General features: G+C 40.2%; 1 long non-coding RNA gene across 1 annotated transcript; it reads right to left on the minus strand.

Annotated features, from left to right (window-relative positions):
• Positions 1 to 4,174: 4,174 nt before the first annotated feature.
• LOC138423113 (uncharacterized) lies at positions 4,175 to 46,899 on the minus strand. Its single transcript, XR_011250134.1, has 5 exons — positions 46,665 to 46,899; positions 26,783 to 26,883; positions 18,912 to 19,002; positions 4,749 to 4,846; positions 4,175 to 4,383 (listed from the first exon to the last, which is right to left on the minus strand). It is a non-coding gene; the product is annotated as an uncharacterized lncRNA (long non-coding RNA).
• Positions 46,900 to 72,089: the final 25,190 nt, after the last annotated feature.

A 72,089-nucleotide genomic window follows, 5' to 3' on the forward strand; every position in this document is an offset into this window, starting at 1 on the left:
ATTTAGAAAAGGCAGAGGAACCAGACATCAAATTGCCAACATCCGCTGGATCATGGAAAAAGCAAGAGAGTTCCAGAAAAACACCTATTTCTGCTTTATTGACTAGGCCAAAGCCTTTGACTGTGTGGATCACAATCAATTGTGGAAAATTCTGAAAGAGATGGGAATAGCAGACCGCCTGACTTGCCTCTTGAGAAACCAATATGCAGATCAGGAAGCAACAGCTAGAACTGGACATGAAACAACAGACTGGTCCCAGATAGGAAAAGGAGTATGTCAAGGCTGTATATTGTCACCCTGCTTATTTAATGTCTATACAGAGTACATCATGAGAAACGCTGGGCTGGACGAAGCACAAGCTGGAATCAAGATTGCCAGGAGAAATATCAATCACCTCAGATATGCAAATGACACCACCCTTATGGCAGAAAGTGAAGAGGAACTGAAAAGCCTCTTGATGAAAGTGAAAGAGGAGAGTGAAAAAGTTGGCTTAAAGCTCAACATTCAGAAAACGAAGATCATGGCATCTGGTCCCATCACTTCATGGGAAATAGATGGGGAAATACTAGAAACAGTATCAGACTTTATTTTCTGTGGCTCCAAAATCACTGCAGATGGTGACTGCAGCCATGAAATTAAAAGATGCTTACTCCTTGGAAGGAAAGTTATGACCAACCTAGACAGCATATTCAAAAGCAGAGACATTACTTTGCCAACTAAGGTCCGTCTAGTCAAGGCTATGGTTTTTCCAGTGGTCATGTATGGATGTGAGAGTTGGACTGTGAAGAAGGCTGAGTGCTGAAGAATTGATGCTTTTGAACTGTGATGTTAGAAAAGACTCTTGAGAGTCCCTTGGACTGCAAGGAGATCCAAACAGTCCATCCTAAAGGAGATCAGTCCTGGGTGTTCTTTGGAAGGAATGATGCTGAAGCTGAAACTCCAGTACTTTGGCTATCTCATGTGAAGAGTTGACTCATTGGAAAAGACTCTGATGCTGGGAGGCACTGGGGGCAGGAGGAGAAGGGGACGACAGAGAATGAGATGGCTGGATGGCATCACTGACTCGATGGTCGTGAGTTTGAGTGAACTCGGGAGTTGGTGATGGACAGGGAGGCCTGGCATGCTGCAATTCATGAGGTCACAAAAAGATGGACATTACTGAGCAACTGAACTGAACTGAACTGAAGGACATTTATTGTCTCTTCAAGAACTACAGATAATATTCTGAGCTATGTCCTTTGATCTATTTTTCAGATTCTAAAACCCCCACCAAGTTGAAGAAATTAACTGTATGCTGCCCACAGGCATGTAGACCCCAGACAGATTGGAACCAGAAAGCTGATAATATTGACTCCTGACTCATCACCAATCAGGCAGAAGATTGTTCATGAACTGATCACACATCCCGCAATACCACTCCCTTTACCTGGTCTTTCAAAACCTTTCCCTGAAAACCATCAAGGAGTTTGGATCTTTTAAGCACTAGCTGCCTGGGCTCCTTGCTTGGCTCCTGCAATAAACACTGCACCTTCCTTCACTACAAGCTGGTGCCAGTAGATTGGCTTTGTTGTGTGTGGGCACACAGACCCCAGTTTTGTTCATCGCAATCCCACCAATGATTCAGCAGTTCTGATTTCTTCATGAGGCAGTTTGCTATAACACTGGCTATAAAAAACGTTTCCCTCTAAAATGATACCAAGGGACTTCCCTGGTGGTCCAGTGGCTAAGACTTGGCTTTCCAATGCAGGGGGTGTGGGTTCTATCCCTGCATGGGGAGCTAATATTCCATATGGCTCACAGTCAGAAAACCAGAATATAAACAACAGAAGCAGCGGTATAACAAATTCAATCAAGACTTTAAAAATGGTCCACATCAAGAAAAGAACCTTAAAAAAAAAGATATTGAGTCACTTGTGTTTCTAGAATTAAATCTTTCTGAAATGAAATCTGCTTCTTAATTAACCTATTAACTCTGAAAGAATTTTAACATTTCAAGATAAAGGTCAATTTTTAATATGTTGCATAGACAGCCTCTGGGGAGAAAAGATGAAAAGAAGGTCAGTCTGCTTTATGGCATTTTTTGTGCACCTTGATACACTCTCTTGGCAGGATTGGAAGAAACCATCATTTTAGAATGGCCTTATCAAAAATCCCAGATCTAGATAGCACATATTTTTCTTGCCAGCACAAGTTTTTCTTAAAGGAAATGCATTTATAAACTGAGCAATATTAAAGTATCTCTTTTTTCTTGTTAGCACCACAGTCTGCTGCCAGGAAGGCTTAAAATGCTCTCCTTACAAATAATGCCTGCCTGAATAATTTGGTAATTAATCATGCATAATACCTTAAATTTCACAGGTGGCTGGCTGAAAACCTTCCAGTGATTCCTGCGTTTGGTAGTCAAATATAAATTCCTACTAGTTTGAAGAGTAAGAAAAATGACAGGGTAGTATTTTTACCCATTCTTAATGTTGATCTTAGCCACCAGGGAAGTGTGTGATCTTTGCTACATCCTTCCATTGTCTTGACACCTGCAGTTTGCAGATATTTAATAAATATTAGATTATGGGATGTAGTAAAAACAGATAATTTCTCACCTTGACCAAGGTAAAAACACTCTCAAATAAGAAGATTAAATGCTCTATCAGCTTGCTGTGATCTGATTTGGCTCATTCAAAGTATCAAATCAGATCACTCACTTGTTATGATGGTGTTTGTGAAAAAGATGGTGGAAGAGTGGTTGTGCTGATGGCAATGATGGTGTTGGTGATGGTGATGGTGGTGTTGGTGATGGTGATGATAATTATGAGGGTGAAGATAGTGATGATGATGGTGAAGGTAGGGGCAGTAATAGTGATAATGATGATGATGGTGATGGTGGTGGTGATGAGCATTTTGGATTATACACCAGTTTTTCTCTTCTAATTGCTTATAAAACCTTCACACATATCCATAACAAGGAAGGGATTAATACCCCAGTTTCTAACTTTGTAAAGTTAGATTTGATAAAGTCAAAGAAAGTTGCCTGTAGTCACAGATATCCTCCCCTACTCTGACAGCTTAGCCCTCTTTCTACAGCTAGCTTGAACTGATATTATTGAATGAAGTACCAAGACCTAAACGAGTATGGTGCTCTTAGGAACTGGCCTTCATAGAGGTTCTGCCTGGGCTTGAGAGTCTACTAGCTCAGCCTTCAGCTTCATGCACACTACTGATTAATCAGAGCAAGTTTCTGGCTAGAAAGTCAGAAGAGAGGGAGATAAATCCAGAGAGTTAACCCAAAATAGCCAGGTATCAGGATCTTAGCTACAGAGTCTGGGTGGTGTTTATGTGATGAGATAGAAATATTAGCTAATGATGGTGGTAGTCATTTTGCAATATATAAGTGTATCAAATCAACAGGTTGCTGACTTTAAACTTATACAATGTTAGAGGTTAAATATGTCTCTATAAAACATGGAGAGCGAGAATATCTGAGGACATTTCAGTCATCCTGTGTAGTCAGGAGGCTACTTTTTTTTTTTTTAATGTTAAAAACACTTTGCTTTTAAAGGGCTTGCATGATTAGATTAGCACATCCCCATAATATCCCTTTCAGAATATAAAATGTAATTTCAGGAGTGTCACCAGGGAGCAAAGTTCTTGGAAGCCATCTTAAAATTCTGCTCGCAAGAGGGAATAATATATTTGGACCACAAGAAGCAGAGCTTGCTTATGGGGCTGCTCTAAACATCCAACCTTTAGTCTTTTCAAAGTAAGATTTTGGCACCCCTTCCCCTCAAAAAGTTATGTCACACATTGGCATTGTGGGATTGATGAAATAACGTTCTGTAACATGCTTGGTCTGTCCATCTTTCTGTTTTTCTTGCCTTTTCCCTTCCTATTTTAACTCCCTTAACTCTCTCTATAGTCATTATCCTACTCAATTCCCTTGATCATGCCTTTTCCTTTTTCTATACCCTTATCAGTTTATAACCAGCAAAATTGCTCCCAGGTGTCATCAACTAAGACTTCTAATTAAATAACCTTTGAGAAATTCATGTGATGATCTGTAGAGAGCCAGTTGGTCATGACAAGAACAGGGATCAAACATCTGGGGACAGTATTGCATCAGTCAAGGACAAGGAAAACTGGCTGTAAGGAAGAGAATCAGTAAAAAATTTAGTGCCTTAAGTACAAAGATGTTACAAAGATGTTTATTCCTTCTTAACGAAAAGACCAAGAAAGGTGTATATATATTTATATATGCTCTTGGCTCCACATGGCTATTCAAGGAGGAAGGTTTCTTCTCTCTTGTTTGCATGCCATCTAGAACATGATCCTTGTTTGGCTGAAGCAGAATTTCAGATATTCCTGAGTTCCAGCTCTTGAGAAAGGGGAAAACTGTGGAGAAAAACACAACAGAGTTTTAAGACTCTGGCTCGTGAGGCATAGAGTCATTGCCACTTGGTCATTACCACTCATTCCACTAGAAGAACTTAATTCTTGGCTTTCCTGACTGCAGGAGCATGGGCTGGGGGATGTGTACCTAACTGGATGACCAGACATTTGACTACAACCCTATGAAGAGAGGAGAAGGCAATGGCACCCCACTCCAGTACTCTTGCCTGGAAAATCCCATGGATGCAGGAGCCTGGTAGGCTGCAGTCCATGGGGTCACGAAGAATCGAACACGACTGAGTGACTTCCCTTTCACGTTTCACTTTCATGCATTAGAAGGAAATGGCAACCCACTCCAGTGTTCTTGCCTGGAGAATCCCAGGGACGGGGGATCCAGGTAGGCTGCCATCTATGGGGTCGCACAGAATCGGACACGACTGAAGCGACTTAGCAGTAGCAGCAGCAGCTATGAAGAGAGAATGCATGTGTGGATTCTGACACACAGCCTGCAGTCTGTGTCACATGTATATTTTTATAACATATTTATAGAAATATAATTCATATACCACATAATTCACATATATAAAAACTACAGTTCAATGATTCTGGCATATTAAGAAATATGAAACCATCATAACAATTTTAGAGCATATCTCATATCCCACTATACTCAGTAGCAGTCAGTCCCTACAAGCTTCCCACTGTCAGCCCCTGGAAACCTCTAGTCTATGTTATAGCTCTATAGGCTTGCCTGTTTTTGACATTTCATGAATGAAATCACACAATTGGTGTTTGGTTTCTTTCACTTAGCATAATGTATTTGAGGTTCGTCCATGTGGTAGCCTGAATCAATATTTTATTCCTTTTTATTACAAAAATATATCCCATTTATATACATATCACACTTTCACTTATTCATCAATTGATGGACATTTGAGTTTTCATATTTTTGGCTATTATAAATAATAATGTTACAAACATTCATGTAGAAAACATTGTACAAACATATTTTCATTTCTCTTGATTGTATACTGTCCTGGCTTGATACTTTTCCCCAAATTCATATTCATCGAGAACCTCAGAATCATATTTGAAAGTAAGATCTGTTCAGATATAATTAATTAAGATGAAGTCATATTGAATTTTTTGTTGTTGTTCAGTCACTAAGTCATGTCTGACTTTTTGTGACCCCGTGGACTGCTGCAACACACCAGGCTCCTCTGTCCTCTCCTCTGTCCTCTACTGTCTCCCAGAGTTTGCTCAAACTAATGTTCGTTGAGTCAGTGGTGCCACCCAGCCAACTCATCCTCCTTTCTCCTCCTGCCTTCAATCTTTCCCAGCATGAGTCTTTTGCAATGAGTCAGCTCTTCACATAAGGTGGCTAAAGCATTGGAGCTTCAGCTTTAGCATCAATCCCTCCAATAAATATTCAGGGATGATTTTCTTTAGGATTGACTGATTTGATCTTCTCACAGTCCAAGAGTCTTCTCCAGCATCACAGTACAAAAGCATCAATTCTTCAGCACTCAGCCTTCTCTGTGGTCCAGTTTTCACATTTGTACATGACTACTGGAAAGACCATGGCTTTGACTATCCACACCTTTGCCAGCAAAGTGACGTCTCTGCTTTTCAATATGCTGTCCAGGTTTGTCATCTTTTGATTTGGTGCCTGCAGTCACTGTCTGTAGTGATTTTGTAGCCCAAGAAAAGAATCTGTCACTGCTTCCACTTTTTCCCTTTTTATTTGCCATGAAGTGATGGGACTGCATGCCATGATCTTAATTTTTATTTTTTAAACATTGAGCTTCAAGCCAGCTTTTTCACTCTCCTTTTTCATATTCATCAAGAGGCTCTTTAGATCCTCTTCACTTTCTGCCGTTAGAGTGGCATCATCTGCATATCTGAGGTTGCTCATATTTCTATCAGCCGATTTGATTTCAGCTTGTGATTCATGCAGCCTGGCATTTCTCATGATGTAATCTGTATATAATAAGCTGAGTGACAACATACAGCCTCGTCATAGTCCTTTCCCATATTAGATTGTGTGTGTGCTCAGACACTCAGTCATGTCTGATTGTTTGCAAACCCATGGATTGTAGCCCACCAGGTTCCTCTGCTCATAGGATTTTCCAGGCAAAAATACTGGAGTGGGCTGCCATTTCCTCCTCCAAGGGATCTTCCTAACCCAGGAATCAAACCCACATCTATTTCTTCTCCTGCATTGGCTTTACCACTACTGGATTAGGGTGGGTCTTAAATCCTATGACTGATGTCTTCAAGAGACCATGTGAGGACACAAAGATATTAAAATAAAAGGGGGAGACAGACACAGATAGAGAATGCTTTCTGCAATTCCTCCTTTCCTCTCCTCTTTCTATTTTATAGGTATTTTGCCTAAATAAATCTCTTGCTTCTTGGAGTTGAAGTAACACACTTTTCTTTACATTTCTATTATTTTCCCCCTTAATTTTTTCTCATGCTATTTATTTATTAAACAATTTGTATTATTTTTTCCTATAATATTTCCCACATCTTTACTTGGGCTGATTGATCCCTTGAGGTATAGACTCATGAGTTCCTCCCTCCTCAGACTTCCTATCTAGCGGTTTGATTTTATGATCAGAGGCTGTAATAGATGGTACTGTGTACTGCCTGTTCCACTAGAACAGGATGCACATGTCTGATTGTCTGGCTTTTAGTATTGCTTTTGTGTTTAGACATGTGAAATTCTATATCCACTTTTACATAATGGTTATCAAATGAAATGATGATCTTAACCTGGCCTCATGATTTCACTGGGTTACAAAATAATCATTCTTATAATGCTATTTTTTCTTCTGCTTTTATTAGTTGGAATTCTTCCATAAAGAAGAATTAGCTTCATCACTAATTTGGTCCTGTTGAAATAACAGAACAGGAAAGGAAAGATAAAGGCTTGATTCTTTTGCTATATAATTGGTTTTCTGAATATTATCTTATATAGACACTATTACAAAGGTTATACAAGCATTGCAGAAATGGTTGCTTTTTACTTTTTTAAAATTTTTACTATTATTTTTGGCCCCCAAGAATTTTATTGAATTTCACTTGATTTTACTTTTTATTCTTTTGATGTTCTAATTATCCAATCTTTCATCAATAGGAGACACTTAGTGTTGGTTTCTGTGTCTTTTTGATGCGATCTCATCTATCTGCTATAAATATTATTGTCCAAGCTTTTTGCGAACGTCAGTATTCATTTCTATTGGGCAAATAATCTAAGAATAGAATTGACAGTTCATAGGATAAGCAAAGGTTAACTGAATAAAAAACTGTTAAAGCAATTTCCGAATTCACTCTATCTTATCACTATCTTATCAAAATTTGGTATTGTCATTCTTCTTGATTTCATTCTAGTGGGTGTGAAGTAATACCCAATGTGGTTTATATTTCACTTCTCTGAAGGCAAAAGATATAAAGATCCATCTTATGTGCTTCTGGCCACTTGTATATCTTCTCCTGTGTAATTTCTTGTCAAGTCTTTTCCTTGTATTTCAAAACTGGATAGTTTGTCCTTTTAATATTGGTCTAAAGGAATATTTACATATCAGTTCCTATCAGATATATATATATATACTGCAAATATTTCCTCCAGGTATAAGGCTTACATTTTCAATTTTTATTTGTATATATTATATTATTGAAATATAATTGACTTACAATATTTTAGGTGCACAATAAGGTGATTCAGTTATATATATACACATATAATATTTTTAAAGTTATTTTCCCTTATAGGTTATTACAAGATATTGACTATAGTTCTCTGTGCTATGGAGTAAACCTTTGTTGCTGGTTGCATATCTGTTTTTTAAAATTACAAATCTAGCAATTTATTCTTACTAAATCAAACAGTGGGATGAAGATGTCATAATTTTTTAGTTAGGTAAAAATTTATGTTTTCTAAACAATATACATATATATAATACATATTATTTGTATATATGTATACAAAAGCTTTTTTTACTACATTTTATAAGAGAAGGCAATGGCACCCCACTCCAGTACTCTTGCCTGGAAAATCCCATGGACGGAGGAGCCTGGAAGGGTGCAGTCCATGGGGTCGCTGAGGGTTGAACACTACTGAGTGACTTCACTTTCACTTTTCACTTTCATGCATTGGAGAAGGAAATGGCAACCCACTCCAGTGTTCTTGCCTGGAGAATCCCAGGGACAGGGGAGCTTGGTGGGCTGCCATCTATGGGGTCGCACAGAGTCAGACATGACTGAAGTGACTTAGCAGCAACATAAAAGCTTGAGAAAGGACATTTTAAAAAGAGAGAGAGAGAGATGGAGAAATTGGAAAACATAAATGAAATGGGAGCACGGAATATGAAATAGAAAAATGAAACAAGCTAGATAAAAGTAAAAGATCTTCATATAATCCAGTTGGTTTTAAACATGACTGCTCATTAAAAACATATCTGGAGCCCTGGAGGGAAAAAAAAAAAAAAGCAATACTTGGGCATTTGTATTGTTCAAAAAATTTCAAGATAATTCTGATATGCATCTGCATTTAAAAAATTGATCACTGGTTTTTCTATTAAATGTTAGTTTTGGTAATATACAGAGTCCTATTATTTTTCTGTTGACCAACCATGGTACAATGGTATTAAGTGAGTGATAGTTAAATAATTACAATAGTAATAGATGTCTATCAGTTTTCACAATCAATAGCCAGATAACAAATACAAAATAATTGCAATTGAAAGCCATAATTGGAACAAGATTAAGAGTATAAAATAATTACATACAATTTGGGGAATCAAGCAGAGTGGTAAGTGGAAGTGTATACTTGTACATCTTTTGGTTGTATTAATATGTGTGATCTTATTACTGTTTTCTTAATGGTTTTGGATTTATTTTCTGTAAATCTTTTTCTTCTCTTGTGTTTTCTGACTGGAGAAGTTCCTTTAGCATTTGTTGTAAAGCTGGTTTGGTTATGCTGAATTCTCCTAACTTTTGTTTGTCTGGAAAGCTTTTGATTTCTCCATCAAATCTGAGAGTCTTGCTGGGTAGAGTATTCTTGGTTGTAATTTCTTTCCTTTCATCACTTTAAATATATCATGCCATTCCCTTCTGGCTTGTCGAGTTTCTGTTGAGGAAACAGCTAATAGCCTGATGGACGTTCTCTTGTATGTTATTTCACATTTTCCCCTTATTGCTTTCAATATTTTATCTCTGTCTTTAATTTTTGTCAGTTTGATTACTACATGTCTTCGTGTTTATCCATTTATCTATTCTGCCTCAGTTATTCTACTATTGATTCCTTCTAGTGTATTAGCCATCTCTGTTTGATCCTTAGTTCTTGTAGATCTTTGATAAACATTTCTTGCATCTTCTCCACTGTTTTCTCAAGATCCTGGATCATCACTATCATTAATCTGAATTATTTTCCTGGATGGCTGCCTATTTCCACTTCATTTAGTTGTCTTATGGGCTTTTATCTTGTCCCTTTATCTGGGACATAACTTTCTGCTTTTTCATTGTGATTAACCTTCTGTAACATGGTTTTTGTTTTAGCGGCTGTGGGACTGTTCTTCTGTTTGCCCTCTAATGGCAGAGGCTAAGAAGGTTGTGTAAGCTTTCTTATTGGATGGACTGACATAGGAAAAATTGGGTCTTCCCCGATAGCTCAGTTGGTAAAGAATCCACCTGCAATGCAGGAGACCCAAGTTTGATTTCTGGGTCACGAAGATCCACTGGAGCATGGAAAAGCTACCCACTCCAGTATTATTTGGCTTCCCTTTTGGCTCACCTGGTAAAAATCAGCCTGCAATGCAGGAGAACTGGGTTTGATTCCTTGGTTGGGAAGATCCCTTGGAGAAGGAAAAGGCCACCCACTCCAGTATTCTGGCCTGGAGAATTCCATGGACTGTATAGTCCATGGGGTTGCAAAGAGTTGGACACATGGCTGATCTACTTGCACTTGCACTGATGAGCTTTGCTCATTGAAACTTTAATCCAGTTATCTGCCCATGGATGGGGTTTCACTCCCTCCCTGGTAGTTGTTTGGCCTGAGGTAACCCAGCCCTCGGGTTTATGGGCTTCATGGTAGAGTTAACAGAGAACTCCAAGAGGGTTTATGGCAAGGGTGATCTTGCCGGCCTGATGCTGCTAGTGCCCTCATCCCTGTTGTGAGCCCCTGCTGACTCACACCTCCGCAGGAATCCCTCCAACATCAGCAAGTTGTTTTGGCTCAGCCTCCTATGGGGTCACTACTCCTTTCCTCTAGATCTTGGTGCACACAAGATTTTGTTTATGTCCTCCAAGACTGGAGTCTCTGTCTCCCCCAGTCCTGTGGAAGTCTTAAAATCAAATCCAGCTGGCCTTCAAGGCCCAATTCCCTGGGGACCCCTCATCCCTTCATTGGATCCTCAGGCTGAGAAACCTGACATGGGGTTCAGAACCTTCACAACAGTGAGAGAACTTCTATGATATTATTGTTCCCAAGTTTGTGGGTCACCTACCCAGCAGGTATGGGATTTGATTTTATTGTGATTGTGTACCTCCTACCGTCATACTGGGGCTTCTTCTTTGTCTTTGGATGTAGGGTATCTTTCTTGGTGGGTTACAGCATCCTCCTGTCGATAAACAGCTAGCTGATGAACAACTAGTTGCAATTTGGGTGCTCTCATAGGAGGAGATGAGCACACATCCTTTTACTCTGCCATCTTGAACTGGAAGTCCTCTTTTAAGCTTTTAATGGTATCCTCCAGTGAACATAATTTTTAAATCATGATTGATGGCTCAATTAATCTTTTTTTAGGTTATTGTACTTTTGTCCTATCTTGGAAATCTTCCCTTTGATCATACAGATATTCTATTTTCCTTAGACTTTATATTTTTATCTTTTATTCAGGCCTGTATTTCACCTTCAATCACTTTTCTTATGTGAATATGCAAATACTTTGGCACTACTGGTAGAAATGGATCTTCTTTCCCAACTGAATTGTCTTATTATGTTTGCTTTAACTGCAAATCACTTTACTGTACACATATAGACCTATTTATGGATTCTCTATTTTGTTCCACTGATATATGTTTACTCTTATGCCAATACTGCATGGGTTTCTAATGCATTATGGTAAATTATGCCTGGATGTGAGACATTTGCTAAAATTTTTGCTTTTTATCCATATCCCCATCTACTGCAAGTTTCTTCCTCTTCCTACCCTGTCCCCAGGGATGGAAAATGTCAAGCATCTCTTCTCATCTGGGAAGAGCTCTTTCCTTTTTAGAATTTAATTTATTTGCATGTCTCTGAATATTCAGCACCGTGGTGGACTTCAAAACAACTACAACCAGGATAACATAGGTTATCTGGAGTTTTTCTGTTTGTTAGCGTGGAGAAAATATTTTTTGTACCTTTCTTCCCCGTGATTGAAAACAAACCCCAAGTAGTAAGTTATATGCGAGAGCTGTAATTCCCACCAGTAGATTGCTCTCAGTGGCAATGAAGGGAAGCAAACAGAACTTGATGGCAGTGTATTCTGAGGATTATATTTTTCACATGATCCAAGGAATGTATTTTTATTTCATCTCCTTTTAGAAGTGCCACACTAGATTCAAGATTATCAGAGTGGAATCAGCCTGGGGCAAATTTCCCCAACTATAAGGTTAGACTGGAAGCCCAAGCATGTTAAATGGAATGAGAGGAATCTTCATTATTTAGCTGGAAAGCAGTATTCTTAAATGAATTTACACAAAGAGAAAAGAAAACAAAGCAAAAATAAAAACGTTGTGAAATTTATATTAGTATTTCAGAAAAATAAAAGAATAATTCAACTGGATATTTATACCGAGATAAAATTTGGGGACAGTATTTGGCATCTTCAGTTATATTCAAGAAATTATTTTCCCTATGAAACAGGAATAGAAAGTGATAAGCAAAGAAGAGATCAGGGTCAAAGTGCAGCAGCACAAGCTTCTTGCAGCTCCCTGGTCACCTTAGCACCATGTCCTGTTCCCCTGCCTGGGAAGCAGCACCCACTAATCCCCCTCCCTTGCCCAACTGACAGCTATTTACTTAAAGAACCTGTTTAGATTTCCATACTATGATTTAGGTGTCATCTAATTTATCTATGTGTCAGTGTTCCTCACTAAGCCATATATTCTTTTGGTGTAACAACTGTGTCCTTTTGGCACATCTATATCCAGCTCCATATTAGTCATTTGGTGAGTATTTGAGTATACAAATGATAAGCTGGACAGACAACAGGAAGAGACATATAACTCTCTGGACGAAGAGAAGTTTTGACATTAGAAGAAAGAGAAGTTAATTTTATTCTAAAATTAAAGAAATCAGAGGCTCATAAATAGCATTGTCTAATGGCTTATAAGTCAATGCACAAATCAATGGAACAAAATATGTAACTCTGAATCCTGTACTAAGTTCTGAGTGACAGTTTCAGAATTCAATATGGAAAGGATTTTCTAAATCAACAAAGAGTATTGGGCACATTGATTACTTGGAAGAAAAATGAAATTGAAAGCTTTATTGGGTTAAGAGTTTTGGTGTACCATAAATGTTTTATTTTCAAAAAACATAAAAAAATGATATTGATGGGTTTTCTGGAGTTTTATGTGTATTTCAACACAATCTTCAAATGTACAAAAACTACATAAAGCAGCATTTTTTTCACTCTTCTTAGAACTGGAATCAATGCCTATGCAGCTAAATAAAATGTATATAGATATTTGATCTTTAGTTCCTCTGCCTTTATGAATCCAACTTGAACATCTTGAAGTTATCAGTTCACATACTGTTGAAGCGTCACTTGAGCAACTTTGCTAGCATGTGGGATTGCAATCTAGCGTAGTTTGAACTGGAATCAGAGATCAAATTGCCAACATCAGTTGGATCATAGAAAAAGCAAGAGGATTCCGGAAAAACATCTGCTTCTGCTTTATTGACTATGCCAAAGCCTTTGACTGTGTAGATCACAGAAAACTGTGGAAAAGTCTTAAAGATTTGGGAATATCAGACCACCTTACCTGCCTCCTGAGAAATCTATATGTCGGTTAAGAAGCAACAGTTAGAACCAGACATAGAACAACAGACTGGTTCCAAACTAGGAAAGGAGTACGTCAAGGCTGTATATTGTCACCCTGCTTATTTAACTTATATGCAGAGTACATCATGTGAAATGCTGGGTTTGATGAAGCACAAGCTGGAATCCAGATTTCAGGGAGAAATATCAATAACCTCAGATATGCAGATGACATCACTCTTATGGCAGAAAGTAAAGAAAAAGTGAAGAGCCTCTTGATGAAAGTGAAAGAGGAGAGTGAAAATATTGGCTTAAAAATCAACATTCAGAAAACAAACATCATGCCATCCGGTCCCATCACTTCATGGCAAATAGATAGGGAAACAGTGGAAACAGTAACAGACTTTATTTTCCTGGGCTCTAAAATCACTGCAGATGGTTACTGCAGTCATGAAATTAAAAGACACCTGCTCCTTGGAAGAAAAGCTATGACAAACCTAGGCAGCATATTAAAAAGCAGAGACGTTACCGTGCTGACAAAGGTCCATTTATTCAAAGCTATGGTTTTCCCAGTAGTCATGTATGGATGTAAGTGTTGGACTATAAAGAAAGCTGAGCACTGAAGAACTGATGCTTTCAAACTGTGGTTTTGGAGAAGATTCTTGAGAATCCCTTGGACTGCAAGGAGATCCAACCAGTCCATCCTAAAAGAGATCAGTCCTGAATATTCATTGGAAGGACTGATGCTGAAGCTGAAGCTCCAATCCTTTGGCCACCTGATGTAAAGGACTGACTTATTGGAAAAGACCCTGATGCTGGGAAAGATTGAAGGTTGGAGGAGAAGGGGAGAACAGAGGATGAGATGGTTGGATGGCATCACCAACTTGATGGACATGAGTGTGAGCAAGCTTCAGGAGTTGGTGATGGACAGGAAACTCCTGACCTGGTATGCTGCCGTCCATGGGGTCACAAAGAGTTGGGCACAACTGAGAGACTGAATTGAACTGAATATAGATATAGATAAAATACTCACATTTTACAGGAAATGTATAAATAAAAGTTTCTTTTATAAAATTAAATTTGAGTATTGGAGTGGATATATTTTGAATATTCATTTATTATTTTTTGTGGTTTTTTTTTTAGTTTTAAATTGTTGAAAAATTATTTTACAATGTTGTGTTGGTTTCTGCTATACAACAATGCAAATCAGTTAAAATTACATATAATTATGGCTCTTGAGGTCTCTTGACCCTCCCTCCACTCCCCCTATCTCACTCCGCTAAGTCATCACAGAGTGTTAGACTGGGTAGCCTGTTATATAGCAACTTCGCACTGATTATTTTGTGCATGATAGTCCACATATGTCAATGCTACTTGGTAAATTTGTTCAACCCTCAAATTTCCTCACTATGTCTATAAATCCATTCTGTACTAGCTTCATCAGTCCCATTTTTTCTAGATTCCTTATATATGTGTTAATGTATAATGCTTGTTTTTTTCTTTCTGACTTACTTTTCTCTGTAAAAGAGGCTCTATGTTCATCCACCTCACTACAACTGACATATCCATTTCTTTTATGATTGGCTAATATTCCATTGTATAAATATATTCAATTTTTTTTTTAACCCATTCATCTGTCAATGGACATCTAGGTTGCTTTCATGGCTATTATAAGTATTGCTGCCATGAACACTGGGGTACATGTATTTCTTAGAATTGTGGTTTTTCTAAGATATATGCCTAGTAGTGGGATTGCTAGGTCATATGGTAGATTCTTTTCTATTTTTTTTTAAGGAATATCCACACTGTTTTCCATAATGACTGTATCAGTTTACATTCCCACCAACAGTACAGGAGGGTTCGCTTTTCTTCACATCCTCTCCACCATGTATGACTTGTAGATTTTTTTCCTGATATTCTGACTTATGTGAGGTGATATCTTATAGTAGTTTTGATTTGCATTTCTCTAAAGATAAACACACATATTAGATGAGGCACACACAACCTGTAATCAAGATTGCCAGGAGAAATATGAATAACCTCAGATATGTAGATGACACCACCCTTATGGCAGAAAGTGAAGAACTAAAGAGCCTCTTGATGAAAATGAAAGAGGAGAGTGAAAATGTTAGCTTAAAACCCAACATTCAGAAAACTAAGATCATGGCATCTGGTCCCATCACTTCATGCCAAATAGATGGGGAAACAGTGGAAAGAGTGTCAGACATTATTTTGGGGGGCTCCAAAATCACTGTAGATGGTGACTGCAACCATGAAATTAAAAGACTCTTACTCCTTGGGATAAAAGCAAAGACATTATTTTGCCAACAAAGGTCCATCTAGTCAAGGCTATGGTTTTTCCAGTAGTTATGTATGGATGTGAGAGTTGGACTATAAAGAAAGCTGAGCACTGAAGAATTGATGCTTTTGAACTGTGGTGTTGGAGAAGACTCTTGAGAGTCCATTGGACTGCAAGGAGATCCATCCTCAGGAGATCAGTCCTGAGTGCTCACTGGAAAGAATGATGTTGAAGCTGAAACTCCAGTACTGTGGCCACTTCATGCGAAGAGCTGACTCATTAGAAAAGACCCTGATGCTGGGAAATACTGATTGTGGGAGGAAGAGGAGATGACAGAGAATGAGATGGTTGGATGGCATCACCAACTTGATGGAGATGAGTTTAGGTAGATTCTGGGAGTTGGTGATGGACAGGGAGGCCTGGCGTGCTGCAGTCCATGGGGTTGCAAAGAGTCAGACACAACTGAGAAACTGAACTGAACTGAATAATAAACAATGTTGTGCATCTTTTCATGTGTTTATTGGCCATCTATATGTCTTCTTTGGAGAAATGTCTCTTTAGGTCTTCCGTCCAATTTTCTCATTGGGTTGTTTGTTTTTCTGATATTGAGCGATATGAGCTGCGTATATATTTGGGGGATATAATCTTTTTCAGTTGCTTTGTTTGCAATTATTTTCTCTCATTCTCATGTTGTTCAGTTGCTCAGTGTGTCCAGCTCTTTGTGACACCATGGACTGCAGCATGCCAGGCTTCCCTGTCCTTCACCACCTCCTGGAGCTTGCTCAAACTCATGTCCATCAAGTCGATGATGTCATCCAAACATCTCATCCTCTGTCATCCCTTTTTCCTCTTGACTTCAATCTTTCCCAGCATCAGGATCTTTTCTAGTGAGTCAGCTCTTCACATCAGGTGGCCAAAGGATTGGAGCTTCAGCTTCAGCATCAGTCCTTCCATTGAATATTCAGGACTGATTTCCCTGGGATTGATTGGTTTGCTTGCCATCCAAGGGACTCTCAAGAGTCTTCTCCAACACCACAGTTCAAAATTATCAATTTTTTGGCACTCAATTTTCTTTATGGTCCCACTCTCACATCATACACTACCACTGGAAAAACCATAGCTTTGACTATATGGATCTCTGAGTCAAAGTAATGTCTCTGATTTTTAATATGCTGTCTAGGTTGGTCATAGCTTCCCTTCCAATAAATAAAAATATTTTAATTTCACGGCTGCAGTCACCATTTGCAGCTATTTGGAGCCCAGGAAAATAAAATCAGTCACTGTTGCCATTATTTCTCCATCTATTTGCCATGAAGTGATGGGACTGGATGCCATGATCTTAGTTTTTTAAGTGCTGAAGTTTAAGCCAGCTTTTTCACTATCTTCTTTCACTTTCATCAAGAGTCTCTCCCATTCCTCTTTACTCTCTGCCATAAAGGTGGTATTGTCTGCATATCTGAGGTTATTAATATTTCTCCTGACAATCTTGATTCCAGTTGTCCTTCCTCCAGCCTGGCATTTCTCATGATGTACTCTGCATATAAGTTAAATAAGCAGGGTGACAATATACAGCCTTGGCGTACTCCTTTCCCAATTTGGAACCAGTCCATTGTTCTGTGTCTGGTTCTTATTGTTGCTTCTTGACCAGCATACAGGTTTCCCAGGAGGCAAGGGAGGTGGTCTGGTAGTCCTGTCTCCTTAAGAATTTTCTACAGTTTGTTGTGATCCATTCTGAGTGCTTTATTTTCATTTTGTTTATAGTTTTCTTTGCTGTACAAAAGCTTTTAAGTTTTATTAGGTCACATCTATTTATTTTTGTTTTTATTTCCTTAATCTAGGAGGTGGGTAAAAGAGAATCTTGCTGTGATTTATGTCAAGAGTATACTGTCTATATTTTCCTCTAAGAATTTTACAGTATCCAAGGCTTACTTTCATGTCTTTAATCCATTTTGAATTTATTTTTGCATATGGTGTTAGGAAGTGTTCTAATTTCATTCTTTTACACGTAGCTGTCCAATTTTCCCAGCACTACTTATTGAAGAGGGTGTCTTTTTTTCGATTGTATATTCTTGCCTTGTTTGTCTAAGATAAGGTGCTTGTCTATGTAGGCTTCCTATATTGTTCCATTGGTATATATTTCTATTTTTGTTCCAGTACCATACTGTCCTGATGACTATAGCTTTGTAGTATAGCCTGAAATCAGGGAGGTTGATTCCTCCAGCTCCAGTTTTCCTTCTCAAGATTGCCTTGACTATTAGAGCTCTTTTTTATTTCTGTATAAATTGTGAATTTTTAGTTATAGTTCTTTGGGAAATGCTTTCAGCAGGCAAATTTTATCAAATGCTTAGAGAAAAGCTAACACCTTTCCTCAAACTATTTCAACATTTCAGGGAGAAGAAAAACTCCCAAACTCATTCTACAAGGCCACCATCACTCTGATATCAAAACCAGTCAAAGATATTATTAGACAAAATTATAGGCCAATATTACTGATGAACATAGATTCAAAAATCCACAACAAAATTCTAGCAAACATAATCCAACAACACATAAAAGAACTATATATCATGATCAAGTGTGATTTATCCCAGGGATGCAATGATTCCTTAATATATGCAAATCAATCAATGTGAAACATCACATTAATAATAACTGAAAGATACAAAGCACATGATCATCTCAATAGATGCAGAGAAAACTTTCAACAAAATGCAACACCCATTTATGATAAAAACTGTCCAGAAAATTGGCATAAAAGGAACCCACCTCAACATACTGAAGGCCATATATGACAAACCTATAGCAAATATTGTATTTTCAATGGTGGAAAACTGAAAGTATTTCCTCTAAGATAAAGAACAAGACAAAGGTGCGTATTCTTACCACTATTATTCAGTATAGTTTTGGAATTCCTAACCATAGTAATCAGAGAAGAAAAAGAAAATAAATGAATTCATACTGGAAAAAAAGAAGCAAAATTGTAAATGACATGATACTATACATAGAAAACCCTAAAAATGTCACCAAAGCACTACTAGAGCTAATCAATGACTTCAATAAATTTTCCAGATACAAAGTTAACACACGGTAATCCCTTGCATTCCTATGCACTAACAATGAAAAACCAGAAAGAGAAACTAAGGAATCAGTCCCATTCACCATTGCAGCAAAAAGAATAAAATACCTAGAAATAAACCTACCTGTCTATGAGGTCGCACAGAGTCAGACACAACTGAAGTGATTTAGCAGCAACAGCAGCAGCACAGAGGCAAAATACCTGTATGCAGAAAACTATAAGACAGTGATGAAAGAAATAAGAAACAACACAAACAAATGGAGAGATATATCATGATTTTGGATTCAGTGTATCAATATTGTGAAAATGACTATAATACCCATAGCAACATAAAGATTCAATGAAACCCCTATAAAATTATCAATGGCATTTTTTCACAGAACTAGAACAAAAATATTCATTTATTATTAAATATGCAAGATAGAATTTTGTGTGCTGTATTTTGTAAATGCTCTTCAAACTACATACCTGTAGTAGGCTTCTTTTACCATCACCAAATAGAAAAGGTGCTATTGAAATTTTTAAATAGCTTTAACTTTTAAAGTATATGTTTTCAAATGAATAATAAGTAGTATATCTACTTTCTTAAATAAAATATATCTTTACTGTTTTTCAGTCACTGAGTCATGTCCGATTCTTTGTGATCCCATGGATCGCTGTATACCAGGCTTCCCTGTCCTTCACTATCTCCTGGAGTTTGCTCAAACTCATGCCCATTAAGTTGATGATGCTATTTAACCAATCTCAGCCTCTGTCTCCCCGTTCTCCTCCTGCCCTCAGTCTTAATGAGGGTCTTTTCCAATGAGTTGGCTCTTCGAATCAGGTGGCCAAAGTATTGGAGCTCCAGTTTCAGCATCAGTCCTTCCAATGAATATTTAAGGTTGATTTCCTTTATGATGGACTAGTTTGATTTCCTTGCTGTCCAAGAGACTCCCAAGAGTCTTCTCCAGCACTACAATTCAAAAGCACCAATTCGCAGAATTTAAAGTGTGATACTTTCAAATAAATAATAAACAGTATTGGAACAAATACTGCAACAAAGGCAGAAACATTGGAACAAAGCCTGCAGCATTGGAACAAGCTTAGCATTATTTCACTTTTTCTTTTTCCTTTTGTTCATTCATTTAAACATATACTTTAGAACTGCACTTTGTCAAAAACCTTTCCCTTCTCTTTTTAGTCCCTGGCTAACTAAGATTTTTTACTTTTAGATACTGCAAACCGATTTCTAGAGCATCCACATCCTAAGTGCTCAAGTGTCTACAAATCCCTCTGGTGCTTGGTGGAATGACAGAATCACATGAAAATGAAAACTCAAAAACTGAACTTCACAGGGGTAGTTTTGTGCCTTCCAGCATCTTGTGCAGCAAACAATAGCTCAACTTCTTACCCCCAAAATATGTCTCCAGTAGCTGTTGGATTTGCCATGGCCACAATGAGTTACCTGTATTTATTCCAAATAATTGTGTTTACTCTCAACTGTATGTGAATCATACTGTTTTTTATGCACAAGCTTGGAAAATTATTTCCCAGTAGACAGAGTGGCTGTCCATAGTAAAATAATGGTATTTATTTACAAGGAGCGATCTGACCAGAACCTTCTGCTGGACTCCTTTCCAGCACCTGGCAGCTGCGACCCTGGGAGGTGGTGCTGTGGCTGCCCAGTTGAGCAGAGGTGATGTTGTAGGTGATGTTTACTGGGTGGGGTGGGGGGTGGTGCTGCTGGCTTTCCTTCTAAAACACAATGCAAAAAGGACATTGTGTATATGCAGCGTTTTTTTTGGTTGTTTTTCTTTTTTAATTTTAATTTTTTTGTATCTGTTTTACTTTGCAGTTGTTAAGTCTGTATGCATGGGCAGAGTTGGGAGTAACAACATGAGTTGGGAGTAAAGTAATCAGGTAGTAAAGAGAATGAACAGTAAGAACAATGGACCTGGTCAACAGAGCTGTGTTGTCAGAGAGAGACAGTTGTTGGATACCGGGATGCATCACACAGGGAATGGAGGGAATGGGCTTCAGTGCAGAAGGAAAGTTTGCCTTCAGCCACAGCTGGCATCTGTTCTTTAGGGAAGACATATAGCCAGCCTTCTTAGTAAGGGTTGTCGCAATCAGAACTCTGATTGAAGATGGGCAGTCTGCCTACAACAGATGACAGGGATTGTAGGGACAGTGGAGTCAAGTCAGAAGTCTATTGTTAGAAGGGGAAAAGGTCTGCATTAGTGGGAATAGTCATGACAGGAGGACATACACAGAAGCAAAGAATTGATAGCACTGACCACTGGCCAATGTCTTGGACTATGAGATAAGAAGAAATTTAAAGAAGGAATCTGCAATTGTGGACATGGAGAACTGGTGGGTCATTGTATTGGCTGACTTCAGGGATTGCAAGAAATACACATGTGGGACCAGATAAAAGGGTACATTTTACAGGACATTCCAGTGGAAATGATAGGGAACCGGAATTCACTGATGATCTTAGAGCTCATGGGGAAATGGATAGGAGTCAGAGGGCCACCCTGTGAAGTTAAGTAGTGATCCAGCTTGACCTGAGGCAGCTCAGCCTCCTAAGTGCTCAAATAATGTAGAAGAGAAACATGCCCTCTGGACAACAGCATCCTGCTTAACTTGACTGCCCAGACTTACATTTTCTTTCTTTTTCTTCTTTTCAGCTTTTTGTTTATAAAAGATATACATGCTTATCCTAGCAAATTTGGAAAGAGAACAGTTTAGAAATAGGAAAACAGAAAATTTCTCTGAATCCCACACTTAAAATGTTAGTGTATTCTTTCTCTCTTTTGTTTTCCTTTTGGTATTTTCGAAACAGCTGGGGAATAGTGAATTGGTGAAATGGGTGAAGGTAGATACTTGTGGCTGTAAAATAAGTTCTGGGGATGTAATGTACAGTAAGGTGATGATGGTTAATAACACTATTGCATATTTATAAGTTCTGAAGACAGTAGTTCTTAAAAGATTTCATCTGTAAGAAAAAAGTCTAACTATGTAGGATGATGGATGTTAACTAGATTATTGTGATCATTTTGCAATATATACATATACTTATAACTTGGAAGCAAAGTTATGACCAACCCAGATAGCATATTCAAAAGCAGAGACATTACTTTGCCGACTAAGGTCCGTCTAGTCAAAGCTATGGTTTTTCCTGTGGTCACGTATGGATGTGAGAGTTGGACTGTGAAGAAGGCTGAGTGCGGAAGAATTGATGCTTTTGAACAGTGGTGTTGGAGAAGACTCTTGAGAGTCCCTTGGACTGCAAGGAGATGCAACCAGTCCATTCTGAAGGAGATCAGCCCTGGGATTTCTTTGGAAGGAATGAGGCTAAAGCTGAAACTCCAGTACTTTGGCCACCTCATGCAAAGAGTTGACTCATTGGAAAAGACTCTGATGCTGGGAGGGATTTGGGGCAGGAAGAGAAGGGGATGACAGAGGATGAGATGGCTGGATGGCATCACTGTCTCGATGGATGTGAGTCTGAGTGAACTCCGGGAGTTGGTGATGGACAGGGAGGCCTGGTGTGCTGCGATTCATGGGGTCTCAAAGAGTCAGACACGACTGAGCAACTGAATTGAACTAATATATCAAATCATTGTGTTGTAAACCTGAAACTAATACAATGTTATTTGTCAATTATATCTCAATCATATAGCACAGGGAGCTCAACCCAGTCCTCTGTAACAAGCTAGAGGAGTGGGATGGGCCATTCAAGAGGAAGGGCATATATGTATACTTATGTATACTTATGACTGGTGCATGTTGTATGGCACAGCATTGTATAGCAATTATTTTCCAATTAAAAATGTTTTAAAAATAAGAAAAAGGGTATAAATAAAGAAATAAAATAAAACCTGGAAAACACATACACAGACACAGTTGAGATGTATATCATTGCTTATACAATTCTTTGTATTAATTTTTCCATTTAATATAAAGCACAAGTAACTTCAGTGTTTTAAAGGTCTTGATTGCAACCATGAAATTAAAAGACGCTTACTCTTTGGAAGGAAAGTTATGATCAACCTAGACAGCATATTAAAAAGCAGAGACATTACTTTGCCAACAAAGGTCTGTCTAGTCAAGGCTATGGTTTTTCTAGTAGTCATGTATGGATGTGAGAGTTGGACTGTAAAGAAAGCTGAGCGCCAAAGAATTGATGCTTTTGAACTGCGGTGTTGGAGAAGACTCTTGAGAGCCCCTTGGACTGCAAGGAGATCCAACCAGTCCATCCTAAAGGAGATCAGTCCTGGGTGTTCATTGGAAGGACTGATGCTGAAGCTGAAACTCCAGTACTTTGGCCACCTGATGAGAAGAGCTGAGTCATTTGAAAAGACCCTGATGCTGGGAAAGATTGAGGGCAGCAGGAGAAGCGGATGACAGAGGATGAGATGGTTGGATGGCATTACCGACTCAAGGGGCATGAGTTTGAACAAGCTCTGGGAGTTGGTGTTGGACAGGGAGGCCTAGTGTGTTCAGCTCATGGGGTCACAAAAAGTTGGACATGAATGAGCTACTGAACTGAACTGTATAAAGGGGAGAGATGATAAAGCAAAAAAAAAAAGAAAGAAGGAATGAAAGGAAACAAGAAGAAGGAGAAATTGCATGGAGTTTGCTTTAGTTTTGTTGCATAATAAAGAATTAATTTTGTCCCAGTTCCTAGCATAGGGCTTCTAAAACGCTTGGGATTTCCAAAATGATAAAATAGTCTTTGTTAATCAGAAATGCATTGAATCACTATGCTATTCCTTTCATGATGCTAATGAAATTAGGTCCAGGTTGGCCCCTAGGTAACTTCAGGATAGGGGCTTGTTTACATGGAAGACTCAACACATGATTTGAGGGTTGGAACTTTGAGCCAAACCAACCTCCAGGAAATGGAGTAGGACTGGGGATCAAGGTCAGTCATGTGACCAGTGACTTAGTCAGTCATGCTTCTGTAATGCAACTCCAGTAACAGCTCTGAACAAAAAGTGTGAGCATACTGATGTAATGGGAGTGTGACGTGGCCTGATTTAATGAGAAGGTAAGGAGATTCTTTATCCTTCCCTGATCTCTCCATATGCATCTCTTCATTTGACTGGGCCTCCTGATTCGCATCCTTTATAATAAAACTGTAATCATAAGGATAGCATTTTCCAGATTTTTGTGAGTCATTCTAGGAAATGATTAAGCCTTAGGGGACCACACGGTGACTCCCAAACTTATGGCCAGTCAGCTAGAAGCACAGGTAGCCTGGAGATACCTGAAGTGTGCCTGGCATCTGAAGTACAGAGCATATTGCTGGGGAATATTGCCGGGGTCCAGCCCCCGCAGGATCCAGGGGAACCTTCAGGAGAAACGGCGTCAGTGAAGAAAATGATTTAGAGAGAGATAAAGAAAGAATGTTGTAGATAAGAAAATAGAGAAGAGAAAGAAAGAAAAACGTGGGGGAACCAGGCTTTTGCGGAACTGATCCTGGCCTGTCACTTTATTTTTCACGGAAGTTTTTATACCTTGACTTGTACATAGAGGGAAATGAAAGATGCAAAGTCATACAGAGTCAGCCCAAACATTACATCTGTTTTGTCTTTATTGAAACCAGGATTTTTTCTGCATACCTTTCCCATAAACAATGTTGTGTACATTATCTTCTGGCCTTGGAGGCCTGTGAACATTTTATGACCTTCTTTTGATAAAGGCTGATCAACCAGAAAACTTATTTTTCCTTGAAATGTTTTTTCTTTATATTTTTAATCTATGTCAGCCTCAGAAAATGCTAAACAGAGTTACATTTCTCAGGGAGCAAAGGTGCAGTGAGTTACAAGAAAGAAAGAACCAATCAGCTCAAAGGTCTGATGTGGTCAATTTCAAGGCTACACTTGTTTTTTTACATTCCAACTATGTTAACTAATGCACTCCCAGGTGCACAGTGGATAAGAGATATGGGAACTTAGCAGCAAGCACTGGCCCAATAATGAAATCCTGCACCAGCACTACTCTAATAAGTTTTAACTCTTTGAAAGGCTCTATGTTTTAGGCTTCTCATGCCTCTCACAGTTGGGAGGCTGTGAACAATCATATGTTTAGCTGCAAGAGTCTGGATAAACCTGCCAAACAAGCTAGAATGTTAACAGAGGGGGTTTGATTTGAAATAGTCCTCTCATGTCCAGGAGACTTATTAGCTAGAGCCCTAATGTTGATTTTCTCCAGAGAAAGGTGGTTGGGGATAGCCCCCTGTTAATGTCAGGAGAGTTGGTGAAAGGCACAAAATAGTAAGACAGACAGATTCTGGTTTTGGGGTAGATGCTCGAGCAGGTCCAGGGAGCCCCTCGAATCCTGATCCGCCTTTGCCTATCAGGTCTTCTCCACATGACCTTTGTCATGGGTGGGATCTCCTGTGGTGGCTCCCAGCAGAGCACGTCCTTTAACTTGTGGAATCTGTGCTAACCCTGATGGTTAGTGCCCAAACTGAATTGTGGCACAACCAGTTGGGTTTCTACCACATTAATCTATCTGAAGAAGGGCCCTGAGGAAGAAAGTTAATGTATAAACCATATCAGGTTTTAAAATAGAGTCACAAAAAGAGGTTTCTTTTTTATTTCATTAGCTTCCTCCTCACTTAAAAATGTTCATTTTTTAAATACAATGAAAGTACACATTCTCAGGGCAAAAATGCCTTCAGAAATTGCGTATTTAGGTACACTGCCTTCAAAATGCTAGTTTCTGTAATGAACTTTGTGTTCATTTACTGTAGCTTGAATTAGAAAGCAGAAGACTATTCAAACAATTGACAGCATTCTCAATCTATTAATATTTGATGTTTCAGTTTTCCTTCCTAATGGTTAAAAATCATCTTATAAACCAGAAAATCAAGCAGTGAGGTGTAGAATTCCAGTTTCTAGGTTATTACACATTTTTTTGAAAAACAAAATTTTACTGCTGCAACCAGTAGACCCGCCCCATGTTGACTGAAGGATTGAAAGAGCTTCTTAAATGTGATGTCTGAGGAGTGATTAAATGGTTCCCCTCTCTGAAAGGTCTGAGTTCCTTTTCTGAGTTAATATTTACTGACAGATGTGTTCTTGTGACTGTTTTGCAAGCAAATATTCGTCAGGCTGAAATTTCTTTAAAATATTCACCATGAGTGAGTTACCAATATCATTGCTAAAATTTATGAAAATAATTTAATGCAATACTATTTTAATGAAAATAGAAGCTCTTTTCAAGAAGGAAGACCAATATTCTCTGTGTTACTTAAAAGTACCAAGGTGTTATGGACAATTATTAGGTGCTTGATAATAAGAAACATCTTAGACATATATCTGAGTATGTATATGTGTGCTCAGTCACTGAATCATGTCCAACTCTGTGATCTCATGGACTGTAGCCTGCCAGGCTCCTCTGTCCTTGGGGATTTTTCAGGCAAGAATACTGGAGTGGATTGCCATGCCCGCTTCCAGGGGATCTTTCTAACCCAGGGATCAAACCCAGGTTTCTGCATTCTTTCACCCAGGTCTTCCAGATTCTTTACCACCTGAGCCACCAGGGAAGCCCCCTAGAAAGGCTAGGGGTTTCCAAACTTGGGGTCTAAGTACATAGTAACATCATGGATCACAAGTCCCTTGAATATCTGTGATCTGACCGATTAGGTTAGTAGTTTCAATTCCCAGGCAGTTACGATATGGTCAAAGAGACCAGGAAAAGTTTGACCAAGAAAGGAGAGTTCGATCCACAAGCCTTGTCCATCTCTGGCTGCTCCTCCAGAGGAGATATTGGATGCCTCTTGACATTAACAGATTGGTATAATCCCTTGACAGGGTTTATGCCGTAAACCCTATGAGGTCACCACGGAACTGCAGATTGGGACACAATTCTTGCTTTGCGCTTTTGTGCATCTCAAACTTTCAGTCAGTCTCTCACACAGGCACAATGTAGATTTAGTAAAGTAAAGCAGAAAATGTGTTTACTAGGAGAACAAAGAAGTAGAGTTCCGAGCATCCTTACCTTGTCCTGAAGATCCCGGACAAGCCCCCAAGATGAAAGGTTGCTGCTACCAGGCATGAATACCGCCAGGATTTGGGGCCTCTGGAGGAGAGGAATTAGATCTGGGGCCAGAGGCAAGGCTTGATCACTCAGGGCTTTTTGTGTAGCAAAGTTTTATTAAAGTATAAAAGAGTGTCTAAATGTGCATTTATCAAAATAAATATACATAGGTAAATTTAGCTATTTCTCTATTTGTAAATAACAATAAACTATTAACTATTTGTAAACCAAGTATTTCCAAAGGAAATTATCAAATATCTTTCAAAAATGTAAGAATTTCATAATAAAAATAAGCTTAAAAACTGAGAGAAAATGCCACATTTCTGAGAAAACAAGGCTAAAAAAAGTTGAAGTAAAGTTGATCTACAGTGTTATGTTAATTCAAGTATACAGCACAATGATTTTATTATCTATATACACATACATATGTGTATCCCCTATAGGAGGACATGGCAACCCACTCCAGTATTCTTGCCCAGAAAATCCCATGGACAGTGGAGCCTGGCAGGCTACAGTCTATAGGGTCACACAGAGTTAGACACAACTGTGTATATATATTCTTTTTCAAGAGCTATACAGTGTGTTCGTTTATTTTATATATAGTAATGAGTATATGTTTATGTCAAACTCCTAATTTATCCCTCCCCCTCTCTTTCCCCTTTGGTAACCATAAGTTTGTTGTCTATGTCTGTCTGTCTCAGTTTTATAAATAAGCTCATTCATGTAATTATGTTTTTTAAATTCTACATATAAGTGATGTCATGTGATATTTATTTTTCCCTGTCTGACTTCACTTAGCATGATCATCTCTAAGTCCATCCATGTTGCTGCAAATGGCATTATTTCTCTCTTTTTTATAGCTGAGTATTATTCAACACCTTCTTTATCCATTCACCTGTCAATGGACATTTAGGTTGTTTCCATGTCTTGACTATTGTGAATAGTACTGCTATGAACATTAGGATACACATGTCTTTTTGAATTCGAGTTTTTCCAGGGTATATGCCCAGGAATGGGATTTCTGGATCATATGATAATTCTACTTTTAGTTTTCTGAGAAACTTCAATAATGTTTTGCACAGTGGCTGCACCAACTTACATTCCCACCAATAGTACAAGAGGGTTCCTTTTTCTCCAAACTCTCTTCAGCACTTGTTATTTGTAGACCTTTAAATGATGGCCATTCTAACTAATGTAAAGTGATATCTCATTGTAATTTTGACTTGCATTTTTCTAATAATTAGCAGTGTTGAGCATCTTTTCATGTGCCTATTGGCCATCTGTATAACACTGCCCATTTTTAAGAAATGCATTTCTTATGGGCTATCAGAACTGTTATACTCTTTTATTTTTCAAAATTAATTTTTATTGGAGTATAGTTGTTTTGCAGGCTTCCTCAATGGCTCAGCAGTAAACAATCTGCCTGCAATTCAGGAGACGCAGGAGCTGTGGGCTTGATCCCTGGGTCGGGACAAGCCCCTGGAGGAGGAAATGACAACTCACTCCAGTATTCATGCCTGAAGAATCCCATGGACAGAGAAGCCTGATGGGCTACAGTCCATGGGGTCACAAAGAATGGGACATTACTGAACATGAGTATGCATACGTATAGTTGCTTTATAATCTTGTGGTAGTTTCTATTGTACAGCAAAGTGAATCAGCTACATGAATACACATATCCCCTTTGCTTTGGATTTCTTTCCAAAGAAAGGTCACCACAGAGCATTGAGTAGAGTTCCTTGAGCTATACAGTAGGTTCTCTATTTTATGCATAGTGATATCCTGTTTTTAATGTTTTATTCTCTTGCACCAACAAAGTTACCTATATAAACTATCAGAAAAAGCTAGAAAAATAATACAAGAAGACTAAATCAACACATGCCCCAAATCACAATAGGTACCTGTGGTTGCTTCATGTTTTTGCATCACATTTTTTTCTATCTTTTCCCCAAAACACACATATTACAAGGGTATCTTTGATGAGCTTGGGGGAAGAAGCAAATGATGTCCTATCTCTGAAATAAAAAATTCCCATCCAGGTGCTACACTGCCCTTGTAGTCCTTTCTGCCTCCATCAGGCATCCTGCCCTTACTTCACACATCTGTCGTCTGCCTGGGAGGTGTGGCTGTGCCTGGCCTTAAAAGGGAAGAGGTGATGAGCCTGCAGAGGGGAGGAATTTGCTGAATCCTACGACCTCTCCCAGCAGACCTGGGGGAACAAGTTATGTAGGGAAATTGCTGGTGGACAAGGACAGGCCTCTCTCTAGGCACATTGGGTTTGAAACACATCTCCTTCCATGAGGTAAGGCCAGGAAGGACCCTGATTCCTTGGATATGGATAGTTGTAGGTTTTAGTTTCCTATCTTTAGAGAAATGTGCTGTTTTTACATTGTATTGGAACAAATAAATTTCTGTCTCATAATTTGTGTAGCAAATTAAAAGCATTTTCAACAGCCATGTCACAAGTCAAAATCCTTTTCTCTTTGGTTACTTGGATGGGGCTGGGAGGGACCCTGACCCATCCATCAATCTGCTCCTGCTTTATTCCACTACCTCCTGAGACATCTCAAAGTTCTGATAACTTCCCTGTATCTTACTGAATTCACTTGTAAACAGCTCCTTCTCATCTTATGGAGTATACAAAAATTCAACAAGTAGATCCTGAATGCGAATTATTTCGGGTGTGGCCATTTTCAGATCAATTATTTAATGAAGTGAGATTCCCTTTCAAAGGAAGTCTTCATGTTGGAGCACAATGTGGAAAGTATATGGGAATCAGAATCTCCAAGATCTAGCCAAACCCTGCCTCATCAGCTCTATAACTCTAGAAATGCTATTTAACCTTTTTGCATCTTAACATTATTACCTTTAAAATGGGTATAATGTACTGTGCGTGCTATGTCGTTTCAATTGTGTCTAACTCTTTGAGACCCCGTGGACTATAGCCCTCCAGACTCCTCTGTCCATGGGATTTTCCAGGCAAGAATACTGGAGGGAGTTGCCATTTCCTCCTCCAGGGGATTTTCCCTACCCAGGAATCGAACCCACGTCTCTTCAGTGTCCTGCATGCACTCTATCATGGGTGTAATAACTCATCTCAGATGGTTGTAAACTCATGACCTTTCAATGTGCCAACTTGGCTAAGTTGAACTATGTTTCCCAGAATTTCCTTCCCCAGGTATGTTTCCAGTTATAGGACATTTTGCACAGCTTCTTAGGCAGAAGTGAGGCAGCAGCTGTGTTGCTATTGCTCTTGGCATGTTGAGCAGAGATGCACGTGATGTCTTACCCGGTTGTTCCCCAGCAGCTGCCAGCTTGGCACCTGCTCCACCTGGCCTGATCCTCCTTCAGCATATCCCTCTCCTAAATCAAGATTGTGTTTAGCTCTACAACAAAGAGCATCAGCTTCTCCTGCAGGTCATCTGTGTCATTAAAACTGGAGGTCTTTTGATATAAAATTAGTTCTCCTTAAAAAAATGCCTTGATTTGCAGGATTTGCCAATTTGCATGGTGTAAATACAGTCTTTGCAGCTGATTTCACCCTGACACTGTGGTGTCACTGAATGTGACTCACAGCAGCTAACATGCACAGGGCCCAGCACACTGCTGCTGATGGCAGCGAGTCTGTTTTTGTCAGTTACAATGCATGCTGTGAGCTCCAGCTTCTCTCCACACTACATCCATCTTCCCTTCCTATCTCCTCTGCAACTTCAAGTTGCAGTTTAGATGAGAAGACATCAGCCTTTCACAGACTTTTAACCAATTCTTACAATTGCATAAAATCAAATTCCTAGAACAACCCCTGTGTATACATGTGTATATGCATAATTCCTAACAGTCTCACATCTCTGAATACAGACCCTTAACTAATATGAGAAGTTTGAGATAAGTTATGTGAAACACCCAGAAATAGCAACTGTACACAGGAGACATTAAAAAATGCTGACTTCCCATGTGGTATATGCGTGTACACATATATAAGGTATGTCAGTCACCTCAGTTGATCAGTCATGTCTGAACCTTTGCAAGCCATAGACTGCAGCATGCCAGGCTTCCATGTCCATCATGAATTTGAGCAAGCTCCATTAAGTTGGTGATGCCATCCAACCATCTCCTCCTCTGTCATGCCCTTCTCCTCCTGCCTTCAGTCTTTCCCAGTATCAGGGTCTTTTCCAATAAGTCAGTTCTTCACATCAGGTGGCCAAAGGATTGGAGCTTCAGCTTCAGCATCAGTCCTTCCAATGAATATTCAGGACAGATTTCCTTTAGGATGGACTGGTTGGATCTCCAAGGGACTCTCAGGAGTCTTTTCCAACACCACAGGTGAAAAGTATCAATTCTTCAGCACTCAGATTTCTTTATAGTCCAACTCTCACATCCATACATGACTACTTGAGAAACCATAGCTTTGACTTTAGATGGATCTTTGTTTCAAAGTAATGTCTCTGCTTTTTAAAATGCTATCTAGGTTGGTGATAGCTTTTCTTCCAATGAGAAAATGTCTTTTAATTTCATGGCTGTAGTAACCATCTGCAATGATTTTGGAGCCCAAGAAAAGAAAGTCTGTCACTGTTTCCATTGTTTCCCCATCTATTTGTCACAAAGCGATGGTACTGGATGCCATGATATTTGTTTTTTGAATGTTGAGTTTGAAGCCAGCTTTTTCACTCACCTCTTTAACCTTCATTAAGAGGCTCTTTAGTTCCTCTTTGCTTTCTGCCATAAGGGTGGTGTCATCTGCATATCTGAGGTTATTGATTTTTCTCTCTACAATCTTGATTCCAGCTTGTGCTTCATCCAGCCCTGCATTTTGCATGATGTACTCTGCATATAAGTTAAATAAGCAAGGTGACAATATACAGCCTTGACATATTTCTTTCCCAATTTGGAACCAATCCATTGTTCTGTGTCCAGTTCTAACTGTTGCTTCTTGACCAGTATACAGATTTTTCAGAAGGCAGTTAAGGTGTTCTGGTAGTCCTATCTCTTTAAGAATTTTCCACAGTTTGTTATGATCCACACAGTCCAAGGTTTTGGCATAGTCAATAAAGCAGAAGTAGATTTTTGCTGGAATTCTGTTGCTTTTTCTATGATCCAACAGATTATGTCAATTTGATCTCTGGTTTGTCTGCCTTTCCTAAATCCAGCTTGAACATCTGGAAGTTTTTGGTTCACGTACAGTTGATGTGTGTATAGGTACTGTATATATATGTATGTATAAGGACTTCCCTGGTGGCTCAGACGGTTAAGCGTCTGTCTACAATGTGGGAGACCTGGGTTCGATCCCTGGGTTGGGAAGATCCCCTGGAGAAGGAAATGGCAATCCACTCCAGTACTATTGCCTGGAAAATCCCATGGACAGAGGAGCCTGGTAGGCTACAGCCCATGGGGTCGCAAAGAGTCGGACATGACTGAGCGACTCTACCTTACCTTATATATATATATACACACAATGGAATACTACTCAGACATTAACTTGAATGAAATAATTCCATTTTCAGCAACATGGGTGGACCTAGAGATTATTATACTAAGTCAGATAAAGATAAATATCATATGATATCACTTATAAGTGGAATGTAATTAAAATGATACCAATGTACTTATTTGCAACAATAGAAATAGACTCACAGAGATAGAAAACAAACTTATGGCTACCAAAGGGGAAAGAGGGAGTGGGATAAATTAAGAATTTGGAATTAACAGATACACATGACAATATATAAAACAGATAAACAATAAAGACCTATTGCATAGTGCTGGGAACTATGTTCAATATTTTTAATAACTTATAGTGGAGAAAAATCTGAAAAAGAATGTTTACATGTGTTTATTTACATATGCATAACTCAATCACTTTGCTGAACACCTGAATCACTGTGAGCCAATACTTCAATTAAAAGAATGTTGATTTCTGATGGCTAACAAACACATGAAAAGATGCTCAACATGGCTATTATTAGAGAAATGCAAGTGAAAACTATGATGAGATATCACCTCACACCAGTCAGAATGGCCAGCATCAAAAATTCTACTAACAATAAATGCTGAAGACGGTGTGGAGAAAAGGGAACACTTTTGCACTGTTTGTGTGAATGTCAACTGATACAGCCAGTATGGAAGACAGTATGGAGATTCTTTAAAAATTTAGGAGTAAGACCACCATATGACCCAGCAATCCCACTCCTAGGCATATACCCTGGGGAAATCAAAACTGAAAACGACACTTGTATCCCATTGTTCATTGCAGCATGATTTACAATAGCTAGAACATGGAAGCAACCTAGATATCCATCGACAGATGAATGGATAAAGAAGTTGTGGTACCTACACACAGTGGACTATTACTCAGCCATGAAAAGGAACACCTTTGAGTCAGTTCTAATGAGGTGGATGAATCTAGAACCTATTATACAGAGTAAAGTAAGTCAGAAGGAGAAAGATAAATATATTCTAACACATATATATGGGATCTAGAAGAATGATACTGAATAATTTACTTACAGCACAGCAAAGGAGGAACAGATGTAGACTTGTGGACATGGGGAGAGGGGAGGAAAGGGTAAGATGTATGGAGAGAGTAACATGGAAACTTACATTGCCATATATAAAACAAATAGCCAACAGGAATTGGCTGTATGGCTCAGGAAACTCAAACAGGGGCTCTGTACCAACCTAGAGGGGTGGGATGGGAGGGCAATGGGAGGGAGGTTCAAAAGGGAAGGGATATATATATATATATATATATATATATATACCTATGGTTGATTCATGTTGAGGTTTGACAGAAAACAACACAATTCTGTAAAGCAATTATCCTTCAACAAAAAATAAATTAATTTAACAACGTTGATTTCCTTCATAAGCAATTGCCAATGATTTTAAATTTAGTGGTGTGTGCGTTTCTTCTACTAATATCATGGAACTCAAAGCTATTCATAAGGTACATGAGAATAATGTTCCTTTTATTTCTTTCCTAAGGAAATGAATCATACCAACCAGTACTATCCAATATAAATGGAATGCAATTCACATATATAGTTTTAAATTTTCTAATACCAGACCGCCTAACCTGCCTCTTGAGAAATCTGTATGCAGGTCAGGAAGCAACAGTTAGAACTGGACATGGAACAACAGACTGGTTCCAAATAGGAAAAGGAGTACATCAAAGCTGTATATTGTCACCCTGCTTATTTAACTTATATGCAGAGTACATCATGAGAAATGCTGAACTGGAAGAAACACAAGCTGGAATCAAGATTGCTGGGAGAAATATCAATAATCACAGATATGCAGATGACACCACCCTTATCGCAGAAAGTGAAGAGGAACTAAAAAGCCTCTTGATGAAAGTGAAAGAGGAGAGTGAAAAAGTTGGCTTAAAGCTCAACATTAAGAAAATGAAGATCATGGCATCCGGTCCCATCACTTCATGGGAAATAGATGGGGAAACAGTGGAAACAGTGTCAGACTTTATTTTCTTGGGCTCCAAAATCACTGCTGATGGTGACTGCAGCCATGAAATTAAAAGAAGCTTACTCCTTGGAAGAAAAGTTATGTCCAACATAGATAATATATTCAAAAGCAGAGACATTACTTTGCCGACTAAGGTCTGTCTAGTCAAGGCTATGGTTTTTCCATGGTCATATATGGATGTGAGAGTTGGACTGTGAAGAAGGCTGAGTGCCGAAGAATTGATTCTTTTGAACTGTGGTGTTGGAGAAGACTCTTGAGAGTCCCTTAGACTGAAAGGAGATCCAACCAGTCCATTCTGAAGGAGATCAACCCTGGGATTTCTTTGGAAGGAATGATGTTAAAGCTGAAAGTCCAGTACTTTGGCCACCTCATTCAGAGTTGACTCATTGGAAAAGACTCTGATGTTGGGAGGGATTGGGGGCAGGAGGAGAAGGGACGACCGAGGATGAGATGGCTGGATGGCATCACTGACTCGATGGTCGTGAGTCTGAGTGAGCTCCGGGAGATGGTGATGGACAGGGACGCCTGGCGTGCTGCGATTCATGGGGTCGCAAAGAGTCGGACATGAGTGAGCAACTGAACTGAACTGAACTGAACTGAATGTCACATTTTAACAAAGTGAAAAAAAGCAAAATTAATTATAATAATATATTTAATTTAATTAAATGTATCCAAAATATTGGGCTTCCCAGGTGGCTCACTGGTAAAGAATTTGCCTGCCAATTCAGGAAGTGCCAGAGATGTGTGTTTGATCCCTGAGCATGAAGATCCCCTGGAGGAGGAAGTAGCAACCTACTCCAGTATTCTTGCCTTGCCTGGAAAATCCCATAGACAGAGGAGCCTGGAGGGCTACAGTCCATGGAATCGCCAAGAGTTGGACATGACTGAGAGACTGAGCACGCAAGCAAATTCAAAATATGATTTCAGCATGTGATCAATATAAAGTACTATTAATAAGATAATTTTAAGCATCGTTTGTACCCACCCTCTGATGAGTGATTCTCACACTTCTGTTGCATCTTCATTTCAAATGGTCACATTCAAGACACACATTGTATGGAGAGGCCATCGTGCTATACAGTGGAGATGTACACCCATATCAAATGCAGACTGCATGTAAGAAATTTGTATCATGTTTAATTATCTGTGTATTTGATCTCAGCATAGGCTGCAAAAGCGGCAGGGCCATTCACTCCTGGGATTACTCGGGTTATTGGTAACTAGTTTTGGGTTATTGGCTTCAGAAGAGCTGCCTCTGCAGCATTCATGGGCCACGGGTGTCAGGACATCCTTTCATCTCAACAGATCCTGCACAGTAATTCCCAAGGCACGCCAGGTCCTCCTGGATGGGGAAGAGAGCCTGGGGCACTCCAACTCAAATCCCCATTTACCTTAAAACAAGCCCTAAAGCTGGCTTAAAAAACAAAAACCTCAGCTGACTTGAGATTTACATGTGACTTGTTGAGGAAAGGCAGGATGCAATCTATACTATCTGGTTTTACCAAAATAAATGATAGTACAAATATTTTTCTGATGGCCAGTATAATCTGGGATACAGTGAGAGAATGTCAAGGAACATGTCGCATCCCTGCAGCCCTTCTTTCTGTCAGCCTTTTAGTCTGCTGTGCTGTGCTAATGATACTGGAGTGGGTAGCCTATCCCTTCTCCAGAGGATTTTCCCAACCCAGGAACTGAACTGGGGTCTCCTGCACTGCAGGCAGATTCTTTACCAACTGAGCTACCTGGGAAGCCCACAGAGCTTGCTAACTTGTCATATAATATTCTCTGGTGGGCACAATGTTTCAAGTCACAAAATTTGGTGCCAAAAAGAAAACTGATAACTCAGTTTAATCCCTAGTTCAAGTCCCTTACATTTTATGAAACTCCCACTCCAATAATAATGAGAATAATAATCACTCATCCATTTAGAGTTTTCTGGTAAATTCAAAATCCCCCTGCCCCTCCTCATTTGGAGGATGACTGAGTTCGTAGGGGCAATGGCAGGGCCCTCTCACACAGTCTGCTTCCTGATCTCCTAGCTAGGAGGACACCTCCCCAGCTTGGGTGTTCACGCAGCATCTTCTACACGGTCTGGTCAAGGCCCCACTCTGGGAGGTGTCCCTGTTCTTGACTAGGGCCTTCCAGATCCTGGCCCTCAACCTCACACTTAAGTTCTTCCGGGCAACTGCAGGGAATGTTTGCCATCTTGCCCATACTCCAGAGAGCTGAGGAACTCCACAGGCCCAGTGTGGAGCTGGAGTGGGGACTGTGTAGAAGAATGAGGGGTCTTAGTGCAGAAGATAACCCCCCAGCCCTCCATCAGTACCTAGCTGTCTTGCTGTCTCCCAGTTCCTCTCCATCTCACTTATAAGATCTTGAGCAAGTATTTTCCTGAAACCTTTTTGTCTGTATATGCCTCTGGAGTTGTTTACTATTTCTAAAACTTAAAAGCTGAGAATTTGAAACTTTTATGTCCAGAGCTGGCTAAGTTGGTTCTCCCAAAGCCATAGCAGCCTCCTGCCAGCCCATGGAGAGGCAGACTACTGGCGACAAATGCAGTTACGTGATGAGGCAGGGCCTGTCAGCTCATCATTGGGAGCTACAGCTCTGGGGCATGGAGTCAGATGGTTCATTCATTTCCACAAAGCAAAGGCTGTGTGAATAACTGAAGATATTTTGGCACTCTAAGACTTCAAAGCTGGTTCAGTCACCAAAGCACATAAGACATTTCTCCTCTTTCCCCTCTTCAGTTCAGTCACTCAGTCTGTGCCCAACACTTTGCAACCCTATGGACTGAAGCACACTAGGCTTCCCTGTCCATAAACAACTCCCTGAGCTTGTTCAAACTCATGTTGATCAAGTCGGTGATGCCATCCAACCATCTCATTCTCTGTAATCCCCTTCCCCTCCCACTTTCTATCTTCCCCAGCATCAGGGTCTTTGCCAAAGAGTCAGCTCTTCACATCAGGTGGCCAAAGTATTGGAGCTTCAGCTTCAATATCAGTCCTTCCAGCGAATATTCAGGACTGATTTCCTCTAGGATTGAATGATTTGATTTCCTTGCAGTCCAAGGGACACTCTTCTCTAACACCACAGTTCAAAAGCAATAATTTTTCGATGCTCAGCTTTCTTTATGATGCAATTCTCACATCCATACCTGACAGCTGGAAAAAACATGGCTTTGACTAGATGGACCTTTGCTGGCAAAGTAATGTCTAGGTTACTAGACATTTTCATGGCTGTTTTTCCATGGATCAAGTGTCTTTTAATTACATGACTGCAGTCAGCATCTGCAGTATTTTGGTGCCCAATAAAAATAGTCTCTCACTGTTTGCATTGTTTCCCCATCTATTTGCCATGGAGAAATGGGACTGGATACCATGATCTTCATTTTTTGAATGTTGAATTTGAAGCCAGCTTTTTCACACTCCTCTTTCACATTCATCAAGAGGCTCTTTAGTTCCTCTTCACTTTCCTCCATAAGGGTGGTGTCATCTAAAACTCTGAGGTTATTGATATTTCTCCCTGAAATCTTGATTCCAGCTTGTGCTTCATCCAGTCCAGCATTTCTCATGATGTATTCTGCATAGAAGTTAATCAAGCAGGATGACAATATATGGCCTTGAAGTACTCCCTTCGCAATTTGGAACCAATTCATTGTACTATGTCCAATTCTAATTGTTGCTTCTTGACAGATTTCTCAGGGGCCAGGTAAGGTGGTCTGGTATTCTCATCTCTTGAAGAATTTTCCAGTTTGTTGTGATCCACACATTCAAAGGCTTTCAGTTCAGTTCAGTCCCTCAGTTGTGTCCGACTCTTTGCGACCCCATGAATCACAGCACGCCAGGCCTCCCTGTCCATCACCAACTCCCAGAGTTCACTCAGACTCACGTCCATTGAGTCGGTGATGCCATCCAGCCATCTCATCCTCAGTCGTCCCCTTCTCCTCCTGCCCCCAATCTCTCCCAGCATCAGAGTCTTTTCCAGAGAGTCAACTCTTTGCATGAAGTGGCCAAAGTATTGGAGTTTCAGCTTTAGCATCATTCCTTCCAAAGAAATCCTAGGGCTCATCTCCTTCAGAATGGACTGGTTGGATCTCCTTGCAGTCCAAGGGACTCTCAAGAGTCTTCTCCAACACCACAGTTCAAATGCATCAATTCTTCAGTGCTCTGTGTTCTTCACAGTCCAACTCTCACATCCATACATGACCACAGGAAAAACCATAGCCTTGACTAGAAGGACCTTAGTTGGCAAAGTATTGTCTCTGCTTTTGACTATACTATCTAGGTTGGTCATAACTTTTCTTCCAAGGAGTAAGCGTCTTCTAATTTCATGGCTGCAGTCACCATCTACAGTGATTTTAGAGCCCCCCAAAATAAAGTCTGACACTGTTTCCACTGTTTCCCCATCTATTTCTCATGAAGTGATGGGACCGGATGCCATGATCTTCATTTTCTGAATATTGAGCTTTAGGCCAACATTTTCACTCTCCACTTTCACTTTCATCAAGAGCCTTTTTAGTTCCTCTTCACTTTCTGCCATAAGGGTGGTGTCATCTGCATATCTGAGGTTATTGATATTTCTCCCAGCAATCTTGATTCCACCTTGTATTTCTTCCAGTCCAGCGTTTCTCATGATGTACTCTGCACAGAAGTTAAATAAGCAGGGTGACAATATACAGCCTTGACGTACTCCTTTTCCTATTTGGAACCAGTCTGTTGTTCCATGTCCAGTTCCAACTGTTGCTTCCTGACCTGCATACAGATTTCTCAAGAAGCAGGTCAGGTGTTCTGGTATTCCCATCTCTTTCAGAATTTTCCACAGTTTATTGTGATCCACACAGTCAAAGGCTTTGGCATAGTCAATAAAGCAGAAATAGAGGTTTTTCTGGAACTCTCTTGCTTTTTCCATGGTCCAGCAGATGTTGGCAATTTGATCGCTGGTTCCTCTGCCTTTTCTAAAACCAGCTTGAACATCAGGAAGTTCATGATTCATGTATTGCTGAAGCCTGGCTTGGAGAATTTTGAGCATTACTTTACTAGCATGTGAGATGAGTGCAATTGTGCAGTAGTTGGAGTATTCTTTGGCATTGCCTTTCTTTGGGATTGGAATGAAAACTGACTTTTTCCAGTCCTGTGGCCACTGCTGAGTTTTCCAAAATTGCTGGGATATTGTGCGCAGCACTTTCACAGCATCATCTTTCAGGATTTGAAGCAGCTCAACTAGAATTCTATCACCTCCACTAGCTTTGTTCGTAGAGATGCTTTCTAAGGCCCACTTGACTTCACATTCCAGGATGTCTGGCTCTAGATGAGTGATCACACCATCGTGGTTATCTGGGTTGTGAAGATCTTTTTTGTACAGTTCTTCTGCATATTCTTGACACCTCTTCTTAATATCTTCTGCTTCTGTTAGGTCCATACCATTTCTGTCCTTCATCGAGCCCATCTTTGCATGAAATATTCCCTTTGTATCTCTAATTTTCTAGAAGAGATCTCTAGTCTTTCCCATTCTGTTCTTTTCCTCTATTTCTTTGCACTGATTGCTGAAGAAGGCTTTCTTATCTCTTCTTGCTATTCTTTGCAACTCTGCATTCAGATGCTTATATCTTTCCTTTTCTCCTTTGCTTTTCGCCTCTCTTCTTTTCACAGCTATTTGTAATGCCTCCCCAGACAGCCATTTTGCTTTTTTGCATTTCTTTTCCATGGGGATGGTCTTGATTCCTGTCTCCTGTACAATGTCATGAACCTCATTCCATAGTTCATCAGGTACTCTAGCTATCACATCTAGGCCCTTAAATCTATTTCTCACTTTCACTGTATAATCATAAGGGATTTGATTTAGGTCATACCTGAATGGTCTAGCAGTTTTCCCTGCTTTCTTCAATTTAAGTCTGAATTTGGTACTAAGGAGTTCATGATCTGAGCCACAGTCAGCTCCTGGTCTTGTTTTTGTTGACTCTATAGAGCTTCTCCATCTTTGGCTTCAAAGAATAGAATCAGTCTGATTTTGGTGTTGACCATCTGGTGATGTCCATGTGTAGAGTCTTCTCTTGTGTTGTTGGAAGAGGGTGTTTGCTATGACCAGTGCATTTTCTTGGCACAACTCTATTAGTCTTTGCCCTGCTTCATTCTGCATTCCAAGGCCAAATCTGCCTGTTACTCCAGGTGTTTCTTGACTTCCTACTTTTGCATTCCAGTTCCCTATAATAAAAAGGACATCTTTTTTGTGTGTTAGTTCCAAAAGGTCTTGTAGGTATTCATAAAACCGTTCAACTTAAGCTTCCTCAGCATTACTGTTTGTGGCATAGACTTGGATAACTGTGATATTGAATGGTTTGCCTTGGAGATGAACAGAGATCATTCTGTCATTTTTGAGATTGCATCCAAGTACTGCATTTGGGACTCTTTTGTTGACCATGATTGCTACTCCATTTCTTCTGAGGGATTCCTGCCCACAGTAGTAGACATAATGGTCATCTGAGTTAAATTCACCCATTCCAGTCCATTTTAGTTAGCTGATTCCTAGAATGTTGACGTTCACTTGTGCCATCTCTTGTTTGACCACTTCCAATTTGCCTTGATTCATGGACCTGACATTCCAGGTTCCTATGCACTATTGCTCTTTACAGCATCGGACCTTGCTTCTATCACCAGTCACATCCACAGCTGGGTATTGTTTTTGCTTTGGCTTCATCCCTTCATTCTTTCTGGAGTTATTTCTCTACTGATCTCCAGTAGCATATTGGGCACCTACTGACCTGGGGAGTTCCTTTTTCAGTATTCTATCATTTTGCCTTTTCATACTGTTCATGGGGTTCTCAAGGCAAGAATACTGAAGTGGTTTGCCATTCCCTTCTCCAGTGGACTACATTCTGTCATTACTAAAGTTATGCTTAGTAAATATTTAATCTAATTTTCTGTTGATGGGTGGGGCTTTGTCCCCTCTCTGTAGTTTGGCCTGAGGCCAAACTATGGTAGGGATAAAGGCAGTAATGATGACTTCCTTCAAATTGGTTTATGTTAGCATGGCTCTGAGGACTGTTGTACTGAGTGTTCCTGAACCCATGGCTGGCCACCATCTACCCATACCTCTACCAGAGACTTTCAGATACTCACAGGCAAGTCTGCTATTTTGCTTTATTGACCACCCCAATGCCTTTGACTCTGGACCACAAAAAAAACTGTTGAAAATTCTCAAGATATGGGAATACCAGACAACATTACCTGCCTACTGAGAAATCTGTATTCAGGTCAAGAAGCAACAGTTAGAACTGCACATGGAACAACAGACTGGTTCCAAATCGGGAATGGAGTACATCAAGGCTGTATATTGTCACCCTGCTATTTAACTTATATGCAGAGTACATCATGCAAAATGCCAGGCTGGATGAAGGACAAGCTGGAATCAAGATTTCAGGGAGAAATATCAATAGCCTCAGATATGCAGATGACACCACCCTTACAGCAGGAAGCAAAGAAAATCTAAGGAGGCTCTTGATGAAAATAAAAAAGGACAGTGAAAAAGCTGGCTTAAAACTCAACATTCAGAAAACAAAGACCATGGCATCCAGTTCCATCACTTCATGGCGAATCTGTGGGGAACAATGGAAACAGTATCAGACTTTATTTTGGAGGGCTCCAAAATCACTGCAGATAGTAACTGTAGCCATGAAATTAAAAGACGCTTGTACCTTGGAAAAGAGCTATGACCAACCTAGACAACATATTAAAAAGCTGAAACATTACTTTGCCAACAAAGGTCCATCTAGTCAAAACTATTGTCTTTCCAGTAGTCATGTATGGGTGTGAGAGTTGGACTGTAAAGAAAACTGAGCACCAAAGAATTTATGCTTTTGAATTGTGTTATTTGAGAAGACTCTTGAGAGTCCGTTGGATTGCAAGGAGATCAAACCAGTCAATCCTAAAGGAAATCAGTCCTGAATATTCATTGGAAGGACTGGTGCTGAAGCTCTAATACTTGGCCACCTGACATGAAGAACTGACTCATTTGAAAAGACTCTGTTGCTGGGAAAGATTGAAGGTGGGAAGAGAAGGGGATGACAGAGGATGAGATGGTTGTATGGCATCACTGACTCAATGGACATGAGTTTGTGTAAACTCCAGGAGTTGATGATGGACATGGAAGCCTGGCATGCTGCAGTCCATGGGGTCCCAAAGAGTTGCACACAACTGAAACTGAACTGAATTGATGCAAGTCTGGCTCAGTCTTTTGAGGGGTCTGTGCTCTTTTCTCTTGGGTCCTTGTGCACACAAGATTTTGTCTGTGCTCTCAAAGAGTCTGTTTCCCCAGTCCTGTGGGATTTCTTTAATCAAATCCCACTGGCCTTCAAAGTCAAATTCTCTGGGGGTTTTCAGTCCCTTTGTGGGATCCCCAAGTTGGGTAGTCTGTTGTGTGCCGTAGAAGCTTGGCAACATTTTCACAACATCTTTGGTATAATTGCTCTCCAGTTTGTGGGTTGTCTTCTTTGTGGCTCTATGGTGGGGCTGATGGCTACCTCCTCCAAGAGGACTGATGCCACATGCTGCACCTCCCAGGTCTGCTGCAGCCAGAGCCCCTGTCCCTGCATCAGGCCACTGCTGACCCATGCCTCTTTAGGTAGCACTCAAGCAGTCAAAGGCCAGTCTGACTCGGTCTCTTGTGGGGTCTCTGGGTCCTGGAGTGCACAAGGAGTTTGATGCTAAGCACAATTTCTCCCTTCTTGTTATCTTGTTGGGGCTTCTCCTTTGCCCTTGGATGTTGGGTATCTTTTTTGAGGGGATCCTACATTCTTCTGTTGTTGATTGTTCAGTGGTTAGTTGCAATTTCGGAGTTCTCACAAGACATGATGAACACATATCTTTCTACTCCACCATCTTGTGTGAGCCTACAGTAGCTGCTCCCAAAAGTGAGTTCCCCTCTTTGGCCCTCTCAGATCTTCTGATTAGCAAATAAAATGGAATCAAGGAGATTAGCAGGAGAAGATCAGATGTATTAAGTGCACACTGGAATTCATGTAAATATGAAGAACTCCAAAGACAGCAGCAAGGAAGAGCTGAGGATGCAGGGCTTCAAGGGGAAGTAAGGTAACTCACCGAGATAAAAAGAATTAATGTTTGGTAAACAAGTGTTTCTGGGCCATTCAAACACAAGGGGACTGAGAGAGGACTCTGATCAAGTGGGTGTTGCTGGGTTTCTCCCTGTTCATTGCACCCAGTACTTCACTATAGTTAACTGGGGTGAAGGCGCCTTCTTGGAACAGGCCTCGTTTCCGAAATTCTTATGGGCTGTTAGGGGGAAGTTCAAAGGTTCTTCCTGAATCTTTTGAGTCTTGACTGTTCTCAGCTCAAAATCATCCACGTGCCAGAGTAGCGTCTCTTGGGGCAGCCTTCCCAGAGCCCCAGCACTCCCACAAGATTCTTCAGTAAATTACTTTAGAATGATTTGTATGAATCACACTTTGAAAAGCAATTTCAGAAATATAAGGTCTACAATGAACTCATTGTATTTAGGCCAGCAAAGAAAAGAGGCTATTGCAAAGTTTCTACCTTAACTGAAATAGACGTGGGTTTGAAATGAAGGTGATTCACCCAGTATTCTCCATGAGCAGGAGATTCAGCTGACAGGTCTGCTCCCAGAGATGGTTCTAAGGAACTCTGAGTTCTCTGAGCATTCTGTGCTCTCCTGAAACAACAAGCCTTCTGATAATTATTGCAGATCATGTTTGGGTTGAGGCTCATCTAACTATGGGAGCCAGGATACAAGTTTCTTGATGCTCATTTGGTTTTGTGACTCTCACAGAACTTGAGTTTTAAAAACCCACAAAGCTCTGAAAATTATTCCTGGTACCACTTTGATAGACAGAATTATTTATCAGCTTAGATAAAGTAAAATAATGTTTCATTTACATATTGTTTCTGACCTGATCCTGCCGTTGTCTTTAGAAATGCTTTCACTTTCCAAGCAATAGCATAGTGGTATGCAGAAGAGAAATGTGGGCTGTTGTTTGGAGGAAGTATTGAAGTCCCCAATTCCTGCTGGAACTGCTAAGGATACTCATGGATTTTGTCCAGTTCCAGGTTTGGAGAGCCTGGCTGTTTGTCAAAGAGAAGCTGGAGAAGGAGCTGGTGAGAGGCCCAGGAGAGCAACAGGGCCCTTTTCTTTCTCCTGGAGAATGATAATGTCCAGCGGAGGTCTGCAAAGCTCTCTGTGCCTCTGCAAAGCTGGTGTGCTGTTACACAGGCTGCCTCCTTCAGGGGTTTGAGCTCATCCTGGAGGAATGAATCCCCGTGTTCCCTGTGTTGTTATGATTCTACAGATGTATCACACAGAGTTGCACTTTCTCTTTGAAAGATTAGAATGGCTGGCAGCCCCGCCTCTGGAGACCATGGCTGAGACCTGTAGTTCCTCTCCTTTGTCATCCCTGGGCACTTGTCATGGCTTCACACCCACAGAGTGAGGGAGAACACACCTGTGGCCCTGGCTCTGTTCTCCAGGTCAGCGGTCCTGCCCTTGGAGGTTTGGCTAGAAAGCATCTCTCACTGCTGCTTGGAAAAAGGCCACTGTGGCCCAGTTGTTGGCACTCAAGACCCGCCTCGTTACTTTGGTGCCATGTGGCCTATGCCTCTTTTGTCCTTCTGTTTACTTCATGGAAGTCTGAGCATTCTCCAATCGCAGCCTCTGGGCTCCAGGGCCTCAGCTGACACCCCCACCCTGTCATTGATAGAGTACAGCCGTCTCCCCAGACTAGTCTCCGCAAGGACGGCAACATGACCTGTGAAGGGCAAATCTAACCACTGTCCCCTCCCTGTCCTGGGCCTGTGCACCCTGCTCAGATGCCTGTCACCCTCCCCCTCTCCTTCTGAGCTCCAAATGCCCCAGTCACTCTTTGGCTGCTCTGAGGTGCTATGCTCCCTCCCTGTGCCCTGCTGTTCCCTTTGGTCCCAACCTCCCTGGCCAGGTGGTCAGTTCTTACATTACCTTACCTCAGCTGTGATCAACCAGGCCAGGGCACATCTGCGATCACCAACTTTCCCAAGCCCCAAGGACTGTCTGGATCACTGCAATAATGTCACGCAAGATGACTCCTGTCCCCTCACTAGTCTGAGGCCTCTTTGAGGAAGAGCCACATTTGTCTTTGTTCACAATTGCTTGCTCAGCAGGTCTGCATAAACAACCAGTGCATCAGATGAAAGAACCAGTGGACCGCAACATGATGTCCTTGGGCACCCCCTGCTCCTCCGCTCCACCCCGCACCTGAGAGTGCTGTGCATGTGTGCATGCTCAGTTGCTTCAGTTGTGTCTGCCTCTTTGCAACCCTGTGGACTGTAGCCTGCCAGGCTCCTCTGACCATGGGATTCTCCAGGCAAGAATACTGGGGTGGGTTGCCACGCCCTCCTCCAGACCCAGGGATTGAATTCATGTCTCTTACATCTCCTGCTTCAGCAGGCAGGTTCTTTACTGCTAGCGCCACCTGGGAAGTCCCTGGGCATAACTTGCTTGATTATATATAATTTGTCTAAATCAATTGCACCACAGTGATGAATACGGAATGAAGATTTTAAGGAATCACACATGATAAAACATATGGGGCTTTCCGTGGACAGACTCCCCCAGGTCCTCAGTCTGCCTTTTGTCTGCAGAAAACCTTTAGCCAAAGAATGAATTTAATCAAAGAAGTGAGAAAATGTGGGTGCAAAGGAAAGAAAGCAGTCAAACAGGACCAAACAAAAATAGCTTGGTCATAAAGTAAAAAACCTTTAGTTCTTTCTCAAAGGCTATAGATAATACTCAGCCATAACCTTTGAGCTGTTTTTTAGATACTAAAACCCCCACCAGCTGGAAAAAGTTATCTACATTATAACCAGACTGTAGCTATGACATACGTGTGTGCTAAGTCACTTCAGTCTGTGACCTTATGGACCTAAGCTGCCACAATTCTAAGAACTGGTTCCAAGGAAATGGGAAAAAAACCCCTAGAACTAAAGATCAACTTTACTTAAAACAATGAAAATGACTATGATCAGACCACCACATGTCTGTTAGAACTGACTGTGCTATTGTGCATGTAGCTGTTTCCTCTTCTATATACCTCTGAAACTCCCCTTTATTAATAAAAACTCTTGCCCACTGATCAGCAGGAGCTAGTTTGCCTTTGGACACTAACCCGCTGTCTCCCCTGGTTGCTAGCCTCCAAAATAAAGCAACCATTCCTTTCTACGAATATTGCCTAAGTACTGGCTTTCAAGTGGTAAACAGCTGTACCCGAGTTTCAGTAACACAGAATGTTCCGAAGTCATTTGCAGCAAACATTACTGTTGTGCATTGGTTACAATTTCAAATCTACTTGTTTATGCTTCCTGCTTACCTAAATAGGTCTCTCCGAATGTCTTGAGACACTAGTTTCTGCTTCAGCCAGGACTTTCTTGGAGACAGTGGGGTTCAACCGGGCAGCAGTCTCAGGAAGGAAGGGACGTCTGTTCCTGCCTTGGAGAGGACACTCCTTGTAGGCAGTGGTGCAAGCCATGAGCTCCTCTCTGCTGGCATCCTTCTGTTAGTAAATGGGACTTAGTCTTCGCATAAGCAGCTGGACTTCAGCTCTTGATTGGCTAAGTGAAAGTGAAAGTGATTACAAGGACAAACTTGCAGAAAGGTACACATCAGCTAACTTTGGACTTTATTCCTTTCACCTCCTTTCTGCCTGGAACAACAGTGTAATTAATCTATTATTGGTTTGAAGTGTGTTATTCGTTTATTGGCTTATTGAGAACCATTATTTTGTATGCTATTTGTGAAATATTGTAAGTTATAATCTAGCAGTGAAGCTGTGTTTAATACATTATTGGCAAAAACAAGCTCAGTCTTTGAGAATAATTTGACTCAAAACCAAACAGTTATTTTAAAAAAATAACAAAACCAAAAGCAATTTAATAAAAAATCCCCCCCAAACAATTTGCTATTTGGCATTATATTTTTAAGATTTTTAAAACCCCCTTCTCCCATCCACATGTGATGGCTGCTACCAGGGTTGAGTCTACACCAACTGTGTGTTTACTGATGACAATGATGACGGCATCTTTAGTCCACAGGTGATCGATCTTCACAGTGACAGACCTGAGGCTTTGTGATGAATGAGAAAGGGAAGCACCACAAGAGGCAGCAATGCTTTCTGGATAAAAGCAATTGTTCCAGTGTAGTTATACTAACTGTTTTTATTGGATTTCAAATTTTTTTAGTTAGTAATCCTTGTGGGAGATACACGACAGCATCACTGAGCAGGTATTTGATTGACACTGGACTGGCTGTCAGCCATGCTGGCTCACCATGCCAGTGTCTGGCACACTCACCACAGTCACACTCACTTTTGCACAGGAGCTCAGAGTCCTGTGCTAACACCTCCCTGCTCTCTGTTCTTGGAGGCAAGTGCTGGCTTTTCTGAATCTTTCTGTTTTTAAAAATAACCACTGTAACACTGGGCAGTGATTGAGAAATCAGTGATTTAATAAAGAGATGTTGCCTTATACTTTCTGATGGCTATCTTAGCAAAGTGGGCTTTTTGTAGACAATTCCGAGGTAAGTATAGGGCAGATCAAATTCAGAGGCAACTCTTCTTGCTGCTTGCTTTCCCCAAATACACGATCCCATCCAGTCTCCATGGCACTCTGGTGGTACAGGGTTTGCTGCACACATTTTTCATGTGTGAAGTCTGAGACTTGGACAGGATAGAAGGCTTTCCAAGATCAGGTCTGGCAATTATGTCTTCTGACTGGGAGGCCCACACTGCAAAGCTATTCCTTGCAATTTTTTTTTTTTTGGTGTGTGTGTGTGTGTGTGTGTGTGTCTGTGTGTAATCCAAGAGATGCAAGGCCAACTTCAGCTTTTGCAAACAGTCAAGAGAGAAAGCCAGCAGAGGCAGGTAAAACCTCACTTCTTAAACACACTGTGAGGGTGCTTATGCTCCAAGCAGTGTACAAACTGAGTCCAAGAATTTCCAAGTCAACCACATCAAGAATGCCTTTGGGCAAATCCTTCTTGAATCTTAATTATTTGTTCAGTAATTGGTGGCATTTATCTGTTATAATTTGTCAACTGAAAAAGCAAACAACTTGAACTCATTTGTAGAAAACTGCATCTGGAAAGACCAACATAATAATCATGAGGGAAATGTTGCTGGAAACTGCTAAGCAAGCAATTACAGGAAGAGGAAAGATGAGCTGTGTTTCAGTCTGTGCTGTTGAGTGGTCCTGGGAAATGCCAGTGGCCAATGAGAAATCAAGTTGAAATTCACACTCAGCCAGTCAAGTAGCTTATCATATATGGAAATGTGGGCGAGAGCAAGAGAGCAAGAGAAGCAGGGAGGGGAGATGCCTGGGGACTCTGAATCTCTGAGGCGAGAGAACATGCTGCCCACCAGCAAAGAGCAGGTGGTGTCCACTGCTGTTTAGTTGCTCAGTTGTGTCTGAGTCTTTGTAACTCCATGGATTCTAGCTAGCCAGGCTCCTCTGTCCATGGGATTCTCCAGGCAAGAATACTGGAGTGGGTTGCCATTTCCTTCCTCAGGGAATCTTCCCGACCCAGGAGTTGAACCCACATCTCCTGCATTGGCAGGCAGATTCTTTACCATTGAGCCACCAGGGATTTTCACAAAGAAATAACCGGCAAAGAGCAGGTATATTCTATTGACAATTAGGACAGACTACAGAGCAATCCAAATGTAAAACACTTCCTTCTTTTTTCCTTCTGCAAAACACCCTTTACAATAGAAGGCGATGGACCCCAGGCCATGCCGCAGGTTTTAAGAAACAGAGCATTAGAGCCTCCCTCCCTCCATCCTCCCTTCCCTCTCTTCATCCTCTGTTCTTCCTTCCATGTGTGTCTTTGGATAGCCCTCCCATTTCTTCTCTCCTTCCCTCCCTCCATACTTCTATTTATTTTTCCAGCCATCCACCCACCCACTAGCATACATTCAAAAAATATCTTTAAATTGCCTATGATGTTCCAGGGACAAAGTTCTGGGAATACAGCCATTGGTCATAGCAACATGGCTCCATTTCTTCCAGAGTTTACCGTCTCAGGTGGGTACAGATGGGACCAAAGCACAAGAGCTCTTTCTGGTCAGTGCAGATACACCTCCCTTGCGGAGCTCTGCAGCAGACACCGTTACGTTCCTGGCTGCCGCTGGTGCTCCAGGCTGCACTCTCATAAAGCCTACAGAGTGCCTCCTGTTTTGAAGACTTCATGTACAGTGACTGACTGAATTCCGTGACAGCCTTATGAGGTTTGCGCTGTTTTACTGTTTAACTAATGAGGAAATCTAGCCGCAAGAACACGTGGTGAGTGCCACGGGGTCCTAGCCTGTGGCAGAGGGTCACCCCTCTCCCCTCACCTTCTCTCCCCCTGCTCTCCAGGAGTTTCTCTCCTGGCCTGTCTGTCTGCGCTGCATGCCACATCCCCTCCCCAGAGGAATCCGAGAAAAATTAGAAAAATTTAGAAAAATATAGAAAATTTTAGAAAATATAGAAAAATTTAGAAAATATAGAAAAATTCTGTTTGCTCAAGAAGCTTGGGCCACATTTATAAGGAAATAAAATATTTATTCCTCTGAAACTCATTTTGTCCCTTATTCTTATAAATCCTTTCTTTGCCATCAGCGGAAGTGACTGGAAAAGCAACACGTGTGACTCATGGGTCAAAGCATCCTGAGAACGAATGATGCCATCTCTCCTGATGAGCAGAAGTCTGAATGCATTTGCCAGTAGTGACGCTGGGCCCTGGGGTGGAGATCTGGGCAGGGTTGCTCTCAGCGCACTGTGTGCAGAGAACTGAAGCCGTAGAATGAAAGGATGCTCCCATCCTACAGCCACAGGCTGCAAAGCAAGGAGGAGATGCTAAGCCTTTTATTTCTAGACAGCTCTCCAGGGCAGTCCTGCTCACAGCATCTCCACTGAGCTGCTCTTATTTCTAGCTTGTCATCTGTTCAGCACAGATTTGCTGCTCTCTGCCATCACACTCTAGAGGTTCAGGCTTCCTGATATGCTTTGGTTCTTTCTCCAGCTTGGACTGTTCATCTTTATTTTCACAGGAAGATTCTCCAATGACTAAGTCCCATGGTGGCCATCCTCTGTTCTGACCTCCACATCTGCAGAAACCACACTTTCTCAGATCATCTGCGACACCATGATCAAATGCTGTCAGTTTTTCCATGCTATATTTTTCATATTTGTATCCAGCATTCAATCTGACCCTTGAAAGGTTTTCCATCCTGGTCTAAACAATGTTACATTTGTGGTCCTGCTCACATCCTAAGGCTCTTTTTTGGCCCCTTTTATGTTCCTACTTTTGACTCCAGACATTCCTGGCCCCTCTCTTACTATGCCCTCTCTTGGAAACCTCAAACATTCTCACAGCTTTAGCCATTATTTCTATAAACATGATTCCGAAATTCCTGTTTCTAGTGTGTCTCCTCTCTACAGCAGCAGCCCTATTCTTCTCTATAGTACTTTTAGACCCAAAATAATTACAAACCAAGCCTCCTTCTTTCATATCAGCCTGCTTTCTTTCCATGATTCTGTCTCTGAAGGTTGTATCATCCTTTCTCTTGGAGTCACACTTCATGCTCCTTCCCATGGTCTGCATCCCACCAGTCTCTCCTTCCCTTGCTGATTTTGCTCCTTGCCTCTGCTTCTTCCTTCCCATTCTCTGCCACCACGCTAACTTCAAGCTTGATTGTCCTCACTTCAAGCCTTTATTTCAGTCAACTTTTTGTTGGTGTTGGGTAGAAAGACATTGTCCTGTACCCATCTAGATTCTTCTGGGTGGTTTCAGAATTCAATTGACATGAGACAGATTAACAGAAGAAAATAAAAGTTTGGTAACAAGTATATATGGGAGCTTCCCAGGTGGTGCTAGTGGTAAAGAACCTGCCTGTCAATGCAGGAGACCAAAGAGATGTGGGTTCAATCCCTGGGTTGGGAAGATCCACTGGAAGAGGGCATGACAACCCACTCCAGTATTCTTGCCTGGAAAATGTCATGGACCGAAGAGCCTGGTGGACTAGAGTCTATAGGGTTGCAAAGAGTTGGACATGACTGAAGCAATTTAGCACGCACATACATGAGAGGCCCAGGAAAACTAACTCCCCAAACGACTGAAGCCCTCGCCTTAAATACCATCTTCAGCTAAAGACAAAAAGAATGTTAGGAGTAGTGGTTTAGGACTTCAAAGGGAAGAAAGGCACTTCACGTGAAGATAGAAGAGCGTTTGTTACTTAAATGGTTGCTGGGTCAAGCAGAGACAATGAGAAACAGAGATGAACTTTAGAAAACAGACTTTACTGGGTTTCTCCCTGTCTCCATGCCTACTGTATACTACGCTCATCTATGGTGATAGCTCCCTTCCTGGAACAGGTCCTCTGTCTACATTCTCATTTTATTTTTTAAATATATACAACTTCACCTGTCAATTATATGCTGTTAAAACTGGGAAAATATATGAAGCAAAATTTGATAATATTGAAAAGAGAAATACAACTCTACAATAAGAATTGGAGAAATCAATATCTCATCCTCAATACTGGATAGAACAACCAGACAGAAGTAAGGAACTAGAGGACTTTAATAACACAAACCAGGTAGAGTGTTCTGGTTTGCCATTCCCTTCTCCAGGCAAATCAACTATACCCCGATATAAAATATCCGACAACAAAATACACATTCTTCTTAAGTATACATGCAAAATTAAACAATAAGAGCCAAAAGGTGGAATCAACCCATGTGTCCACTGACAGATAAATGGATTTAAAACAGATATATATATATATACATATATATATATATATATGTATCTTACTAACCCCATATAAATATATACACACAGACAAATTTGAAAGATTGTTACATGTGGGAAGTAGACTTATTTTTGAGGTGTCCTACAGGGCACAGCTTGACCAAATAGAGAAGGCATAAGGAACTAGCTTTTGGCTTAAGGACAGTTGGTAGAAAAAAATCAAGCAAAAGTAAGAAGGCCACTGCTGTAGCTGTTGTAAAGGGCATTCAGGCAACAGGTCCTCTTCAGCACTTGTTAATCTTATGACAGAATGTGTTAACTGTAATTTTAATGTTTCAGCTAATATAAGAGGGAAATTGGATCTAATAAGATATTTGTTCTCATCTTGTTCCTACCTCTTCACCCCTCCTTCTTCCCAAAGTTAATTTCATAGATGAGTAGGTGGGTGGTGGTTGGTTGTATCTTTGATATATATCAGTGAATAAAATGGTGATGCACGGGAGGCCTGGTGTGCTGCAGTCCATGGAGTCGCAAAGAGTCAGACACAACTGAACTGAACCGAATGAATAAAACAAACACCTAAGCCAGTTCCTGTCACATACTAAACACCCAAATATTTGAATGAAGAATGAGTAAAAACTCATGAAGTGTTTAATTTTACTGTCCTCTGCCTCAATATTAGCTGCTGCAGCCAGATACAGGTGACCTGTATTGACATCAGAGGTGTTTTTGCATGTGATGAGTCACTCTTACAATTTTCTACATTTTAAAGAGAAATAAATGTGGGAAGATTTTCAAGTATAGTACTGTAAGATCTAGAGTTCACTGAGTTGGGTAACTAGGAGGTTCTGTGCTGGTGCTACTCTTAAAAATGTATTTATTTTATTTACTTTTGGTTACACTGGGTCTCCATCGCTGCACTTGGGCTGTCTCTAGTTGTGGCCAGTGGGGGCTATTCTCCAGGTGCAGTGCATGGCTTCTTGGTGCAGTGGCTTCTGTTGTGGAGCACAGGCTCTAGGCTTCCAGGCTTCAGTGCTGTGGAACATGGGTTCAGGAGGTGTGGCACACTGACTTAGCTGCTCTGTGGCAGAAGGGGTCTTCCTGGACCAGGGATCAAACCCGTGTGCCCTGCATTGGCAGGCTGATTCTTATCCACTGTACCACCAGGGAAGTCCTGTGCTGTTTCTGCTATTGTTTAGAAAGAAAGATGTGGTCTTGCGGTTAGTAAGACAGATAATTTTTGTCGTTGCTGTTTAGTCGCTAAGTTATGTCCGACTCTTTGTGACCTCACAGACTGCAGCCTGCCAGACTTCTGTGTCCATGGGATTTCTCAGGCAAGAATGCTAGAGTGGGTTGCCATGTCTTTCTCCTCTCTATCTACATTCTTTAGGCAATTAGGAGGAAGGTTATCTGATACACCCTTGAAAACTTTTTAAAAGCATACCTTCATTATACATGTTCCCTTGAAAGTGAAAGTCACTTAGTCCTGTCCAACTCTTGGAATTCTCCAGGCCAGAATACTGGAGTGGGTAGCCTATCCCTTCTCCAGCGGATCTTCCACACCCAGGAATCCAACCAGGGTTCCCAGCATTGGAGGAGGATTCTTTACCAACTGATGTATCAGGGAAGCCCATTCCCTTACTTACCAGGGAAGCATATTTCCTTACTTAAACACTATTGCAGACTCTAGGAAACATGGCCCCAACTCAGAATGCCAAGTGCCTCTTCATCAGCCCGTCTATTCAGCCATGTTGATAAGTTCTCTTGACATACCCAATGCCTGTTCCTACCACCATATCTTTACAAAAAGCCTTTAAAAAACTTAATTTTTACTTTATATTGGGGTATAGTTGATTTACTGGAGAAGAGAATGGCAACCCACGCTAGTATTCTTGCCTAGAGAATTCCATGGCCAGAGGAGCCTGGTGAGCTGCAGTTCATGGGGTTGCAAGGAGTTGGACACGACTAAGTGACTAACACGCACATACATAGTTGATGTAATGGGCTCCCATGGTGACTCAGCAGGAAAGAGTTTACCTGCAATGCAGGAGACATGGGTTCGATCCTTGGGTTGGGAAGATTCCCTGGAGAAGGAAATGGCAACCTACTCCAGTATTCTTGCCTGGAGAATCCACAGACAGAGGAGCCTGGCAGGCTACAGTCCATTGGGTTGCAAAGGGCTGGACATGACTGAAGGACTGAGTACACACAATCATACATAGCTCATTTATAATGAGTTAATTTCAAGTGTGCAGCAAAATGATCCCATTATACGTATACATGCATTCATTCTTTCCCAGATTCTTTTCCCTTATAGGTTGTTACAGAATACTGAGTAGAGTTCCCTATGCTATCCAGTAGGTCCTTGTTGATTACCTATTTTATATATAATACTGTGTATATTTTAATTCCAAACTCTTAATTCATTCCTCCCCCTATGTTTCCCTTTTGATAACCATGTTTGTTTTCTAAGTCTGTGAGTGTCTCTCTGTTTTGTAAATAAGTTCATTTGTATCATTTTTTTTAGATTCCACTTAGAAGCAATATCATATGATACTTGTCTTTCTCTTTCTGACTTAGTTCACTTACTATGATAATCTCTAGGTCCATCCATGTTGCTCTAAATGGCATTACTTCATTCTTTTTTGCCTTAGAAGTATCTCATTTTGTATACACATCACATTTTCCTTATCCATTCATCTGTCAGTGGACACTTAGGTTATTCCCAGTTTTCCTGCATGAAGTGCTTTGCCTGCCCTCTCTATTACATCAACTAAATCCCACTCATTCTTCAGAGAGCATCTGAGGTCTTTCTCCTCCTTCATGAATACTTTCCTCCTTGTTCCAACCACCAGTCATTTCTGAAACATCTTAGAGCTGGAAGTACACTGGCTCCCAGATATTTCAGACTATGGAATAGGGCTGAGCTGGCAAGTAGGTATACTCAAGAGTTTAATAATAATATAGTGTTTGTGGGTCTGCTGTGGGCATTGGGAATTTCATTTTTATGGACCTACCCACAAGATCTGATGTGCTATATGTGTTCAGTATGTAACGCTCAATCTCATTTATGTTGACTTTCTATAGATCAGGCGTTGTTTACCCAGCTAAGGTGTGGAAACAGCTTCAGGATGGGTTAATCACCATGGTGGCATCCTGCTGGAAACACAAGGAGCATGAAAGAGTCACATTTATAAGCAGCCTCCAAATCAACCTTCCCCACACAACTCTAACAAGTACATCCACTCATCTGTTTTTCATTAAGTCCATCCATTCACTTAACAAGCACATACTGGTCACTGTCAAGGTCCTGGTAAGTAAGGAGGTAAGTTCACTCAGGAGAGAAGAACCCCTGTGTCCCATCTGACAAAAGTTTTGCTGCCAGATCAACAGAATGCTATGGGAGCCCAAGGAAGAAAACAGTTACATTTTTGGAGAGCCCATAAATTCTTCAAAGAAGAGGTGACATGGGTGACATTTGAGCTGGGTTCAGTTCAATTCAGTTGCTCGGTCATATCCAACTCTTTGCGACCCCATGAATTGCAGCACACCAGGCCTCCCTGCGCATCACCAACTCCTGGAGTTTACTCAAACTCACGTCCATCGAGTCAGTGATGCCATCCAGCCATCTCATCCTCTATTGTCCCCTTCTCCTCCTGCCCCCAATCCCTCCCAGCATCAGAGTCTTTTCCAGTGAGTCAACTCTTCGCATGAGGTAGCCACAGTACTGGAGTTTCAGCTTCAGCATCAGTCCTTCCAAAGAACACCCAGGACTGATCTCCTTCAGAATGGACTTTTTGGATCTCCTTGCAGTCCAAGGGACTCTCAAGAGTCTTCTCCAACACCACAGTTCAAAACCATCAATTCTTCGGCTCTCAGCTTTCTTCACAGTCCAACTCTCACATCCATACATGACCACTGGAAAAACCATAGCCTTGACCAGATGGACCTTTGTTGGCAAAGTGATGTCTCTGCTTTTGAATATACTATCTATTTTTTAAATTAATTAATTTATTTTATTTATTTTTTAATTAGTTTTTTATTTTTATTTTTTATTTTTTTTTATATTTTGTCATCATTTATTAATCTTAGAAAATTATTGACCACTATCACATCAAACAGTTTTTGAGCAAACATTTCTCCTTTCCTTCCATTTGGGACCCCAATTACATATGTTGGATGCAAGATATTGTCCCATGACAGTTTGCTACTTTCATCACTGTTTTCTTCAGCTTTTGTTTTATTTTAGATAATTTTTTTCTTTTTTTTTTTTAATTTTAAAATCTTTAATTCTTACATGCGTTCCCAAACATGAACCCCCCTCCCACCTCCCTCCCCATAACATCTCTCTGAATATACTATCTAGGTTGGTCATAACTTTCCTTCCAAGGAGCAAGCTTCTTTTAATTTCATGGCTGCAGTCACCATCTGCAGTGATTTTGGAGCCACAGAAAATAAAGTCTGACACTGTTTCTTTCCCCATCAGTGAGGGCTAAACAGAGAGGAAGGAGGGGGCATTCCTAGGAGAAATGGAAGTGTGATAGAGAAGAGCAAAGGTCAGAAGTTGACACTACTTGGAGAGAAAAATGAATGGTTCCAGGTGACTAGAGGGGATAAATGGAGAGATGGTGTCAGGAAATACAGGCAAGAAACGGAGGTCAGACAGCACTGTGGCAGTTGTCTAAAGGCTCTACATCAGACCTGTGTTCTGGGATCATAAAGCTTGCCACAGGGCAGAGAGTAAGAAATAAGGGAGATCTTGTAGACTGAGAACATGACCATGAAGCTGTCACAGGGAACTTGGGGAAGGTGGACAAGCCCTCGGTCCTCTGAGGTGTGACTGAAAATCCAGAGAAGGCAGAAGTTGGAGGGACAGTGACTGGTCTCCATTCATCCCAACCAGTTCTCTTCGGCTGCCTCCCCATGCATCAGCTTTCTCTCAAGTTGTCAGCCTCGGCCCCTGAGTGAATAGTGATGCTGTTAACCAAGACAAGGGCCAAAAAGAAGCACAGATTTGTGGGGGAAGAAAGTGGAGAGTGGCCTTTGAAACACTGAAGTTAAGTTGCCTACAAGGCACCATGATGAGGTGCACAGAGCCAAAGAGGGCTGTGAGAGGTGCAGGTGTCCACTTGGAGTCACTGAAAAAGAAGAAATAGTTGGAGTCCTGGGAATGACTGGGGTTTGGACATGACTTTGAGAGAAAGTTGGGCTTAGAAAGTTTTGTAAACATTCAGCAAGAAGGTAATGACAGTGCTTGAGTATTATTTTAATTTCTTCTATTTCGTCTGCGTGGGATACTGATGAATAAATGAAGCCCATTAAGACAGAGGGTAGATTAAGTTTATTAAGAGTTTACAAGGTAATTCTCTGGTGATCTGGTGGTTAGGACTCAGCACTTTCAATACAAGTTCAGTTCAGTTCAGTTCAGTCGCTCAGTCGTGTCTGACTCTTTGTGACCCCATGAATTGAAGCACGCCAGGTCTCCGTGTCCATCACCAACTCCCACAGTTCACCCAAACTCACTTCCATCGAGTAGGTGATGCCATCCAGCCATCTCATCCTCTGTCGTCCCATTCTCCTCCGACTCCCAATCCCTCCCAGCATCAGAGTCTTTTCCAATGAGTCAACTCCTCGCATGAGGTGGCCAAAGTACTGGAGTTTCAGCTTTAGCATCATTCCTTCCAAAGAACACCCAGGGCTGATCTCCTTTAGAAAGGACTGGTTGGATCTCCTTGCAGTCAAAGGGACTCTCAAGAGTCTTCTACAACACCACAGTTCAAAAGCATCAATTCTTCGGCTCTCAGCTTTCTTCACAGTCCAACTCTCACATCCATACATGACTACTGGAAAAACCATAGCCTTGACCAGACGGATCTTTGTTGGCAAAGTAATGTCTCTGCTTTTGAATATGCTATCTAGGTTGGTCATAACTTTCCTTCCAAGGAGTAAGCTTCTTTTAATTTCATGGCTGCAGTCACCATCTGCAGTGATTTTGGAGCCACAAAAAATAAAGTCTGACACTGTTTCCACTGTTTCCCCATCTATTTCCCATGAAATGATGGGACTGGATGCCATGATCTTTGTTTTCTGAATGTTGAGCTTTAAGCCAACATTTTCACTCTCCTCTTTCACTTTCATCAAGAGGCTTTTTAGTTCCTCTTCACTTTCTGCTATAAGGGTGGTCTCATCTGCATATCTGAAGTTATTGATATTTCTCCTGGCAATCTTGATTCCAGCTTGTGCTTCTTCCAGCTTAGCATTTCTCATGATGTACTCTGCATATAAGTTAAGAAAGCAGGGTGACAGTATACAGCCTTGGCGTACTCATTTTCCTATTTGGAACCGGTCTGTTTTTCCATGTCCAGTTCTAACTGTTGCTTCCTGAACTGCATATAGGTTTTTCAAGAGGCAGGTCTAGGGCCTGGGTTAAATTCTTGGTTGGGGAAACTAAGATCCCACATGCCACTTGGCATGGCCCAAAAAGAGAAAAGAAAGAGCTTACAAGTTAAACAATAAGTATCAAAAAACAAAAACCCACAACAGTGTGAACTAAATGGAAGTGTTGTGTGATAGGAAGGGTGAAAACAGGCCTTCTGAACCCAGAATTTGTCATAAGAAACATTATTTGTTATCTATCATTGAAGGAGAGAGGAGATAGAGATTTACTGTAAGTACCAGGAAAATATTATGTGCAAGGAAGAAACTATTATTTATGATGTGGTATAGTGATGATATATCCAGAATCTATCACTACAGGGCTTTTCATTATCTTTTTACTTGCTATAATTTATTTACCTCCTCAAGAGCTCAACAAATTCTCATATTTAGGAAATGTTCATTTAGTAAAAATTATATTTTATACACCATTTTGAAAATAAAAGTTAAATTAAAGTAAGATAAAAAAGAAAAAATACATTTCTTGACTTGCTCAATGTTGCAGGACAGGGTGAAGGATGAATAATAACACAGAAATCTTCCATCAAACATTATTTTCTGAGGTCCCAGTTGCAGGCATTGTTTTATATTACTTTTTAAAGCTGATCGGAAAGTGTAATTCTTAATATGTATTTACTTCACATGAGACTGAATTCTTTATTATTTATTTGTGGTCCCAAATTTTCTTTATTGAAACCTTAGACAATCTCAGTATTATTTACATTGATGTTTTTCATATGCAGGATAAAAATAATTTGTCTACTAAGACTTAACATGATGTCAGAGAATCCACCTTATTCCCTACCTTTATGTTTCTAGGTTCTTTAGGTCTTTTGTGAGAAAATAATGTAAATATACACTTATCAAGATGTCTCTGATTCTTAACAATTTCTTGTTTCATACCTACCACCATCATGCAATAACTAAAAAACATTCGGTTCAGTTCAATCACTCAGTCATGTCTGATTCTTTGAAACCCCATGGACTGCAGCACACCACGCTTCCCTGTCCATCACCAACCCCCAGACCTTGCTCAAACTCATGTCCATCGAGTCAGTGATGCCATCCAACCATCTCATCCTCTGTCATTCCCTTCTCCTCCTGCCATCAATCTTTCCCAGCATCAAGGTCTTTTGCAATGAATCAGTTCTTCACATCAGGTGGTCAAAATATGGAGTTTCAGCTTCAGCATCAGTCCTTCCGATGAATATTCAGGGATGATTTCCTTTAGGATGAACTTTTGTAACTTCTTGTAGATCAAGGGACCCTCAAGAGTCTTTTCGAGCACCACAGTTCAAAAGCATCAATTCGTCGGTGCTCAGCTTTCTTTACAGTCAAACTCTCACATCCATACATGACTACTGGAAAAATCATAGCTTTGACTAGATGGACCTTTGTCAGCAAATAATGTTTCTGCTTTTTTTTAAATGTAAATTTATTTATTTTAATTGGAGGTTAATTACTTTACAATATTATATTGGTTTTGCCACACATCAACATGAATCCACCACAGGTATACACGTGTTCCCCATCCTGAACTCCCTCCTCCCTCCCCATACCATCCCTCTGGGTCACCTCAGTGCACCAGCCCCAAGCATCCAGTATCCTGCATCGGACCTGGACTGGTGATTCATTTAATATATGATATTATACATGTTTCAATGCCATTCTCCCAAATCATCCCACTCTCGCCCTCTCCTACAGAGTCCAAAAGACTATTTTATACATCTGTGTCTCTTTTGCTGTCTTGCATACAGGGTTATCGTTACCATCTTTCTAAATTCCACATATATGCATTAGTATACTGTATTGGTGTTTTTATTTCTGGCTTACTTCACTCTGTATAATAGGCTCCAGTTTCATCCACCTCATTAGAACCGATTCAAATGTATTCTTTTTAATGGCTGAGTAATACTCCATTGTGTATATGTACCACAGCTTTCTTATCCATTCATCTGCTGATGGACATCTAGATGTCTTCCATGTTCTGGCTATTATAAACAGTGCTGTGATGAACATTGGGGTACACGTGTCTCTTTCAATTCTGGTTTCCTCGGTGTGTATGTCCAGCAGTGGGATTGCTGGGTCATAAGGCAGTTCTATTTCCAGTTTTTTAAGGAATCTCCACACTGTTCTCCATAGTGGCTGTACTAGTTTGCATTCCCACCAACAGTGTAAGAGGGTTCCCTTTTCTCCACACCCTCTCTAGCATTTATTGCTTGTAGACTTTTGGATGGCAGACTGGCATGAATGGCACCTCTTTGTGGTTTTGATTTGCATTTCTCTAATAATGAGTGATGTTGAGCATCTTTTCATGTGTTTGTTAGCCATCTGTATGTCTTCTTTGGAGAAATATCTATTTAGTTCTTTGGCCCATTTTTTGATTGGGTCATTTATTTTTCTGGAATTGAGCTACAGGTGTTGCTTGTATATTTTTGAGATTAGTTGTTTTTCAGTTGCTTCATTTGCTATTATTTTCTCCCATTCTGAAGACTGTCTTTTCACTTGCTGATAGTTTCCTTTGTTGTGCAGAAGCTTTTAAGTTTAATTAGATCCCATTTGTTTATTTTTGCTTTTATTTCCAGTACTCTGGGAGGTGGGTCATAGAGGATCCTCCTGTGATGTATGTCGGAGAGTGTTTTGCCTATGTTCTCCTCTAGGAGTTTTATAGTTTCTGGTTTTACATTTAGATCTTTAATCCATTTTGAGTTTATTTTTTTGTATGGTGTTAGAAAGTGATCTAGTTTCATTCTTTTACAAGTGGTTGACCAGTTTTCCCAGCACCACTTGTTAAAGAGATTGTCTTTATTCCATTGTATATTCTTGCCTCTTTTGTCAAAGATAAGGTGTCCATATGTGTGTGGATTTATCTTTGGGCTTTCTATTTTGTTCCATTGTTCTATATTTCTGTCTTTGTGTCAGTACCATACTGTCTTGATGACTGTGCCTTTGTAGTTGAGCCTGAAGTGAGGCAGGTTGATTCCTCCAGTTCCATTCTTCTTTCTCAAGATTGCTTTGGCTATTCGAGGTTTTCTGTATTTCCATACAAATTGTGAAATTATTTGTTCTAGCTCTGTGAAAAATGCCGTTGGTAGCTTGATAGGGATTGCATTGAATCTATAAATTACTTTGGGTAGTATACTCATTTTCACTATATTGATTCTTCTAATCCATGAACATGGTCTATTTCCCCATCTATTAGTGTCCTCTTTGATTTCTTTAATCAGTGTTTTATAGTTTCCTATATATAGGTCTTTAGTTTCTTTAGGTAGATATATTCCTAAGTATTTTATTATTTTTGTGGAAATAGTGAATGGAATTATTTCCTTAATTTTTCTTTCTATTTTCTCATTATTAGTGTATAGGAATGCAAGGGATTTCTGTGTGTTGATTTCATATCCTGCAACTTTACTATATTCATTGATTAGCTCTAGTGATTTTCTGGTGGAGTCTTTAGGGTTTTCCATGTAGAGGATCATGTCATCTGCAAACAGTGAGAGTTTTACTTCTTCTTTTCCAATTTGGATTCCTTTTATTTCTTTTTCTGCTCTGATTGCTGTGGCCAAAACTTCCAAAACTATGTTGAATAGTAGCAGTGAAAGTGGGCACCCTTGTCTTGTTCCTGACTTTAGGGGAAATGCTTTCAATTTTTCACCATAATGTTTGCTGTGGGTTTGTCATATATAGCTTTTATTATGTTGGGGTATGTTCCTTCTATTCCTGCTTTCTGGAGAGTTTTTATCATAAATGGATGTTGAATTTTGTCAAAGGCTTTCTCCACATCTATTGAGATAATCATATGGCTTTTATTTTTCAATTTGTTACTGTGGTGTATTACATTGATTGATTTGTGGATATTGAAGAATCCCTGCATCCCTGGGATAAAGCCCACTTGGTCATGGTGTATGATCTTTTTAATGTGTTGTTGGATTCTGATTGCTAGAATTTTGTTAAGGATTTTTGCATCTATGTTCATCAGTGATATTGGCCTGTAGTTTTCTTTTTTTGCGGCATCTTTGTCAGGTATCTGGTATTAAGTGGCCTCATAGAATGTGTTTGGAAGTTTACCTTCCTCTGCAATTTTCTGGAAGAGTTTGAGTATGACAGGTGTTAGCTCTTCTCGAAAGTTTTGGTAGAATTCAGCTGTGAAGTTGCTGGAAGATTTCTGATTATAGTTTCAATTTTCGTGCTTGTGATGGTTCTGTTAAGATTTTCTATTTCTTCCTGGTTCAGTTTTGGAAAGTTGTATTTGTCTAAGAATTTGTCCATTTCTTCCACGTTGTCCATTTTATTGTCATATAACTGCTGATAGTAGTCTCTTATGATCCATTGTATTTCTGTGTTGTCTGTTGTGATCTCTCCATTTTCATTTCTAATTTTATTGATTTGATTTTTCTCCGTTTGTTTCTTGATGAGTCTGGCTAATGGTTTGTCAATTTTATTTATCCTTTCAAAGAACCAGCTTTTGGCTTTGTTGATTTTTGCTATGGTCTCTTTTGTTTCTTTTGCATTTATTTCTGCCCTAATTTTTAAGATTTCTTTACTTCTACTAACCCTGGAGTTCTTCATTTCTTCCTTTTCTAGTTGCTTTAGGTGTAGAGTTAGGTTTTATTTATTTGACTTTTTTCTTGTTTCTTGAGGTATGCCTGTATTGCTATCAACTTACCCCTTAGCACTGCTTTTACAGTGTCCCACAGGTTTTGAGTTGTTTTGTTTTCATTTTCATTCGTTTCTATGCATATTTTGATTCCTTTTTTTTATTTTTTCCGTGCTTTATTGGCTATTCAGCTGCTGACCCCGATGGAGGCATCTGCCAGGTAGGCATTTTCATATTGTCTTGGCAACTAGTTCAGCTCAGACCTCTGATTCCTCCGACTTTTCACAGCAATCAAAAGGCCAACAAAAGCCCTCAGAGAATGCATCCTGACAGAATTTTCTCAAAACTTGCACTTTCTTTCATGTCTCACATTTATTTAAATTATTGCAGATTCCTCCTTTAAAACCTTTAAAGGATTTTTCTGAAATAGCTCTGCCTTCATCCCTGTTTGTCTCCCATGCACCTTACTTATTTCTGCTTCCCAGGTGGTGCTAGTGGTGAAGAACTCTCTTGTCAACGCAGGGGACACAAGAGACATGGGTTCTATCCCTGGATCAGTAAGATACCCTGGAGGAAGAAAAAGCAACCCACTCCAGTATTCTTGCCTGGAAAATTCCATATACAAAGGAGCCTGGTGGGCTACAGTCCATGGAGCCACAAGCAATTGAGCACGTACTTTACTTGTTAATTTACTATTAATGTCTGTGTCAATGTTTGTTGTCTGCAGTTTTTTGTTTAAGTCTTCTTCCACTCCTGTTCCTTTTAAATCCCTCTTCAAAGAAAGACTCATCTTCAAAACTTTCTGTTTGTAGCAACATAGCTCATTTTCCCAGTGTCACAGGGCAATGCAAATATTATAGCTAATCTTCAAAAAGGGCCTGGAGAGCAAGAACTTCAGAGGCATTAAAACAAAACAAGTCTTTGTTTCAAGTGAGAGAATCTAAGATATCATGCAAAATAACTGTTGAACTACAGATGATAATATGACCTTGAATGACAGCTGTGAAAAAACTAGACTGACTTCTGCATGAAGTCTGAGACCTTTTAAAAACAGGAATAGACATCAGCTCTAACATTTGCCACGAAAGCTCTGGGGTGACATAAACTATATTGAAATCTTCCTCCTGGTCTGAGTATGATGAACTCCTCTGGAAGGGAATTTTGCCACAGGGAATCTTTACAGTTGCATACATCTCCCCAGATGGGGGAAGGTTCAGGCATTCAGGTTATTAGGACAGAAATATTTTTCTCATAGAAAAATGTAAAATTGGCTATGGGCTTGTCTTGAGGAGAAATATTTATGGAAACTTTCTGCCTATTTTGTGGGTAGAAAAAATAGTTTCATTTGCTTTCAAGACTTGTAAGCTCCCTAGAATGGATTTATGAATATTACTGTTACTTTACAGAGAGATGAGCAAGGCATTGAGGAGGCAAACATTTCAAGGACGTGGCAGAAACAGAATCAAAGGAACTCTATTTAGCCCCCTCCTACCGTATCATATCTATCCATCTACCTGACAAGAGCTACGTAGTTAATGTTTCGCTGAACTGTACACAAAGAGTGAGCTTTCTGCTGTTGCTTCACATTGTGTGAGGGGATTACACTGGAAGAGGGGTGTGCTGCCCTACATCTGGAATTCCAGTTGCAAGAATGAAGAGGATGGCAGACTTAGGCTTACAAACAAAGGACTGACTTTATGCATATCATGCCCAAGGATCTTATTTTATTCTTGAAGTTACTTTTCTCTGGTGATCAGTTCAGTCTGCCGAAGTTCAAGAGCACACGGTAGGTGAAAGCACGCTCATTAGCACAGGGGATGCAAAGCTGGGGAAATGGAGTCTCTCCTCCTTCAGACTTGCACCTCAGAATCCTGAGCTACCTCTGAAGGTCACCTGGTGTAACCCTAGATTGATGCACTCACAAGTGTGTGTGTTTGTGTGCGTTTTCTTGTTGTTGTTGTCGTCACTAAGTCATGTTGACTCTTTCTTGACCTCGTAGACTATAGCTCTCCAGACTCCTCTGTCCATGGGATTTTCCAGGCAAGAATCCTAGAGTGGGTTTCTGAAGGGTTAATAGGGTAACAGAGATATGCCCGCAAACGGGCCTCTCTGCTAGGGCTGGATGTTCTTGCAAACGAGGCGTTCTGCCAAAGAGTCTGGACACAGCCTTGAGTTTAATGGTCCCTTGCAAACGAGGGAGCATTCCCTTCTTGTGATAAAGAAGGAATAGAGGGCTTTGTACAGACTCTGCAGTAGACTAGGATTTTACTCCCCTTTGCTATACGATAACATGTATGCACCTGAGCTGTGCTGAAAAGGCTTATTCATGCAGTCTGGAATTCTGCCTAGGGGGCTTTTATAACAAACGGCAATTAGTTTTTTGCCCAGTTCTGTTCCTCCGGTGGAATGTGCGTGTCGTCTGTCTCTTGTGTGTCTTGTTCTGTGTCATTTCACTCGTAATCTCCAATAGTTTTCCATTTCCTTCTCCAGGGGGTCTTTTCAACACAGGGATACAACCTGCATCTCCCACATTGGCAGGCAGATTCTTTACCACTGAGCCACCAGGGAAACCCTATGTATATCTATCTATCTACATATATAAAAATTTTTATCCATTCATCTGTCTATAGACATTTAGGTTGCTTCCATGGCTTAGCTATTGGAAATAATGATGCTACGAACATGGGCATGCAAATATGTTTGAATTAGAATTTTTCGACATATGCCTAGGAATGGGATTGCAGGATCATATGTTAACTCTATTTTCAGTTCTTCAAAAAAACATCCATAATGTTCTCTATAGTGGCAGAACCAATTTATACTCCAAGCAACGGTTTAGAAAGATTTCCTTTTCTCCATACCCTCTCCAGCATGTATTATTTGTAGACTTTTTGATGGTGATCATTCTGACTTCTATGACACAACTGAGCACACAGTCTGACCTGTGTGAGGTGATGATACCTCATTGTAGCTTTGGTTTGCATTTCTCTAATAACCTTAGAGAATGTTGAGAATCTTTTCATGTGTCTCGTGGCCATCCATATGTCTTCCTTGGAAAAATGCCTATTTATGTCTCCTGCCCATTTTTGATTGGGTGGTTATTGAGCTATATGAACTGTTTTATATTCTTGAAAATTAAGTCCTTGCTGGTTGCATCATTTGCAAATATTTTCTCCCATTCCATAGGATGTCTTTTTGTTTTGTTCACAGTTTTCTTTGCTGTGCCAAAACTTATGAGCTTGATTAGGGTCCACTTTTTTATTTTTGCTTTTACTTATATTGCCTTGGGATACAGCATGAGCTTTCTAGACCTTCAAGGAAAACTATTCTGGATTTTTCAGATTTGATGTCTTACAAATCTGTCATTTTGAGGAAACCTTATTTTTATTTATCTTTGATGTTTTGATACCCATAAACACACACAGGCTCACACACACACACAGAAATAAATTATGTGACCTTCTCTCTCAACTACCATGTTTACCTCTGCCTCTAAATTCTTCATTTAAAGATGGACAAGGGGTGGTGGGAAAGCCTAGACTCCTGTTACAGAGTCTATTGCGCTGTCTTAAGAAGTGATGGCCAGGGAAGGAACTCATCAATTATAGATATGTGCCTACATCTTCAAGCAGACTTAGACGGAAACACTATAGAATCACTTCTATGGCTAATAAATAATCTGTAGGCAAATTTAACTCCAAATATATCCTCATATTTTGCCTAGCTTTCAATGAAAAAATGGGCTTAGGCATAAACAATGAAATTAAGTCTGAGTTAATTCCATTCATTCACTTTGCGGTTTACACTTTGCTGTTTTTTTTTTTTCTTTTTGGTCCACATTATCAGTCTATCAACAGATGTATTAATATAAATTTTAGGTTTTCAATCTCTAAATTTTAAAGAAAAGAACTGAAGATCTTGTATATACAGTTTATAGGGAAGCCCTATACCAAAACAGATTTTCTCTAACTTTAAACATTTGTTAGTCTTGGGAGTGAAAATGAATGAAGCAGCATTCCTTACTGTATATAAGGATACATACTCCAAAAGGCAACGTGTCCTAGATTTTACTTTTTGATGTCACAAGGATAAATCACATGCCAAAGATATTTATGGAATGCATACATGATGCGTTGGCTGTATGTAACTGCGCTGTTAGTGTTTGTGAAGGACTGTGGAATATGAAAAATATTTCACTGAAGAAATGTAATGAAAAATTATTGTAACAATGTTGAAAAAAACTTCAGTTGACTTGGCACTAACTCTAAAAGCACAGGTGAAAGTATGTTTAATTAATTGGGTAGATTTAAACCCCAGATTTTACAATATGAAGTTTTCTTTACATAATCCTTTTTCTAAGGTAAAATTATTCTGTTTGTTAAGATTTTGTCATTTTTTTTTCTCATGATTCTACCATGAGTTCTGTTGTGGTCAGTTTCTGTCTTCTGCTTTTTATTAACACCTTTTACGCTGGGACAAAAAAATTGTTCTGGATGTTTTTAAGGACACTTTGTTTGGCTGTCAATAATAATCAACAAAATATAACATCAACATTGAAGGACAATGGGCAGAAGTTTGTTAACATTGTACAGGAAACAGTGACTAAAACCATCCCCAAGAAAAAGAGATGCAAAAAGGCAAAGTGGTTGTTTGAGGAGGCTTTACAAATAGCTGAGAAAACAAAAGAAATGAAAGGCAATGGAGAAAGGGAAAGACACACCCAACTGAATGCAGAGTTTCTGAGAATAGCAAAGAGAGATAAGACCTTTTTAAACAAACGATTCAAGTAAATAGAAGAAGACAATAGAATGGAAAAGACTATACATGTCTTCAAGAAAGTTGGAGACATCCAGAGAACATTTTGGGGGCTTCCCTGGTGGTTCAGAGGGTAAAGCATTTGCCTGCAATGCAGGAGACCTGGGTTCAATCCCTGGATTGGGAAGATCCTCTGGAGAAGGAAATGGCAACCCACTCCAGTACTCTTGCCTGGAAAATCCCACTGATGGAGAAGCCTACATCTGAAGTGGTAGACTACAGTCTGTGGGGTGGCAAACAGTCAGATACGACTGAGTGACTTCACTTTCACTTCAGGGAATATTTCATGCAAAGATGGGCATGATAAAAGACAGAAAGAGTAAGGACCTAACAGAAGCATAAGAGATTAAGAAATGGTGGCAAGAACACACAGAAGAACTAAACAAAAAGTCACAATGACATGGATAACCATGATGGTTTGGTCACTCACTTAGAGCCAGACATCCTAGAGCATGAAGTCAAATGGACCTTAGGGGGCATATTACTATGAACAAATCTAGTGGAGGTGATGGAATTCCAGCTGAGCTATTTCAAATCTTAAAAGATGATGCTGTTAAAGTACTGCATAATACGTCAGCAAATTTGGAAAATTCAACAGTGGCCACAGGACTGGAAAAGGTCAGCTTTCATTCCAATCCCCAAAAAAGGCAATGCCAAAGAATGTTTGGGGCCTTCCCTGTAGCTCAACTGGTGAAGAATATGCCTGCAATGCAGGAGACCCAGGTTTGATCCCTGGGACAGGAAGATCCTCTGGAGTAGGAAATGGCAACCTACTCCAGTATTTTTGTCTGGAGAAAACCCATGGACAGAGGATCCTGGCGGGCTACAGTCATGGGGTCACAAAGAGTCAGATACAACTGAGTGGCTAAGAACAGACTAACACAAAGAATGTTCAAACTACTGTACAATTGTGCTCATTTTACTTGCTAGCAGGGTAAGGTTCAAAATCCTTCACTCTAGGCTTGAGCAGAACATGAACCGAAAAATTCCAGATATACGAGCAGGATTTAGAAGACATAGAGGAACCAGAGATTGAATAGCCAACATCCACTGGATCATAGAAAAAGCAAGGAAGTTCCAAAGAAACATATATTTCTGCTTCATTGACTACTCTAAAGCCTTTGACTGCGAAGATCACAACAACTGTGGAAACTTCTTAAAGAGATGGAAATACCAGACAACCTTACCTGTTTCCTGAGAAACCCGTATGCAGGTCAGGAAGCAGTAGTTAGAACCAGACATGAAAAAATGGACTGGTTTAAAATTGGAAAAGGAGTATGTCAAGGCTGAACATTGTCACCCTGCTTATTTAACTTATATGCAGGGTACATTATGTAAAATGCCAGGCTGAATGAATCACAAGCTGGAATCAAGATTGGTAGGAGAAATATCAATAACCTCAGATATGCAGATGAAACTACACTTGTGGCAGAAAGTGAAGAGAAACAAGAGACTCTTGATGAGGGTAAGAGAGGAGAGTGAAAAAAAAAATGGCTTAAAACTCAACATTCAAAAAAGTAAGATCATGGCATCTAGTCCTATCACCTCATGCAAACATATGGGAAAAAAGTGGAAGTAGTGACATTTTATCTCCCTGGGCTTCAAAATCACTGCAGATGGTGACTACAGCCACAAAATAAAAGACACTTGCTCCTTGGAAGGAAAGCTATGACAAACCTAGTCAGGGTATTAAAAAACTGAGATATCACTTTGCCAACAAAGTTCTGTCTGGTCAAAGCTATCATTTTTCTAGAAGTTATGGATGGATGTGAGAGTTAGATCATAAAGAAGGCTGAGCACTGAAGAATTGATGCTTTTGAACCGTGGTGTTGGAGAAGACTCTTGAGAGACCCTTGGACTGCAAGGAGGTCAAACCAGCCAAATCCTAAAGGAAATCAACCCTGAATATTCATTGGAAGGACTGATGCTGAAGCTGAAGCACCCATACTTTAGCCACCTGATGCAAAGAGCCAATTCATTGGAAAAGACCCTTATGTTGGGAATGATTGAAGGCAGGAGGAGAAGGGGGCAACAGAGGATACAGTGGTTAGATAGTATCACCATTTCAATAAACATGAATTTGAACAAATTCTGGGAAATACTGGAGGACAGAGGAGCCTGGTGTGCTACAGTCCATGGGGTCACAAAGAGTTTGACATTACTTAGCAATTGAATAACAACAATCATTCTTGGTATCAATCTCCCTGATTAAATCTCTTAGAATTAATGTGTTTCATGAATGTTTAATGAATTCTGATTAAATGACAGATTTTAATATTTATATCATATATGATACTTGATATCTCATCTGTGTAGGAGAATTGCATAGGCTGCAAAACACAGAAATGCATTGAAGCTACAGACATGAAAAAATTATGACTAGTTAGAGTCACAGGGTCTCTTACGAAGCCCCAATTCTGGGGCATTCGGCCTCAGAAATGAGTCACCCCAAGGAAGGATCCATAGTCAGTAATTTATTTTTCTTGCAGTACAGTTGATTGATAATGTTGTGTTAGTTTCAGGTGTACAGAAAAATGAATCAGTTTTACATATACATACATCTAGTCTTCTTTAGATTCTTGTTGTCATTCATGTCTGTTTCTCTTTGTAAGGCTGCTTTGCTCTTCTATCCTTGCAGACTCTCTCTAATTTGGGCTCCATAATAGAAGCGTGATACATGACCATCTGCAGCCTGGGACTACACTTCTTTCATTCAAGACGCCAGTCAGATTGAACCTGAAATCTAGTTCACATTACAGATTTGAAGAAGAACAGTCTCTGGTGCTCACTGATGTTATTCACTTCTGTTGGTTGAGAATGCATGGTGCTGCTGTCCAGCTCTGTTAAGTCTGGAGCCTCCTTTGGAACAAGAAGATCAAGGAGAAGATGGAAGGAAGGGAAGATATGAAGCAAATTCCCAGAAAAATGTGAAGACAGCTCAACAGCTGCTCTAAAGAGACCACTGCAAGGAGCTTAGACTAGAGCCCTCTAAAGTTTTCCTGATTCTACTCCAGTACTTCGGCCACCTCATGCGAAGAGCTGACTCGTTGGAAAAGACTTTGATGCTGGGAGGGGTTGGGGGCAGGAGGAGAAGGGGACGACAGAGGATGAGATGGCTGGATGGCATCACCGACTCGATGGACATGAGTCTGAGTGAACTCCGGGAGTTGGTGATGGACAGGGAGGCCTGGCGTGATGCGATTCATGGGGTTGCAAAGAGTCGGACATGACTGAGTGACTGAACTGAACTGAAAGAGCTACAAAGACACTTCTTATAAATTTTTTACTCCTTTTTTATTGAATTGAAATTCACATGACACTATAGTTAACCATTTAAAAGTATGTAATTCAGTGGAATTTAGTACATTATGACAATATTGTACAACTTTCACGTCTATCAGATTCCAAAATATATTGACCACCTTAAAAGGAAACATGTTGATTAGCAGTCATCCCCATTCCTCTGCCTCTGGTTAACACTTACCTGCATTCTGTCTTTATGGATTTATCTATTGTGGATATTTCATATAAATGGAATGACACAATATGTGAGTCTGGCTTCTTAGCATGGTGTTTTTCAGTTTCACTCATGTTATAGCACTCTTTTTATGGCTGAATAACTTCTGATTATATATACTACAACTGATTTATCCATTCATTCACTGATGGACATTTGGACTGCTGCACCTTTTGGCTATTATGACTCAAGCAGCTATGAGCATGTGTTGCATATTTGTTTAAGGACCTGTTTTCAATTATTCTGGATATATATCTAACAGTTGAATTGTTAAATCATATGATAATTCCATGTTTAACATTTAGAGGAACTGGAAAACTGTTTTCCACAGTGGCTGAACGTTTTACATTATCACCAGCAATGTATGAAGATTCAATTTCTCCATGTCCTTGAGAAAATTGTTATTTTCTTTAAAAAAAGTATTATTACTCTAGCCATCCTAATAGGTTTGAAGTAATACTTTACTGTGGTTTTAATTTGCATTTTCCTAATAGTCAATGATTTTGAGCATGCTTTTATCTGTTAGCTGACCATTTGTAAATCTTCAGAGAAATGTCTATTCAATGTCTATTTATTGCCTATTAAAAAAATTGATTTGTTTCTGAGTTGCAATAGGTCTTTATATATTCTGGGTACTGGACTCT

This window comes from Ovis canadensis, chromosome 18 (assembly GCF_042477335.2).
Source record: "Ovis canadensis isolate MfBH-ARS-UI-01 breed Bighorn chromosome 18, ARS-UI_OviCan_v2, whole genome shotgun sequence".
NCBI lineage: Eukaryota > Metazoa > Chordata > Mammalia > Artiodactyla > Bovidae > Ovis > Ovis canadensis.